Source organism: Heterodontus francisci, chromosome 25 (assembly GCF_036365525.1).
Source record: "Heterodontus francisci isolate sHetFra1 chromosome 25, sHetFra1.hap1, whole genome shotgun sequence".
Classification (NCBI taxonomy): domain Eukaryota; kingdom Metazoa; phylum Chordata; class Chondrichthyes; order Heterodontiformes; family Heterodontidae; genus Heterodontus; species Heterodontus francisci.
Window position 1 is genome coordinate 11,816,226 of NC_090395.1, and position 72,089 is coordinate 11,888,314.

Below are 72,089 nucleotides of genomic sequence, written 5' to 3' on the forward strand. Positions count from 1 at the left end.
CACTCTCTGACACTCTCTGACACTCTCTATCACTCTCTCTCACTCTCTGACATTCTCTATCACTCTCTGACATTCTCAGACTCTCTCTGTCACTCTCTGACACTCCCTATCACTCTCTGTCACTCTCTGACACTCTCTATCACTCTCTGACACTCTCTATCACTCTCTGACACTCTCTGGCACTCTCTATCACTCTCTGACACTCTCTGACACTCTCTATCACTCAATGACCCTCTGTGACAATCTCTATCACTCTCCATCACTCTCTGACACTCTCTGACACACTCTATCACACTCCGTATCACTCTCTGACACTCTCTATCACTCTCTATCACTCTCTGACACTCTCTGTAACTCTCTATCACTCTCTGACACTCTCTATCACTCTCTGACACACTCTGACACTCTCTATCACTCTCAATTCACTCTCTGACACTCTCTGACACTCTCTGACACTCTCTATCACTCTCTATCAATCTCTGACACTCTCTGACACTCTCTATTAATCAATGACACTCTGTGACACTCTCTATGACTCTCTATGACTCTCTGAAACTCTCTGACACACTCTGACACTCTCCATCACTCTCTATCACTTTCTGACTCTCTCTGACAGTCTCCATCACTCTATGACACTCTCTGACACTCTCTATCACTCTCTATCACTCTCTGACACTCTAATCACTCTCTTACACTCTCTGACACTCTCTATCACTCTCTGACACTCACTGACACTCTCTGACACTCTCTGCCACTCACTATCACTCTCTGACACTCTCTATCACTCTCTGAATCTCTCTGACACTCTCAGAGGCTCTCTATCACTCTCTATCACTCACTGACACTCTCAGACACTCTCCATCACTCTCTGACACTCACTGACACTCTCAGACACTCTCTTTCACTCTCTGACACTCACTGACACTCTCAGACACTCTCTTTCACTCTCTGTCACTCTCAGACAATCTCAGACACTCTCTATCACTCTCTGAAACTGTCTATCGCTCTCTGACACTCTCTGACACACTCAATCACACTCTATCACTCTCTGACACACTCTGACTCTCTCTATCACTCTATGACACTCTCTGACACTCTCTATCACTCTCTGTCACTCTCTGTCACTCTCTGACACACTCTGACACTCTCAGACCCTCTCTGTCACTCTATCACTCTCTGACATTCTCTATCACTCTGACACTCTCTATCACTCTCAGACACTCTCTGTCACTCTCTACCACTCGCTGACACTCTCTATCGCTCACTGACACTCTCTGACACTCTCAGAGGCTCTCCATCACTCTCTATCACTCACTGACACTCTCAGGCACTCTCTACCACTCTCTGACACTCACTGACACTGTCAGACACTCTCTTTCACTCTCTGTCACTCTCAGACACTCTCAGACACTCTCTATCACTCTCTGACACTGTCTATCTCTCTCTGACACTCTCCATCGCTCTCTGACACCCTCTGACAAACTCAATAACTCTCTATGACTCTCTGACACACTCTGACACTCTCTATCACTCTATGACACTGTCCATCTCTCTCTGACACTCTCCATCGCTCTCTGACACCCTCTGACAAAATCAATAACTCTCTATCACTCTCTGACACTCTCTATCACTCTATGACACTCTCTGACACTCTCTATCACTCTCTGTCACTCTCTGACACAATCTGACACTCTCTGACACTCTCAGATCCTCTCTGTCACTCTCTATCACTATCTGACATTCTCTATCACTCTCTGACACTCTCAGACACTCTCTGACATTCTCAGACTCTCTCTATCACTCTTTATCACTCCCTGACACTCTCTGACACTCTCTATCACTCTCTGACATTCTCTATCACTCTCTGACACTCTCTGACACTCTCTGACACACTCTGACACTCTCTGACAATCTCAGACTCTCTCTATCACTCTTTATCACTCCCTGACACTCTCTGACACTCTCTATCACTCTCTGACATTCTCTATCACTCTCTATCACTCTCTGACACTCTCTGACACTCTCTGACACACTCTGACATTCTCAGACACTCTCTGACAATCTCAGACTCTCTCTATCACTCTTTATCACTCCCTGACACTCTCTGACACTCTCTATCTCTCTCTATCATTCTCTGACACTCTCTGACACTCTCTGACACATTCTGACACTCTCAGACACTCTCTGACAATCTCAGACTCTCTCTATCACTCTTTATCACTCCCTGACACTCTCTGACACTCTCTATCACTCGCTGGCATTCTCTATCACTCTCTATCACTCTCTGACACTCTCTGTTACTCTCTATCACTCTAAATCACTCTCTGACACTCTCTGACACTCTCTATCACACTCGATCACTCTCTGACACTCTCTGAGGCTCTCTATCACTCAATATCACGCTCTGACACTCTCTATCACTCTCTGACACTCTTTATCACTCTCTGACACTCTCTGAAACTCTATATCACTCTCTATCACTTTCTGACACACTCTGACACTCGCTATCACTCAAAGACAACTCTGTGACACTCTCTATCACTCTCTATCACTCACTGACACTCTCAGGCACTCTCTACCACTCTCTGACACTCACTGACACTGTCAGACACTCTCTTTCACTCTCTGTCACTCTCAGACACTCTCAGACACTCTCTATCACTCTCTGACACTGTCTATCTCTCTCTGACACTCTCCATCGCTCTCTGACACCCTCTGACAAACTCAATAACTCTCTATGACTCTCTGACACACTCTGACACTCTCTATCACTCTATGACACTGTCCATCTCTCTCTGACACTCTCCATCGCTCTCTGACACCCTCTGACAAAATCAATAACTCTCTATCACTCTCTGACACTCTCTATCACTCTATGACACTCTCTGACACTCTCTATCACTCTCTGTCACTCTCTGACACAATCTGACACTCTCTGACACTCTCAGATCCTCTCTGTCACTCTCTATCACTATCTGACATTCTCTATCACTCTCTGACACTCTCAGACACTCTCTGACATTCTCAGACTCTCTCTATCACTCTTTATCACTCCCTGACACTCTCTGACACTCTCTATCACTCTCTGACATTCTCTATCACTCTCTGACACTCTCTGACACTCTCTGACACACTCTGACACTCTCTGACAATCTCAGACTCTCTCTATCACTCTTTATCACTCCCTGACACTCTCTGACACTCTCTATCACTCTCTGACATTCTCTATCACTCTCTATCACTCTCTGACACTCTCTGACACTCTCTGACACACTCTGACATTCTCAGACACTCTCTGACAATCTCAGACTCTCTCTATCACTCTTTATCACTCCCTGACACTCTCTGACACTCTCTATCTCTCTCTATCATTCTCTGACACTCTCTGACACTCTCTGACACATTCTGACACTCTCAGACACTCTCTGACAATCTCAGACTCTCTCTATCACTCTTTATCACTCCCTGACACTCTCTGACACTCTCTATCACTCGCTGGCATTCTCTATCACTCTCTATCACTCTCTGACACTCTCTGTTACTCTCTATCACTCTAAATCACTCTCTGACACTCTCTGACACTCTCTATCACACTCGATCACTCTCTGACACTCTCTGAGGCTCTCTATCACTCAATATCACGCTCTGACACTCTCTATCACTCTCTGACACTCTTTATCACTCTCTGACACTCTCTGAAACTCTATATCACTCTCTATCACTTTCTGACACACTCTGACACTCGCTATCACTCAAAGACAACTCTGTGACACTCTCTATCACTCTCCATCACTCTCTGACACTCTCTGACACACTCAGATACTCTGTGACGCACTCTGACACTCTCCATCACTCTATGACACTCTCTGACGCTCTCTATCACTCTCCATCACTCTCTGACACTCTCTATCACTCTCTGACACTCTCTATCACTCTCTATCACTCTCTGACACTCTCTGATACTCTCTATCACTCTCTATCACTCTCTGACACTTTCTGACACTCTCTATCACTCTCTGACACTCTCTGACACTCTCTTTCACTCTCTGAAACTCTCTGACACTCTCTGACACTCAATGACTCTCTCTGACACTCCCTATCGCTCACTATCACTCTCTGACACTCTCTGACACTCTCAGACTCTCTCTATCTCTCTCTATCACTCTCTGACATTCTCTATCACTCTTTGACACTCTCTGACACTCTCCATCACTCAATGACACTCTCTGACACTCTCTATCACTCTCTGACACTATCTGACACTCTCTGACACTCTCAGACACTCTCTATCACTCTTTCACACTCTCTAACACTCACTGACACTCTCAGACACTCTCTGTCACTCTCAGACACTCTCTGACGCTCTCTATCACTGTCTATCACTCTCTGACACTCTCTATCACTCTCTGACACTCTCTATCACTCTCTATCACTCTCTGACACTCTCTGATACTCTCTATCACTTTCTATCACTCTCTGACACATTCTGACACTCTCTATCACTCTCTGACACTCTCTAACACTCTCAGACTCTCTCTATCTCTCTCTATCACTCTCTGACAATCTATATCACTCTCTATCACTGTCTGACACTCTCCATCACTCTCTGACACTTACTATCACTCTCTGAAACTCTCTGACACTCTCCATCACTCAATGACACTCTCTGACATCTCTATCACTCTCTCTCACTCTCTGACACACTCTGACACTCTCTGACGCTCTCTGACACTCTCTGACGCTCTCTGACACTCACAGACACTCTCAGATACTCTCTATCACTCTGTATCACTCTCGAACACTCTCTGACACTCTTAATCACTCTGTGACACTCTCTATCACTCTCTATCATTCTCTGACACTCTCTATCACTCTCTGACACACTCTATCACTCTCTGACACTCTCGATCACTCTCTGAAACTCTCTGACACTCTCAGACGTTCTGTGACACACTCTGACACTCTCTATCACTCTATGACACTCACTGACACACTCTGACATTCTCTGTCACTCTCTATCACTCTCTGACACTCTCTGACACTCTCTATCACTCTATGACACTCTCTGACACGCTCTATCACTCTCTATCACTCTCTATCACTCTCTGACACTCTCTGACACTCTCTGACACTATCTATCACTCTCTCTCACTCTCTGACACTCTCTGACACTCTCAGACACTCTATCTCTCTCTATCACTCTCTGACACTCTCAGACACTCTCAGACACTCTCAGACACTCTCTGACACTCACTGGCACTCACTGACACTCTGAGACACTCTCTATCACTCTCTATCACTCTCTGTCACTCTCTGTCACTCTCAGACACGCTCAGACACTCTCTATCACCCTCTGACACTCTCCATCACTCTCTGAGACTCTCTGACACTCTCTGACACTCTCTGTCGCTCTCTGACACTCTTACACACTCTGGCACTATCTGACACTCTCTATCACTCTCTGACACTCTCTGACACTCTGTCACTCTCAGACACTCTCTATCACTCTCTGACACTCTCTGACACTCTCAGACACTCTCTATCACTCTCTATCACTCTCTGACACTCTCAGACGTTCTGTGACACACTCTGACACTCTCTATCACTCTATGACACTCACTGACACACTCTGACATTCTCTGTCACTCTCTATCACTCTCTGACACTCTCTGACACTCTCTGACACTATCTATCACTGTCTATCACTCTCTGACACTCTCAGACACTCTCTATCTCTCTCTATCACTCTCTGACACTCTCAGACACTCTCAGACACTCTCTGACACTCTCTGACACTTACTGACACTCACTGACACTCTGAGACACTCTCTATCACTCTCTATCACTCTCTGTCACTCTCTGTCACTCTCAGACACGCTCAGACACTCTCTATCACCCTCTGACACTCCCCATCACTCTCTGAGACTCTCTGACACTCTCTGACACTCTCTGTCGCTCTCTGACACTCTCACACACTCTGGCACTATCTGACACTCTCTATCACTCTCTGACACTCTCAGACACTCTCTGTCACTCTCAGACACTCTCTATCACACTCTAACGCTCGTTGACGCTCTCAGACACTCTCTGACGCACTCAGACACTCTGTGACACTCTCTGACGCTCTCAGACACTCTCTGACACTCTCTGACGCTCTCAGACACTCTCAGACTCTCTCTATCACTCTCAGACACTCTCTATCACACTCTGACACTCTCTGACGCTCGCAGACACTCTCTGAAACGCTCTAACATTCTTCATCACTCTCTGACACACTCTGACACTCTTTGACACTCTCAGAAACTCTCCATCACTGTCTATCACTCTCTGACACTCTCTATCACTCAATGACATTCTCTGAAAATCTCTATCACTGTCTATCACTCTCTGACATTCTCTGACACTCTCTGACACACTCAGACACTCTCAGACACTCTCAGATACTCTCTGACACTCTCTGACACACTCTGACACTCGCTATCACTCAATGACAACTCTGTGACACTCTCTATCACTCTCCATCACTCTCTGACACTCTCTGACACACTCAGATACTCTGTGACGCACTCTGACACACTCTATCACTCTATGACACGCTCTGAAGCTCTCTATCACTCTCCATCACTCTCTGACACTCTCTATCATTCTCTGACACTCTCTATCACTCTCTATCACTCTCTGACACTCTCTGATACTCTCTATCACTCTCTATCACTCTCTGACACTTTCTGACACTCTCTATCAGTCTCTGACACTCTCTGACACTCTCTTTCACTCTCTGAAACTCTCTGACATTCTCTGACACTCAATGATTCTCTCTGACACTCCCTATCGCTCACTATCACTCTCTGACACTCTCTGACACTCTCAGACTCTCTCTATCACTCTCTGACACTCTCTATCACTCTCTATCACTGTCTGACTCTCTCTATCACTCTCAGACACTCTCTATCACTCTCTGACACTCTCTGACACTCTCCATGACTCAATGACACTCTCTGACACTCTCTATCACTCTCTGACACTATCTGACACTATCTGACACTCTCTGACACTCTCAGACACTCTCTATCACTCTTTCACACTCTCTAACACTCACTGACACTCTCAGACACTCTCTGTCACTCTCAGACACTCTCTGACGCTCTCTATCACTGTCTATCACTCTCTGACACTCTCTATCACTCTCTGACACTCTCTATCATTCTCTATCACTCTCTGACACTCTCTGATACTCTCTATCACTCTCTATCACTCTCTGACACTTTCTGACACTCTCTATCACTCTCTGACACTCTCTAACACTCTCAGACTCTCTCTATCTCTCTCTATCACTCCCAGACAATCTATATCACTCTCTATCACTGTCTGACACTCTCCATCACTCTCTGACACTCTCTATCACTCTCTGAAACTCTCTGACACTCTCCATCACTCAATGACACTCTCTGACATCTCTATCACTCTCTCTCACTCTCTGACACACTCTGACGCTCTCTGACACTCTCTGACGCTCTCTGACACTCACAGACACTCTCAGATACTCTCTATCACTCTGTATCACTCTCGAACACTCTCTGACACTCTTAATCACTCTGTGACACTCTCTATCACTCTCTATCACTCTCTGACACTCTCTATCACTCTCTGACACACACTATCACTCTCTGACACTCTCGATCACTCTCTGACACTCTCAGACGTTCTGTGACACACTCTGACACTCTCTATCACTCTATGACACTCACTGACACACTCTGACATTCTCTGTCACTCTCTATCACTCTCTGACACTCTCTGACACTCTCTATCACTCTATGACACTCTCTGACACGCTCTATCACTCTCTATCACTCTCTATCACTCTCTGACACTCTCTGACACTCTCTGACACTATCTATCACTCTCTATCACTCTCTGACACTCTCAGACACTCTCTATCTCTCTCTATCACTCTCAGACACTCTCTATCTCTCTCTATCACTCTCTGACACTCTCTATCTCTCTCTATCACTCTCTGACACTCTCAGACACTCTCAGACACTCTCTGACACTCACTGACACTCACTGACACTCTGAGACACTCTCTATCACTCTCTGTCACTCTCTGTCACTCTCAGACACGCTCAGACACTCTCTATCACCCTCTGACACTCTCCATCACTCTCTGAGACTCTCTGACACTCTCTGACACTCTCACACACTCTGGCACTATCTGACACTCTCTATCACTCTCTGACACACTCTGACACTCTTTGACACTCTCAGAATCTCTCTATCACTCTCTATCACTCTCTGACACTCTCTATCACTCAATGACATTCTCTGAAAATCTCAATCACTGTCTATCACTCTCTGACACTCTGACACTCTCTGACACACTCAGACACTCTCAGACACTCTCAGACACTCTCTGACACTCTCTGACACTCTCTGACACTCTCTATCACTCTATGACACTCTCTGACACGCTCTATCACTCTCTATCACTCTCTATCACTCTCTGACACTCTCTGACACTCTCTGACACTCTCTATCACTCTCTATCACTCTCTGACACTCTCTGACACTCTCAGACACTCTCTATCACTCTCTATCACTCTCTGACACACTCAGACACTCTCAGACACTCTCTGACACTCACTGACACTCTGAGACACTCTCTATCACTCTCTGTCACTCTCTGTCACTCTCAGACACGCTCAGACACTCTCTATCACCCTCTGACACTCTCCATCACTCTCTGAGACTCTCTGACACTCTCTGACACTCTCTGTCGCTCTCTGACACTCTCACACACTCTGGCACTATCTGACACTCTCTATCACTCTCTGACACTCTCAGACACTCTCTGTCACTCTCAGACACTCTCTATCACACTCTAACGCTCTTTGACGATCTCAGACACACTCTGACGCACCCAGACACTCTGTGACACTCTCTGACGCTCTCAGACACTCTCTGACACTCTCTGACGCTCTCAGACACTCTCAGACTCTCTCTATCACTCTCAGACACTCTCTATCACACTCTGAAACTCTCTGACGCTCTCAGACACTCTCTGAAACGCTCTAACATTCTTCATCACTCTCTGACACACTCTGACACGCTTTGACACTCTCAGAAACTCTTTATCACTCTCTCTCACTCTCTGAAACTCTCTGACACTCTCAGAGACTCTCTATCACTCTCTTTCACTCTCTGACATTCTCTATCATTCTCTGACATTCTCAGACTCTCTCTGTCACTCTCTGACACTCCCTAGCACTCTCTGACACTCTCTGACACTCTCTATCACTCTCTGACACTCTCTGACACTCTCTATCACTCAATGGCCCTCTGTGACACTCTCTATCAATCTCCATCACTCTCTGACACTCTCTGACACACTCTATCACACTCCGTATCACTCTCTGACACTCTCTGACACTCTCTATCACTCTCTGACACTCTCTGTAACTCTCTATCACTCTCTGACACTCTCTATCACTCTCTGACACACTCTGACACTCTCTATCACTCTCTTTCACTCTCTGACACTCTCTGACACTCTCTATCACTCTCTATCAATCTCTGACACTCTCTGACACTCTCTATTAATCAATGACACTCTGTGACACTCTCTAAGACTCTCTATGACTCTCTGAAACTCTCTGACACACTCTGACACTCTCCATCACTCTCTATCACTCTCCGACTCTCTCTGACACTCTCCATCACTCTATGACACTCTCTGACACTCTCTATCACTCTCTATCACTCTCTGACACTCTCTATCACTCTCTGACACTCACTGACACTCTCAGACACTCTCTGCCACTCACTATCACTCTCTGACACTCTCTATCACTCTCTGAATCTCTCTGACACTCTCAGAGGCTCTCTATCACTCTCTATCACTCACTGACACTCTCAGACACTCTCCATCACTCTCTGACACTCACTGATACTCTCAGACACTCTCTTTCACACTCTGACACTCACTGACACTCTCAGACACTCTCTTTCACTCTCTGTCACTCTCAGACAATCTCAGACACTCTCTATCACTCTCTCAAACTGTCTATCGCTCTCTGACACTCTCTGACACACTCAATCACACTCTATCACTCTCTGACACACTCTGACACTCTCTATCACTCTATGACACTCTCTGACACGCTCTATCACTCTCTATCACTCTCTATCACTCTCTGACACTCTCTGACACTCTCTATCACTCTCTGACACTCTCTGACACGCTCTATCACTCTCTATCACTCTCTATCACTCTCTGACACTCTCTGACACTCTCTGACACTATCTATCACTCTCTATCACTCTCTGACACTCTCTGACACTCTCAGACACTCTCTATCTCTCTCTATCACTCTCAGACACTCTCTATCTCTCTCTATCACTCTCTGACACTCTCTATCACTCTCTGACACTCTCAGACTCTCTCTGTCACTCTCAGACACTCTCTATCACACTCTAACGCTCGTTGACGCTCTCAGACACTCTCTGACGTACTTAGACACTCTGTGACACTCTCTGACGCTCTCAGACACTCTCTGACACTCTCTGACGCTCTCAGACACTCTCAGACTCTCTCTATCACTCTCAGACACTCTCTATCACACTCTGACACTCTCTGACGCTCGCAGACACTCTCTGAAACGCTCTAACATTCTTCATCACTCTCTGACACACTCTGACACTCTTTGACACTCTCAGAAACTCTCTATCACTCTCTATCACTCTCTGACACTCTCTATCACTCAATGACATTCTCTGAAAATCTCTATCACTGTCTATCACTCTCTGACACTCTGACACTCTCTGACACACTCAGACACTCTCAGACACTCTCAGACACTCTCTGACACTCTCTGACACTCTCTGACACTCTCTATCACTCTATGACACTCTCTGACACGCTCTATCACTCTCTATCACTCTCTATCACTCTCTGACACTCTCTGACACTCTCTATCTCTCTCTATCATTCTCTGACACTCTCTGACACTCTCTGACACATTCTGACACTCTCAGACACTCTCTGACAATCTCAGACTCTCTCTATCACTCTTTATCACTCCCTGACACTCTCTGACACTCTCTATCACTCGCTGGCATTCTCTATCACTCTCTATCACTCTCTGACACTCTCTGATACTCTCTATCACTCTAAATCACTCTCTGACACTCTCTGACACTCTCTATCACACTCGATCACTCTCTGACACTCTCTGAGGCTCTCTATCACTCAATATCACGCTCTGACACTCTCTATCACTCTCTGACACTCTTTATCACTCTCTGACACTCTCTGAAACTCTATATCACTCTCTATCACTTTCTGACACACTCTGACACTCGCTATCACTCAATGACAACTCTGTGACACTCTCTATCACTCTCCATCACTCTCTGACACTCTCTGACACACTCAGATACTCTGTGACGCACACTGACACTCTCCATCACTCTATGACACTCTCTGACGCTCTCTATCACTCTCCATCACTGTCTGACACTCTCTATCACTCTCTGACACTCTCTATCACTCTCTATCACTCTCTGACACTCTCTGATACTCTCTATCACTCTCTATCACTCTCTGACACTTTCTGACACTCTCTATCACTCTCTGACACTCTCTGACACTCTCTTTCACTCTCAGAAACTCTCTGACACTCTCTGACTCTCAATGACTCTCTCTGACACTCCCTATCGCTCACTATCACTCTCTGACACTCTCTGACACTCTCAGACTCTCTCTATCTCTCTCTATCACTCTCTGACATTCTCTATCACTCTTTGACACTCTCTGACACTCTCCATCACTCAATGACACTCTCTGACACTCTCTATCACTCTCTGACACTATCTGACACTCTCTGACACTCTCAGACACTCTCTATCACTCTTTCACACTCTCTAACACTCACTGACACTCTCAGACACTCTCTGTCACTCTCAGACACTCTCTGACGCTCTCTATCACTGTCTATCACTCTCTGACACTCTCTATCACTCTCTGACACTCTCTATCACTCTCTATCACTCTCTGACACTCTCTGATACTCTCTATCACTTTCTATCACTCTCTGACACATTCTGACACTCTCTATCACTCTCTGACACTCTCTAACACTCTCAGACTCTCTCTATCTATCTCTATCACTCTCTGACAATCTATATCACTCTCTATCACTGTCTGACACTCTCCATCACTCAATGACACTCTCCATCACTCAATGACACTCTCTGACATCTCTATCACTCTCTCTCACTCTCTGACACACTCTGACACTCTCTGACGCTCTCTGACACTCTCTGACGCTCTCTGACACTCTCTGACGCTCTCTGACACTCACAGACACTCTCAGATACTCTCTATCACTCTGTATCACTCTCGAACACTCTCTGATACTCTTAATCACTCTGTGACACTCTCTATCACTCTCTATCATTCTCTGACACTCTCTATCACTCTCTGACACACTCTATCACTCTCTGACACTCTCCATCACTCTCTGAAACTCTCTGACACTCTCAGACGTTCTGTGACACACTCTGACACTCTCTATCACTCTATGACACTCACTGACACACTCTGACATTCTCTGTCACTCTCTATCACTCTCTGACACTCTCTGACACTCTCTATCACTCTATGACACTCTCTGACACGCTCTATCACTCTCTATCACTCTCTATCACTCTCTGACACTCTCTGACACTCTCTGACACTCTCAGACACTCACTGACACTCTGAGACACTCTCTATCACTCTCTATCACTCTCTGTCACTCTCTGTCACTCTCAGACACGCTCAGACACTATCTATTACCCTCTGACACTCTCCATCACTCTCTGAGACTCTCTGACACTCTCTGACACTCTCTGTCGCTCTCTGACACTCTCATACACTCTGGCACTATCTGACACTCTCTATCACTCTCTGACACTCTCAGACACTCTCTGTCACTCTCAGACACTCTCTATCACTCTCTGACACTCTCTGACACTCTCAGACACTCTCTATCACTCTCTATCACTCTCTGACACTCTCAGACGTTCTGTGACACACTCTGACACTCTCTATCACTCTATGACACTCACTGACACACTCTGACATTCTATGTCACTCTCTATCACTCTCTGACACTCTCTGACACTCTCTGACACTATCTATCACTGTCTATCACTCTCTGACACTCTCAGACACTCTCTATCACTCTCTGACACTCTCTGACACTCTCTTTCACTCTCCATCACTGTCTGACACTCTCTATCACTCTCTGACACTCTCTATCACTCTCTATCACTCTCTGACACTCTCTGATACTCTCTATCACTCTCTATCACTCTCTGACACTTTCTGACACTCTTTATCACTCTCTCTCACTCTCTGAAACTCTCTGACACTCTCAGAGACTCTCTATCACTCTCTTTCACTCTCTGACATTCTCTATCACTCTCTGACATTCTCAGACTCTCTCTGTCACTCTCTGACACTCCCTAGCACTCTCTGACACTCTCTGACACTCTCTATCACTCTCTGACACTCTCTGACACTCTCTATCACTCAATGGCCCTCTGTGACACTCTCTATCAATCTCCATCACTCTCTGACACTCTCTGACACACTCTATCACACTCCGTATCACTCTCTGACACTCTCTGACACTCTTTGACACTCTCAGAAACTCTCTATCACTCTCTATCACTCTCTGACACTCTCTATCACTCAATGACATTCTCTGAAAATTTCTATCACTGTCTATCACTCTCTGACACTCTGACACTCTCTGACACACTCAGACACTCTCAGACACTCTCAGACACTCTCTGACACTCTCTGACACTCTCTGACACTCTCTATCACTCTATGACACTCTCTGACACGCTCTATCACTCTCTATCACTCTCTATCACTCTCTATCACTCTCTGACACTCTCTGACACTCTCTATCTCTCTCTATCATTCTCTGACACTCTCTGACACTCTCTGACACATTCTGACACTCTCAGACACTCTCTGACAATCTCAGACTCTCTCTATCACTCTTTATCACTCCCTGACACTCTCTGACACTCTCTATCACTCGCTGGCATTCTCTATCACTCTCTATCACTCTCTGACACTCTCTGATACTCTCTATCACTCTAAATCACTCTCTGACACTCTCTGACACTCTCTATCACACTCGATCACTCTCTGACACTCTCTGAGGCTCTCTATCACTCAATATCACGCTCTGACACTCTCTATCACTCTCTGACACTCTTTATCACTCTCTGACACTCTCTGAAACTCTATATCACTCTCTATCACTTTCTGACACACTCTGACACTCGCTATCACTCAATGACAACTCTGTGACACTCTCTATCACTCTCCATCACTCTCTGACACTCTCTGACACACTCAGATACTCTGTGACGCACACTGACACTCTCCATCACTCTATGACACTCTCTGACGCTCTCTATCACTCTCCATCACTGTCTGACACTCTCTATCACTCTCTGACACTCTCTGATACTCTCTATCACTCTCTATCACTCTCTGACACTTTCTGACACTCTCTATCACTCTCTGACACTCTCTGACACTCTCTTTCACTCTCTGAAACTCTCTGACACTCTCTGACACTCAATGACTCTCTCTGACACTCCCTATCGCTCACTATCACTCTCTGACACTCTCTGACACTCTCAGACTTTCTCTATCTCTCTCTATCACTCTCTGACATTCTCTATCACTCTTTGACACTCTCTGACACTCTCCATCACTCAATGACACTCTCTGACACTCTCTATCACTCTCTGACACTATCTGACACTCTCTGACACTCTCAGACACTCTCTATCACTCTTTCACACTCTCTAACACTCACTGACACTCTCAGACACTCTCTGTCACTCTCAGACACTCTCTGACGCTCTCTATCACTGTCTATCACTCTCTGACACTCTCTATCACTCTCTGACACTCTCTATCACTCTCTATCACTCTCTGACACTCTCTGATACTCTCTATCACTTTCTATCACTCTCTGACACATTCTGACACTCTCTATCACTCTCTGACACTCTCTAACACTCTCAGACTCTCTCTATCTATCTCTATCACTCTCTGACAATCTATATCACTCTCTATCACTGTCTGACACTCTCCATCACTCAATGACACTCTCCATCACTCAATGACACTCTCTGACATCTCTATCACTCTCTCTCACTCTCTGACACACTCTGACACTCTCTGACGCTCTCTGACACTCTCTGACGCTCTCTGACACTCTCTGACGCTCTCTGACACTCACAGACACTCTCAGATACTCTCTATCACTCTGTATCACTCTCGAACACTCTCTGACACTCTTAATCACTCTGTGACACTCTCTATCACTCTCTATCATTCTCTGACACTCTCTATCACTCTCTGACACACTCTATCACTCTCTGACACTCTCGATCACTCTCTGAAACTCTCTGACACTCTCAGACGTTCTGTGACACACTCTGACACTCTCTATCACTCTATGACACTCACTGACACACTCTGACATTCTCTGTCACTCTCTATCACTCTCTGACACTCTCTGACACTCTCTATCACTCTATGACACTCTCTGACACGCTCTATCACTCTCTATCACTCTCTATCACTCTCTGACACTCTCTGACACTCTCTGACACTCTCAGACACTCACTGACACTCTGAGACACTCTCTATCACTCTCTATCACTCTCTGTCACTCTCTGTCACTCTCAGACACGCTCAGACACTCTCTATCACCCTCTGACACTCTCCATCACTCTCTGAGACTCTCTGACACTCTCTGACACTCTCTGTCGCTCTCTGACACTCTCACACACTCTGGCACTATCTGACACTCTCTATCACTCTCTGACACTCTCAGACACTCTCTGTCACTCTCAGACACTCTCTATCACTCTCTGACACTCTCTGACACTCTCAGACACTCTCTATCACTCTCTATCACTCTCTGACACTCTCAGACGTTCTGTGACACACTCTGACACTCTCTATCACTCTATGACACTCACTGACACACTCTGACATTCTATGTCACTCTCTATCACTCTCTGACACTCTCTGACACTCTCTGACACTATCTATCACTGTCTATCACTCTCTGACACTCTCAGACACTCTCTATCACTCTCTGACACTCTCTGACACTCTCTTTCACTCTCCATCACTGTCTGACACTCTCTATCACTCTCTGACACTCTCTATCACTCTCTATCACTCTCTGACACTCTCTGATACTCTCTATCACTCTCTATCACTCTCTGACACTTTCTGACACTCTTTATCACTCTCTCTCACTCTCTGAAACTCTCTGACACTCTCAGAGACTCTCTATCACTCTCTTTCACTCTCTGACATTCTCTATCACTCTCTGACATTCTCAGACTCTCTCTGTCACTCTCTGACACTCCCTAGCACTCTCTGACACTCTCTGACACTCTCTATCACTCTCTGACACTCTCTGACACTCTCTATCACTCAATGGCCCTCTGTGACACTCTCTATCAATCTCCATCACTCTCTGACACTCTCTGACACACTCTATCACACTCCGTATCACTCTCTGACACTCTCTGACACTCTCTATCACTCTCTGACACTCTCTGTAACTCTCTATCACTCTCTGACACTCTCTATCACTCTCTGACACACTCTGACACTCTCTATCACTCTCTTTCACTCTCTGACACTCTCTGACACTCTCTATCACTCTCTATCAATCTCTGACACTCTCTGACACTCTCTATTAATCAATGACACTCTGTGACACTCTCTAAGACTCTCTATGACTCTCTGAAACTCTCTGACACACTCTGACACTCTCCATCACTCTCTATCACTCTCCGACTCTCTCTGACACTCTCCATCACTCTATGACACTCTCTGACACTCTCTATCACTCTCTATCACTCTCTGACACTCTCTATCACTCTCTGACACTCACTGACACTCTCAGACACTCTCTGCCACTCACTATCACTCTCTGACACTCTCTATCACTCTCTGAATCTCTCTGACACTCTCAGAGGCTCTCTATCACTCTCTATCACTCACTGACACTCTCAGACACTCTCCATCACTCTCTGACACTCACTGATACTCTCAGACACTCTCTTTCACACTCTGACACTCACTGACACTCTCAGACACTCTCTTTCACTCTCTGTCACTCTCAGACAATCTCAGACACTCTCTATCACTCTCTGAAACTGTCTATCGCTCTCTGACACTCTCTGACACACTCAATCACACTCTATCACTCTCTGACACACTCTGACACTCTCTATCACTCTATGACACTCTCTGACACGCTCTATCACTCTCTATCACTCTCTATCACTCTCTGACACTCTCTGACACTCTCTATCACTCTCTGACACTCTCTGACACGCTCTATCACTCTCTATCACTCTCTATCACTCTCTGACACTCTCTGACACTCTCTGACACTATCTATCACTCTCTATCACTCTCTGACACTCTCTGACACTCTCAGACACTCTCTATCTCTCTCTATCACTCTCAGACACTCTCTATCTCTCTCTATCACTCTCTGACACTCTCTATCACTCTCTGACACTCTCAGACACTCTCAGACACTCTCTGACACTCACTGACACTCACTGACACTCTGAGACACTCTCTGTCACTCTCTGTCACTCTCAGACACGCTCAGACACTCTCTATCACCCTCTGACACTCTCCATCACTCTCTGAGACTCTCTGACACTCTCTGACACTCTCTGTCGCTCTCTGACACTCTCACACACTCTGGCACTATCTGACACTCTCTATCACTCTCTGACACTCTCAGACACTCTCTGTCACTCTCAGACACTCTCTATCACACTCTAACGCTCGTTGACGCTCTCAGACACTCTCTGACGTACTTAGACACTCTGTGACACTCTCTGACGCTCTCAGACACTCTCTGACACTCTCTGACGCTCTCAGACACTCTCAGACTCTCTCTATCACTCTCAGACACTCTCTATCACACTCTGACAATCTCTGACGCTCGCAGACACTCTCTGAAACGCTCTAACATTCTTCATCACTCTCTGACACACTCTGACACTCTTTGACACTCTCAGAAACTCTCTATCACTCTCTATCACTCTCTGACACTCTCTATCACTCAATGACATTCTCTGAAAATCTCTATCACTGTCTATCACTCTCTGACACTCTGACACTCTCTGACACACTCAGACACTCTCAGACACTCTCAGAAACTCTCTGACACTCTCTGACACTTTCTGACACTCTCTATCACTCTATGACACTCTCTGACACGCTCTATCACTCTCTATCACTCTCTATCACTCTCTGACACTCTCTGACACTCTCTATCTCTCTCTATCATTCTCTGACACTCTCTGACACTCTCTGACACATTCTGACACTCTCAGACACTCTCTGACAATCTCAGACTCTCTCTATCACTCTTTATCACTCCCTGACACTCTCTGACACTCTCTATCACTCGCTGGCATTCTCTATCACTCTCTATCACTCTCTGACACTCTCTGATACTCTCTATCACTCTAAATCACTCTCTGACACTCTCTGACACTCTCTATCACACTCGATCACTCTCTGACACTCTCTGAGGCTCTCTATCACTCAATATCACGCTCTGACACTCTCTATCACTCTCTGACACTCTTTATCACTCTCTGACACTCTCTGAAACTCTATATCACTCTCTATCACTTTCTGACACACTCTGACACTCGCTATCACTCAATGACAACTCTGTGACACTCTCTATCACTCTCCATCACTCTCTGACACTCTCTGACACACTCAGATACTCTGTGACGCACTCTGACACTCTCCATCACTCTATGACACTCTCTGACGCTCTCTATCACTCTCCATCACTGTCTGACACTCTCTATCACTCTCTGACACTCTCTATCACTCTCTATCACTCTCTGACACTCTCTGATACTCTCTATCACTCTCTATCACTCTCTGACACTTTCTGACACTCTCTATCACTCTCTGACACTCTCTGACACTCTCTTTCACTCTCTGAAACTCTCTGACACTCAATGACTCTCTCTGACACTCCCTATCGCTCACTATCACTCTCTGACACTCTCTGACACTCTCAGACTCTCTCTATCTCTCTCTATCACTCTCTGACATTCTCTATCACTCTTTGACACTCTCTGACACTCTCCATCACTCAAAGACACTCTCTGACACTCTCTATCACTCTCTGACACTATCTGACACTCTCTGACACTCTCAGACACTCTCTATCACTCTTTCACACTCTCTAACACTCACTGACACTCTCAGACACTCTCTGTCACTCTCAGACACTCTCTGACGCTCTCTATCACTGTCTATCACTCTCTGACACTCTCTATCCCTCTCTATCACTCTCTGACACTCTCTGATACTCTCTATCACTTTCTATCACTCTCTGACACATTCTGACACTCTCTATCACTCTCTGACACTCTCTAACACTCTCAGACTCTCTCTATCTATCTCTATCACTCTCTGACAATCTATATCACTCTCTATCACTGTCTGACACTCTCCATCACTCTCTGACACTCTCTGACACTCTCCATCACTCAATGACACTCTCCATCACTCAATGACACTCTCTGACATCTCTATCACTCTCTCTCACTCTCTGACACACTCTGACACTCTCTGACGCTCTCTGACACTCTCTGACGCTCTCTGACACTCTCTGACGCTCTCTGACACTCACAGACACTCTCAGATACTCTCTATCACTCTGTATCACTCTCGAACACTCTCTGACACTCTTAATCACTCTGTGACACTCTCTATCACTCTCTATCATTCTCTGACACTCTCTATCACTCTCTGACACACTCTATCACTCTCTGACACTCTCGATCACTCTCTGAAACTCTCTGACACTCTCAGACGTTCTGTGACACACTCTGACACTCTCTATCACTCTATGACACTCACTGACACACTCTGACATTCTCTGTCACTCTCTATCACTCTCTGACACTCTCTGACACTCTCTATCACTCTATGACACTCTCTGACACGCTCTATCACTCTCTATCACTCTCTATCACTCTCTGACACTCTCTGACACTCTCTGACACTCTCAGACACTCACTGACACTCTGAGACACTCTCTATCACTCTCTATCACTCTCTGTCACTCTCTGTCACTCTCAGACACGCTCAGACACTCTCTATCACCCTCTGACACTCTCCATCACTCTCTGAGACTCTCTGACACTCTCTGACACTCTCTGTCGCTCTCTGACACTCTCACACACTCTGGCACTATCTGACACTCTCTATCACTCTCTGACACTCTCAGACACTCTTTGTCACTCTCAGACACTCTCTATCACTCTCTGACACTCTCTGACACTCTCAGACACTCTCTATCACTCTCTATCACTCTCTGACACTCTCAGACGTTCTGTGACACACTCTGACACTCTCTATCACTCTATGACACTCACTGACACACTCTGACATTCTATGTCACTCTCTATCACTCTCTGACACTCTCTGACACTCTCTGACACTATCTATCACTGTCTATCACTCTCTGACACTCTCAGACACTCTCTATCACTCTCTGACACTCTCTGACACTCTCTTTCACTCTCCATCACTGTCTGACACTCTCTATCACTCTCTGACACTCTCTATCACTCTCTATCACTCTCTGACACTCTCTGATACTCTCTATCACTCTCTATCACTCTCTGACACTTTCTGACACTCTCTATCACTCTCTGACACTCTCTGACACTCTCTTTCACTCTCTGAAACTCTCTGACACTCTCTGACACTCAATGACTCTCTCTGACACTCCCTATCGCTCACTATCACTCTCTGACACTCTCTGACACTCTCAGACTCTCTCTATCTCTCTCTATCACTCTCTGACATTCTCTATCACTCTTTGACACTCTCTGACACTCTCTATCACTCTCTGACACTATCTGACACTCTCTGACACTCTCAGACACTCTCTATCACTCTTTCACACTCTCCAACACTCACTGACACTCTCAGACACTCTCTGTCACTCTCAGACACTCTCTGACGCTCTCTATCACTGTCTATCACTCTCTGACACTCTCTATCACTCTCTGACACTCTCTATCACTCTCTATCACTCTCTGACACTCTCTGATACTCTCTATCACTTTCTATCACTCTCTGACACATTCTGACACTCTCTATCACTCTCTGACACTCTCTAACACTCTCAGACTCTCTCTATCTCTCTCTATCACTCTCTGACAATCTATATCACTCTCTATCACTGTCTGACACTCTCCATCACTCTCTGACACTCTCTGACACTCTCCATCACTCAATGACACTCTCCATCACTCAATGACACTCTCTGACATCTCTCTCACTCTCTCTCACTCTCTGACACACTCTGACACTCTCTGACGCTCTCTGACACTCTCTGACGCTCTCTGACACTCTCTGACGCTCTCTGACACTCACAGACACTCTCAGATACTCTCTATCACTCTGTATCACTCTCGAACACTCTCTGACACTCTGAATCACTCTGTGACACTCTCTATCACTCTCTATCATTCTCTGACACTCTCTATCACTCTCTGACACACTCTATCACTCTCTGACACTCTCGATCACTCTCTGAAACTCTCTGACACTCTCAGACGTTCTGTGACACACTCTGACACTCTCTATCACTCTATGACACTCACTGACACACTCTGACATTCTCTGTCACTCTCTATCACTCTCTGACACTCTCTGACACTCTCTATCACTCTATGACACTCTCTGACACGCTCTATCACTCTCTATCACTCTCTATCACTCTCTGACACTCTCTGACACTCTCAGACACTCACTGACACTCTGAGACACTCTCTATCACTCTCTATCACTCTCTGTCACTCTCTGTCACTCTCAGACACGCTCAGACACTCTCTATCACCCTCTGACACTCTCCATCACTCTCTGAGACTCTCTGACACTCTCTGACACTCTCTGTCGCTCTCTGACACTCTCACACACTCTGGCACTATCTGACACTCTCTATCACTCTCTGACACTCTCAGACACTCTCTGTCACTCTCAGACACTCTCTATCACTCTCTGACACTCTCTGACACTCTCAGACACTCTCTATCACTCTCTATCACTCTCTGACACTCTCAGACGTTCTGTGACACACTCTGACACTCTCTATCACTCTATGACACTCACTGACACACTCTGACATTCTCTGTCACTCTCTATCACTCTCTGACACTCTCTGACACTCTCTGACACTATCTATCACTGTCTATCACTCTCTGACACTCTCAGACACTCTCTATCTCTCTCTATCACTCTCTGACACTCTCAGACACTCTCAGACACTCTCAGACACTCTCAGACACTCTCTGACACTCTCTGACACTTACTGACACTCACTGACACTCTCTATCACTCTCTATCACTCTCTGTCACTCTCTGTCACTCTCAGACACGCTCAGACACTCTCTATCACCCTCTGACACTCCCCATCACTCTCTGAGACTCTCTGACACTCTCTGACACTCTCTGTCGCTCTCTGACACTCTCACACACTCTGGCACTATCTGACACTCTCTATCACTCTCTGACACTCTCAGACACTCTCTGTCACTCTCAGACACTCTCTATCACACTCTAACGCTCGTTGACGCTCTCAGACACTCTCTGACGCACTCAGACACTCTGTGACACTCTCTGACGCTCTCAGACACTCTCTGACACTCTCTGACGCTCTCAGACACTCTCAGACTCTCTCTATCACTCTCAGACACTCTCTATCACACTCTGACACTCTCTGACGCTCGCAGACACTCTCTGAAACGCTCTAACATTCTTCATCACTCTCTGACACACTCTGACACTCTTTGACACTCTCAGAAACTCTCCATCACTGTCTATCACTCTCTGACACTCTCTATCACTCAATGACATTCTCTGAAAATCTCTATCACTGTCTATCACTCTCTGACATTCTCTGACACTCTCTGATACACTCAGACACTCTCAGACACTCTCAGACACTCTCTGACACTCTCTGACACACTCTGACACTCGCTATCACTCAATGACAACTCTGTGACACTCTCTATCACTCTCCATCACTCTCTGACACTCTCTGACACACTCAGATACTCTGTGACGCACTCTGACACTCTCTATCACGCTATGACACGCTCTGACGCTCTCTATCACTCTCCATCACTCTCTGACACTCTCTATCACTCTCTGACACTCTCTATCACTCGCTATCACTCTCTGACACTCTCTGATACTCTCTATCACTCTCTATCACTCTCTGACACTTTCTGACACTCTCTATCAGTCTCTGACACTCTCTGACACTCTCTTTCACTCTCTGAAACTCTCTGACATTCTCTGACACTCAATGACTCTCTCTGACACTCCCTATCGCTCACTATCACTCTCTGACACTCTCTGACACTCTCAGACTCTCTCTATCACTCTCTGACACTCTCTATCACTCTCTATCACTGTCTGACTCTCTCTATCACTCTCAGACACTATCTGACACTATCTGACACTCTCTGACACTCTCCATGACTCAATGACACTCTCTGACACTCTCTATCACTCTCTGACACTATCTGACACTATCTGACACTCTCTGACACTCTCAGACACTCTCTATCACTCTTTCACACTCTCTAATACTCACTGACACTCTCAGACACTCTCTGTCACTCTCAGACACTCTCTGACGCTCTCTATCACTGTCTATCACTCTCTGACACTCTCAGACACTCGCTTTCACTCTCTGTCACTCTCTATCACTCTCTGACACCCTCTGACACTCTCTATCACTCTCTATCACTCTCTGACACACTCTGACACTCTCTGACACACACTATCACTCTCTGACACTCTCGATCACTCTCTGACACTATCTGACGTTCTGTGACACACTCTGACACTCTCTATCACTCTATGACACTCACTGACACACTCTGACATTCTCTGTCACTCTCTATCACTCTCTGACACTCTCTGACACTCTCTATCACTCTATGACACTCTCTGACACGCTCTATCACTCTCTATCACTCTCTATCACTCTCTGACACTCTCTGACACTCTCTGACACTATCTATCACTCTCTATCACTCTCTGACACTCTCAGACACTCTCTATCTCTCTCTATCACTCTCAGACACTCTCTATCTCTCTCTATCACTCTCTGACACTCTCTATCTCTCTATCTCACTCTCTGACACTCTCAGACACTCTCAGACACTCTCTGACACTCACTGACACTCACTGACACTCTGAGACACTCTCTATCACTCTCTGTCACTCTCTGTCACTCTCAGACACGCTCAGACACTCTCTATCACCCTCTGACACTCTCCATCACTCTCTGAGACTCTCTGACACTCTCTGACACTCTCACACACTCTGGCACTATCTGACACTCTCTATCACTCTCTGACACTCTCAGACACTCTCTGTCACTCTCAGACACTATCTATCACACTCTAACGCTCGTTGACGCTCTCAGACACTCTCTGACGCACTCAGACACTCTGTGACACTCTCTGACGCTCTCAGACACTCTCTGACACTCTCTGACGCTCTCAGACACTCTCAGACTCTCTCTATCACTCTCAGACACTCTCTATCACACTCTGACACTCTCTGACGCTCGCAGACACTCTCTGAAACTCTCTATCACTCTCTATCACTCTCTGACACTCTCTATCACTCAATGACATTCTCTGAAAATCTCTATCACTGTCTATCACTCTCTGACACTCTGACACTCTCTGACACACTCAGACACTCTCAGACACTCTCAGACACTCTCTGACACTCTCTGACACTCTCTGACACTCTATGACACTCTCTGACACGCTCTATCACTCTCTATCACTCTCTATCACTCTCTGACACTCTCTGACACTCTCTGACACTCTCTATCACTCTCTATCACTCTCTGACACTCTCTGACACTCTCAGACACTCTCTATCACTCTCTATCACTCTCTGACACACTCAGACACTCTCAGACACTCTCTGACACTCACTGACACTCTGAGACACTCTCTATCACTCTCTGTCACTCTCTGTCACTCTCAGACACGCTCAGACACTCTCTATCACCCTCTGACACTCTCCATCACTCTCTGAGACTCTCTGACACTCTCTGACACTCTCTGTCGCTCTCTGACACTCTCACACACTCTGGCACTATCTGACACTCTCTATCACTCTCTGACACTCTCAGACACTCTCTGTCACTCTCAGACACTCTCTATCACACTCTAACGCTCTTTGACGATCTCAGACACTCTCTGACGCACTCAGACACTCTGTGACACTCTCTGACGCTCTCAGACACTCTCTGACACTCTCTGACGCTCTCAGACACTCTCAGACTCTCTCTATCACTCTCAGACACTCTCTATCACACTCTGAAACTCTCTGACGCTCTCAGACACTCTCTGAAACGCTCTAACATTCTTCATCACTCTCTGACACACTCTGACACGCTTTGACACTCTCAGAAACTCTTTATCACTCTCTCTCACTCTCTGAAACTCTCTGACACTCTCAGAGACTCTCTATCACTCTCTTTCACTCTCTGACATTCTCTATCACTCTCTGACATTCTCAGACTCTCTCTGTCACTCTCTGACACTCCCTATCACTCTCTGACACTCTCTGACACTCTCTATCACTCTCTGACACTCTCTGACACTCTCTATCACTCAATGGCCCTCTGTGACACTCTCTATCAATCTCCATCACTCTCTGACACTCTCTGACACACTCTATCACACTCCGTATCACTCTCTGACACTCTCTGACACTCTCTATCACTCTCTGACACTCTCTGTAACTCTCTATCACTCTCTGACACTCTCTATCACTCTCTGACACACTCTGACACTCTCTATCACTCTCCTTCACTCTCTGACACTCTCTGACACTCTCTATCACTCTCTATCAATCTCTGACACTCTCTGACACTCTCTATTAATCAATGACACTCTGTGACACTCTCTATGACTCTCTATGACTCTCTGAAACTCTCTGACACACTCTGACACTCTCCATCACTCTCTATCACTCTCCGACTCTCTCTGACACTCTCCATCACTCTATGACACTCTCTGACACTCTCTATCACTCTCTGACACTCTCTATCACTCTCTGACACTCACTGACACTCTCAGACACTCTCAGACACTCACTATCACTCTCTGACACTCTCTATCACTCTCTGAATCTCTCTGACACTCTCAGAGGCTCTCTATCACTCTCTATCACTCACTGACACTCTCAGACACTCTCCATCACTCTCTGACACTCACTGACACTCTCAGACACTCTCTTTCACTCTCTGACACTCACTGACACTCTCAGACACTCTCTTTCACTCTCTGTCACTCTCAGACAATCTCAGACACTCTCTATCACTCTCTGAAACTGTCTATCGCTCTCTGACACTCTCTGACACACTCAATCACACTCTATCACTCTCTGACACACTCTGACACTCTCTATCACTCTATGACACTCTCTGACACGCTCTATCACTCTCTATCACTCTCTGACACTCTCTGACACTCTCTATCACTCTCTGACACTCTCTGACACGCTCTATCACTCTCTATCACTCTCTATCACTCTCTGACACTCTCTGACACTCTCTGACACTATCTATCACTCTCTATCACTCTCTGACACTCTCTGACACTCTCAGACACTCTCCATCTCTCTCTATCACTCTCAGACACTCTCTATCTCTCTCTATCACTCTCTGACACTCTCTATCACTCTCTATCACTCTCTGACACTCTCAGACACTCTCAGACACTCTCTGACACTCACTGACACTCACTGACACTCTGAGACACTCTCTGTCACTCTCTGTCACTCTCAGACACGCTCAGACACTCTCTATCACCCTCTGACACTCTCCATCACTCTCTGAGACTCTCTGACACTCTCTGACACTCTCTGTCGCTCTCTGACACTCTCACACACTCTGGCACTATCTGACACTCTCTATCACTCTCTGACACTCTCAGACACTCTCTGTCACTCTCAGACACTCTCTATCACACTCTAACGCTCGTTGACGCTCTCAGACACTCTCTGACGTACTCAGACACTCTGTGACACTCTCTGACGCTCTCAGACACTCTCTGACACTCTCTGACGCTCTCAGACACTCTCAGACTCTCTCTATCACTCTCAGACACTCTCTATCACACTCTGACACTCTCTGACGCTCGCAGACACTCTCTGAAACGCTCTAACATTCTTCATCACTCTCTGACACACTCTGACACTCTTTGACACTCTCAGAAACTCTCTATCACTCTCTATCACTCAATGACATTCTCTGAAAATCTCTATCACTGTCTATCACTCTCTGACACTCTGACACTCTCTGACACACTCAGACACTCTCAGACACTCTCAGACACTCTCTGACACTCTCTGACACTCTCTGACACTCTCTATCACTCTATGACACTCTCTGACACGCTCTATCACTCTCTATCACTCTCTATCACTCTCTGACACTCTCTGACACTCTCTATCTCTCTCTATCATTCTCTGACACTCTCTGACACTCTCTGACACATTCTGACACTCTCAGACACTCTCTGACAATCTCAGACTCTCTCTATCACTCTTTATCACTCCCTGACACTCTCTGACACTCTCTATCACTCGCTGGCATTCTCTATCACTCTCTATCACTCTCTGACACTCTCTGATACTCTCTATCACTCTAAATCACTCTCTGACACTCTCTGACACTCTCTATCACACTCGATCACTCTCTGACACTCTCTGAGGCTCTCTATCACTCAATATCACGCTCTGACACTCTCTATCACTCTCTGACACTCTTTATCACTCTCTGACACTCTCTGAAACTCTATATCACTCTCTATCACTTTCTGACACATTCTGACACTCGCTATCACTCAATGACAACTCTGTGACACTCTCTATCACTCTCCATCACTCTCTGACACTCTCTGACACACTCAGATACTCTGTGACGCACTCTGACACTCTCCATCACTCTATGACACTCTCTGACGCTCTCTATCACTCTCCATCACTGTCTGACACTCTCTATCACTCTCTGACACTCTCTATCACTCTCTATCACTCTCTGACACTCTCTGATACTCTCTATCACTCTCTATCACTCTCTGACACTTTCTGACACTCTCTATCACTCTCTGACACTCTCTGACACTCTCTTTCACTCTCTGAAACTCTCTGACACTCTCTGACACTCAATGACTCTCTCTGACACTCCCTATCGCTCACTATCTCTCTCTGACACTCTCTGACACTCTCAGACTCTCTCTATCTCTCTCTAACACTCTCTGACATTCTCTATCACTCTTTGACACTCTCTGACACTCTCCATCACTCAATGACACTCTCTGACACTCTCTATCACTCTCTGACACTATCTGACACTCTCTGACACTCTCAGACACTCTCTATCACTCTTTCACACTCTCTAACACTCACTGACACTCTCAGACACTCTCTGTCACTCTCAGACACTCTCTGACGCTCTCTATCACTGTCTATCACTCTCTGACACTCTCTATCACTCTCTGACACTCTCTATCACTCTCTATCACTCTCTGACACTCTCTGATACTCTCTATCACTTTCTATCACTCTCTGACACATTCTGACACTCTCTATCACTCTCTGACACTCTCTAACACTCTCAGACTCTCTCTATCTCTCTCTATCACTCTCTGACAATCTATATCACTCTCTATCACTGTCTGACACTCTCCATCAATCTCTGACACTCTCTATCACTCTCTGAAACTCTCTGACACTCTCCATCACTCAATGACACTCTCTGACATCTCTATCACTCTCTCTCACTCTCTGACACACTCTGACACTCTCTGACGCTCTCTGACACTCTCTGACGCTCTCTGACACTCTCTGACGCTCTCTGACACTCACAGACACTCTCAGATACTCTCTATCACTCTGCATCACTCTCGAACACTCTCTGACACTCTTAATCACTCTGTGACACTCTCTATCACTCTCTATCATTCTCTGACACTCTCTATCACTCTCTGACACACTCTATCACTCTCTGACACTCTCGATCACTCTCTGAAACTCTCTGACACTCTCAGACGTTCTGTGACACACTCTGACACTCTCTATCACTCTATGACACTCACTGACACACTCTGACATTCTCTGTCACTCTCTATCACTCTCTGACACTCTCTGACACTCTCTATCACTCTATGACACTCTCTGACACGCTCTATCACTCTCTATCACTCTCTATCACTCTCTGACACTCTCTGACACTATCTATCACTCTCTATCACTCTCTGACACTCTCTGACACTCTCAGACACTCTCTATCTCTCTCTATCACTCTCTGACACTCTCAGACACTCTCAGACACTCTCAGACACTCTCTGACACTCACTGACACTCTGAGACACTCTCTATCACTCTCTATCACTCTCTGTCACTCTCTGTCACTCTCTGTCACTCTCAGACACGCTCAGACACTCTCTATCACCCTCTGACACTCTCCATCACTCTCTGAGACTCTCTGACACTCTCTGACACTCTCTGTCGCTCTCTGACACTCTCACACACTCTGGCACTATCTGACACTCTCTATCACTCTCTGACACTCTCAGACACTCTCTGTCACTCTCAGACACTCTCTATCACTCTCTGACACTCTCTGACACTCTCAGACACTCTCTATCACTCTCTATCACTCTCTGACACTCTCAGACGTTCTGTGACACACTCTGACACTCTCTATCACTCTATGACACTCACTGACACACTCTGACATTCTCTGTCACTCTCTATCACTCTCTGACACTCTCTGACACTCTCTGACACTATCTATCACTGTCTATCACTCTCAGACACTCTCTATCACTCTCTATCACTCTCTGACACTCTCAGACGTTCTGTGACACACTCTGACACTCTCTATCACTCTATGACACTCACTGACACACTCTGACATTCTCTGTCACTCTCTATCACTCTCTGACACTCTCTGACACTCTCTGACACTATCTATCACTGTCTATCACTCTCTGACACTCTCAGACACTCTCTATCTCTCTCTATCACTCTCTGACACTCTCAGACACTCTCAGACACTCTCAGACACTCTCTGACACTCTCTGACACTTACTGACACTCACTGACACTCTGAGACACTCTCTATCACTCTCTATCACTCTCTGTCACTCTCTGTCACTCTCTGTCACTCTCAGACACGCTCAGACACTCTCTATCACCCTCTGACACTCCCCATCACTCTCTGAGACTCTCTGACACTCTCTGACACTCTCTGTCGCTCTCTGACACTCTCACACACTCTGGCACTATCTGACACTCTCTATCACTCTCTGACACTCTCAGACACTCTCTGTCACTCTCAGACACTCTCGATCACACTCTAACTCTCGTTGACACTCTCAGACACTCTCTGACGCACTCAGACACTCTGTGACACTCTCTGACGCTCTCAGACACTCTCTGACACTCTCTGACGCTCTCAGACACTCTCAGACTCTCTCTATCACTCTCAGACACTCTCTATCACACTCTGACACTCTCTGACGCTCGCAGACACTCTCTGAAACGCTCTAACATTCTTCATCACTCTCTGACACACTCTGACACTCTTTGACACTCTCAGAAACTCTCCATCACTGTCTATCACTCTCTGACACTCTCTATCACTCAATGACATTCTCTGAAAATCTCTATCACTGTCTATCACTCTCTGACATTCTCTGACACTCTCTGACACACTCAGACACTCTCAGACACTCTCAGACACTCTCTGACACTCTCTGACACTCGCTATCACTCAATGACAACTCTGTGACACTCTCTATCACTCTCCATCACTCTCTGACACTCTCTGACACACTCAGATACTCTGTGACGCACTCTGACACTCTCTATCACTCTATGACACGCTCTGACGCTCTCTATCACTCTCCATCACTCTCTGACACTCTCTATCACTCTCTGACACTCTCTATCACTCGCTATCACTCTCTGACACTCTCTGATACTCTCTATCACTCTCTATCACTCTCTGACACTTTCTGACACTCTCTATCAGTCTCTGACACTCTCTGACACTCTCTTTCACTCTCTGAAACTCTCTGACATTCTCTGACACTCAATGACTCTCTCTGACACTCCCTATCACTCACTATCACTCTCTGACACTCTCTGACACTCTCAGACTCTCTCTATCACTCTCTGACACTCTCTATCACTCTCTATCACTGTCTGACTCTCTCTATCACTCTCAGACACTCTCTATCACTCTCTGACACTCTCTGACACTCTCCATGACTCAATGACACTCTCTGACACTCTCTATCACTCTCTGACACTATCTGACACTATCTGACACTCTCTGACACTCTCAGACACTCTCTATCACTCTTTCACACTCTCTAATACTCACTGACACTCTCAGACACTCTCTGTCACTCTCAGACACTCTCTGACGCTCTCTATCACTGTCTATCACTCTCTGACACTCTCTATCACTCTCTGACACTCTCTATCATTCTCTATCACTCTCTGACACTCTCTGATGCTCTCTATCACTCTCTATCACTCTCTGACACTTTCTGACACTCTCTATCACTCTCTGACACTCTCTAACACTCTCAGACTCTCTCTATCTCTCTCTATCACTCTCTGACAATCTATATCACTCTCTATCACTGTCTGACACTCTCCATCACTCTCTGACACTCTCTATCACTCTCTGAAACTCTCTGACACTCTCCATCACTCAATGACACTCTCTGACATCTCTATCACTCTCTCTCACTCTCTGACACACTCTGACGCTCTCTGACACTCTCTGACGCTCTCTGACAATCACAGACTCTCTCAGATACTCTCTATCACTCTGTATCACTCTCGAACACTCTCTGACACTCTTAATCACTCTGTGACACTCTCTATCACTCTCTATCACTCTCTGACACTCTCTATCACTCTCTGACACACACTATCACTCTCTGACACTCTCGATCACTCTCTGACACTCTCAGACGTTCTGTGACACACTCTGACACTCTCTATCACTCTATGACACTCACTGACACACTCTGACATTCTCTGTCACTCTCTATCACTCTCTGACACTCTCTGACACTCTCTATCACTCTATGACACTCTCTGACACGCTCTATTACTCTCTATCATTCTCTATCACTCTCTGACACTCTCTGACACTCTCTGACACTATCTATCACTCTCTATCACTCTCTGACACTCTCTGACACTCTCAGACACTCTCTATCTCTCTCTATCACTCTCAGACACTCTCTATCTCTCTCTATCACTCTCTGACACTCTCTATCTCTCTCTATCACTCTCTGACACTCTCAGAGACTCTCAGACACTCTCTGACACTCACTGACACTCTGAGACACTCTCTATCACTCTCTGTCACTCTCAGACACGCTCAGACACTCTCTATCACCCTCTGACACTCTCCATCACTCTCTGAGACTCTCTGACACTCTCTGACACTCTCTGTCGCTCTCTGACACTCTCACACACTCTGGCACTATCTGACACTCTCTATCACTCTCTGACACTCTCAGACACTCTCTGTCACTCTCAGACACTCTCTATCACACTCTAACGCTCGTTGACGCTCTCAGACACTCCCTGACGCACTCAGACACTCTGTGACACTCTCTGACGCTCTCAGACACTCTCTGACACTCTCTGACGCTCTCAGACACTCTCAGACTCTCTCTATCACTCTCAGACACTCTCTATCACACTCTGACACTCTCTGACGCTCGCAGACACTCTCTGAAATGCTCTAACATTCTTCATCACTCTCTGACACACTCTGACACTCTTTGACACGCTCAGAAACTCTCTATCACTCTCTATCACTCTCTGACACTCTCTATCACTCAATGACATTCTCTGAAAATCTCTATCACTGTCTATCACTCTCTGACACTCTGACACTCTCTGACACACTCAGACACTCTCAGACACTCTCAGACACTCTCTGACACTCTCTGACACTCTCTGACACTCTCTATCACTCTATGGCACTCTCTGACACGCTCTATCACTCTCTATCACTCTCTATCACTCTCTGACACTCTCTGACACTCTCTATCACTCTCTGACACTCTCTGACACTCTCAGACACTCTCTATCACTCACTATCACTCTCTGACACACTCAGACACTCTCAGACACTCTCTGACACTCACTGACACTCTGAGACACTCTCTATCACTCTCTGTCACTCTCTGTCACTCTCAGACACGCTCAGACACTCTCTATCACCCTCTGACACTCTCCATCACTCTCTGAGACTCTCTGACACTCTCTGACACTCTCTGTCGCTCTCTGACACTCTCACACACTCTGGCACTATCTGACACTCTCTATCACTCTCTGACACTCTCAGACACTCTCTCTCACTCTCTGAAACTCTCTGACACTCTCAGAGACTCTCTATCACTCTCTTTCACTCTCTGACATTCTCTATCACTCTCTGACATTCTCAGACTCTCTCTGTCACTCTCTGACACTCCCTATCACTCTCTGACACTCTCTGACACTCTCTATCACTCTCTGACACTCTCTGACACTCTCTATCACTCAATGGCCCTCTGTGACACTCTCTATCAATCTCCATCACTCTCTGACACTCTCTGACACACTCTATCACACTCCGTATCACTCTCTGACACTCTCTGACACTCTCTATCACTCTCTGACACTCTCTGTAACTCTCTATCACTCTCTGACACTCTCTATCACTCTCTGACACACTCTGACACTCTCTATCACTCTCTTTCACTCTCTGACACTCTCTGACACTCTCTATCACTCTCTATCAATCTCTGACACTCTCTGACACTCTCTATTAATCAATGACACTCTGTGACACTCTCTATGACTCTCTATGACTCTCTGAAACTCTCTGACACACTCTGACACTCTCCATCACTCTCTATCACTCTCCGACTCTCTCTGACACTCTCCATCACTCTATGACACTCTCTGACACTCTCTATCACTCTCTATCACTCTCTGACACTCTCTATCACTCTCTGACACTCACTGACACTCTCAGACACTCTCTGCCACTCACTATCACTCTCTGACACTCTCTATCACTCTCTGAATCTCTCTGACACTCTCAGAGGCTCTCTATCACTCTCTATCACTCACTGACACTCTCAGACACTCTCCATCACTCTCTGACACTCACTGACAATCTCAGACACTCTCTTTCACTCTCTGACACTCACTGACACTCTCAGACACTCTCTTTCACTCTCTGTCACTCTCAGACAATCTCAGACACTCTATCACTCTCTGAAACTGTCTATCGCTCTCTGACACTCTCTGACACACTCAATCACACTCTATCACTCTCTGACACACTCTGACACTCTCTATCACTCTATGACACTCTCTGACACGCTCTATCACTCTCTATCACTCTCTATCACTCTCTGACACTCTCTGACACTCTCTATCACTCTCTGACACTCTCTGACACTCTCTATCACTCTCTGACACTCTCTGACACTATCTATCACTCTCTATCACTCTCTGACACTCTCTGACACTCTCTGACACTATCTATCACTCTCTATCACTCTCTGACACTCTCTGACACTCTCAGACACTCTCTATCTCTCTCTATCACTCTCAGACACTCTCTATCTCTCTCTATCACTCTCTGACACTCTCTATCTCTCTCTATCACTCTCTGACACTCTCTGACACTCTCAGACACTCTCAGACACTCTCTGACACTCACTGACACTCACTGACACTCTGAGACACTCTCTGTCACTCTCTGTCACTCTCAGACACGCTCAGACACTCTCTATCACCCTCTGACACTCCCCATCACTCTCTGAGACTCTCTGACACTCTCTGACACTCTCTGAAACTCTATATCACTCTCTATCACTTTCTGACACACTCTGACACTCGCTATCACTCAATGACAACTCTGTGACACTCTCTATCACTCTCCATCACTCTCTGACACTCTCTGACACACTCAGATACTCTGTGACGCACTCTGACACTCTCCATCACTCTATGACACTCTCTGACGCTCTCTATCACTCTCCATCACTGTCTGACACTCTCTATCACTCTCTGACACTCTCTATCACTCTCTATCACTCTCTGACACTCTCTGATACTCTCTATCACTCTCTATCACTCTCTGACACTTTCTGACACTCTCTATCACTCTCTGACACTCTCTGACACTCTCTTTCACTCTCTGAAACTCTCTGACACTCTCTGACACTCAATGACTCTCTCTGACACTCCCTATCGCTCACTATCTCTCTCTGACACTCTCTGACACTCTCAGACTCTCTCTATCTCTCTCTAACACTCTCTGACATTCTCTATCACTCTTTGACACTCTCTGACACTCTCCATCACTCAATGACACTCTCTGACACTCTCTATCACTCTCTGACACTATCTGACACTCTCTGACACTCTCAGACACTCTCTATCACTCTTTCACACTCTCTAACACTCACTGACACTCTCAGACACTCTCTGTCACTCTCAGACACTCTCTGACGCTCTCTATCACTGTCTATCACTCTCTGACACTCTCTATCACTCTCTGACACTCTCTATCACTCTCTATCACTCTCTGACACTCTCTGATACTCTCTATCACTTTCTATCACTCTCTGACACATTCTGACACTCTCTATCACTCTCTGACACTCTCTAACACTCTCAGACTCTCTCTATCTCTCTCTATCACTCTCTGACAATCTATATCACTCTCTATCACTGTCTGACACTCTCCATCAATCTCTGACACTCTCTATCACTCTCTGAAACTCTCTGACACTCTCCATCACTCAATGACACTCTCTGACATCTCTATCACTCTCTCTCACTCTCTGACACACTCTGACACTCTCTGACGCTCTCTGACACTCTCTGACGCTCTCTGACGCTCTCTGACACTCACAGACACTCTCAGATACTCTCTATCACTCTGCATCACTCTCGAACACTCTCTGACACTCTTAATCACTCTGTGACACTCTCTATCACTCTCTATCATTCTCTGACACTCTCTATCACTCTCTGACACACTCTATCACTCTCTGACACTCTCGATCACTCTCTGAAACTCTCTGACACTCTCAGACGTTCTGTGACACACTCTGACACTCTCTATCACTCTATGACACTCACTGACACACTCTGACATTCTCTGTCACTCTCTATCACTCTCTGACACTCTCTGACACTCTCTATCACTCTATGACACTCTCTGACACGCTCTATCACTCTCTATCACTCTCTATCACTCTCTGACACTCTCTGACACTATCTATCACTCTCTATCACTCTCTGACACTCTCTGACACTCTCAGACACTCTCTATCTCTCTCTATCACTCTCTGACACTCTCAGACACTCTCAGACACTCTCAGACACTCTCTGACACTCACTGACACTCTGAGACACTCTCTATCACTCTCTATCACTCTCTGTCACTCTCTGTCACTCTCTGTCACTCTCAGACACGCTCAGACACTCTCTATCACCCTCTGACACTCTCCATCACTCTCTGAGACTCTCTGACACTCTCTGACACTCTCTGTCGCTCTCTGACACTCTCACACACTCTGGCACTATCTGACACTCTCTATCACTCTCTGACACTCTCAGACACTCTCTGTCACTCTCAGACACTCTCTATCACTCTCTGACACTCTCTGACACTCTCAGACACTCTCTATCACTCTCTATCACTCTCTGACACTCTCAGACGTTCTGTGACACACTCTGACACTCTCTATCACTCTATGACACTCACTGACACACTCTGACATTCTCTGTCACTCTCTATCACTCTCTGACACTCTCTGACACTCTCTATCACTCTATGACACTCTCTGACACGCTCTATTACTCTCTATCACTCTCTATCACTCTCTGACACTCTCTGACACTCTCTGACACTATCTATCACTCTCTATCACTCTCTGACACTCTCTGACACTCTCAGACACTCTCTATCTCTCTCTATCACTCTCAGACACTCTCTATCTCTCTCTATCACTCTCTGACACTCTCTATCTCTCTCTATCACTCTCTGACACTCTCAGAGACTCTCAGACACTCTCTGACACTCACTGACACTCTGAGACACTCTCTATCACTCTCTGTCACTCTCAGACACGCTCAGACACTCTCTATCACCCTCTGACACTCTCCATCACTCTCTGAGACTCTCTGACACTCTCTGACACTCTCTGTCGCTCTCTGACACTCTCACACACTCTGGCACTATCTGACACTCTCTATCACTCTCTGACACTCTCAGACACTCTCTGTCACTCTCAGACACTCTCTATCACACTCTAACGCTCGTTGACGCTCTCAGACACTCTCTGACGCACTCAGACACTCTGTGACACTCTCTGACGCTCTCAGACACTCTCTGACACTCTCTGACGCTCTCAGACACTCTCAGACTCTCTCTATCACTCTCAGACACTCTCTATCACACTCTGACACTCTCTGACGCTCGCAGACACTCTCTGAAATGCTCTAACATTCTTCATCACTCTCTGACACACTCTGACACTCTTTGACACGCTCAGAAACTCTCTATCACTCTCTATCACTCTCTGACACTCTCTATCACTCAATGACATTCTCTGAAAATCTCTATCACTGTCTATCACTCTCTGACACTCTGACACTCTCTGACACACTCAGACACTCTCAGACACTCTCAGACACTCTCTGACACTCTCTGACACTCTCTGACACTCTCTATCACTCTATGGCACTCTCTGACACGCTCTATCACTCTCTATCACTCTCTATCACTCTCTGACACTCTCTGACACTCTCTATCACTCTCTGACACTCTCTGACACTCTCAGACACTCTCTATCACTCTCTATCACTCTCTGACTCTCTCTATCACTCTCAGACACTCTCTATCACTCTCTGACACTCTCTGACACTCTCCATGACTCAATGACACTCTCTGACACTCTCTATCACTCTCTGACACTATCTGACACTATCTGACACTCTCTGACACTCTCAGACACTCTCTATCACTCTTTCACACTCTCTAATACTCACTGACACTCTCAGACACTCTCTGTCACTCTCAGACACTCTCTGACGCTCTCTATCACTGTCTATCACTCTCTGACACTCTCTATCACTCTCTGACACTCTCTATCATTCTCTATCAAGCTCTGACACTCTCTGATACTCTCTATCACTCTCTATCACTCTCTGACACTTTCTGACACTCTCTATCACTCTCTGACACTCTCTAACACTCTCAGACTCTCTCTATCTCTCTCTATCACTCTCTGACAATCTATATCACTCTCTATCACTGTCTGACACTCTCCATCACTCTCTGACACTCTCTATCACTCTCTGAAACTCTCTGACACTCTCCATCACTCAATGACACTCTCTGACATCTCTATCACTCTCTCTCACTCTCTGACACACTCTGACGCTCTCTGACACTCTCTGACGCTCTCTGACAATCACAGACTCTCTCAGATACTCTCTATCACTCTGTATCACTCTCGAACACTCTCTGACACTCTTAATCACTCTGTGACACTCTCTATCACTCTCTATCACTCTCTGACACTCTCTATCACTCTCTGACACACACTATCACTCTCTGACACTCTCGATCACTCTCTGACACTCTCAGACGTTCTGTGACACACTCTGACACTCTCTATCACTCTATGACACTCACTGACACACTCTGACATTCTCTGTCACTCTCTATCACTCTCTGACACTCTCTGACACTCTCTATCACTCTATGACACTCTCTGACACGCTCTATTACTCTCTATCACTCTCTATCACTCTCTGACACTCTCTGACACTCTCTGACACTATCTATCACTCTCTATCACTCTCTGACACTCTCTGACACTCTCAGACACTCTCTATCTCTCTCTATCACTCTCAGACACTCTCTATCTCTCTCTATCACTCTCTGACACTCTCTATCTCTCTCTATCACTCTCTGACACTCTCAGAGACTCTCAGACACTCTCTGACACTCACTGACACTCTGAGACACTCTCTATCACTCTCTGTCACTCTCAGACACGCTCAGACACTCTCTATCACCCTCTGACACTCTCCATCACTCTCTGAGACTCTCTGACACTCTCTGACACTCTCTGTCGCTCTCTGACACTCTCACACACTCTGGCACTATCTGACACTCTCTATCACTCTCTGACACTCTCAGACACTCTCTGTCACTCTCAGACACTCTCTATCACACTCTAACGCTCGTTGACGCTCTCAGACACTCTCTGACGCACTCAGACACTCTGTGACACTCTCTGACGCTCTCAGACACTCTCTGACACTCTCTGACGCTCTCAGACACTCTCAGACTCTCTCTATCACTCTCAGACACTCTCTATCACACTCTGACACTCTCTGACGCTCGCAGACACTCTCTGAAATGCTCTAACATTCTTCATCACTCTCTGACACACTCTGACACTCTTTGACACGCTCAGAAACTCTCTATCACTCTCTATCACTCTCTGACACTCTCTATCACTCAATGACATTCTCTGAAAATCTCTATCACTGTCTATCACTCTCTGACACTCTGACACTCTCTGACACACTCAGACACTCTCAGACACTCTCAGACACTCTCTGACACTCTCTGACACTCTCTGACACTCTCTATCACTCTATGGCACTCTCTGACACGCTCTATCACTCTCTATCACTCTCTATCACTCTCTGACACTCTCTGACACTCTCTATCACTCTCTGACACTCTCTGACACTCTCAGACACTCTCTATCACTCTCTATCACTCTCTGACACACTCAGACACTCTCAGACACTCTCTGACCCTCACTGACACTCTGAGACACTCTCTATCACTCTCTGTCACTCTCTGTCACTCTCAGACACGCTCAGACACTCTCTATCACCCTCTGACACTCTCCATCACTCTCTGAGACTCTCTGACACTCTCTGACACTCTCTGTCGCTCTCTGACACTCTCACACACTCTGGCACTATCTGACACTCTCTATCACTCTCTGACACTCTCAGACACTCTCTCTCACTCTCTGAAACTCTCTGACACTCTCAGAGACTCTCTATCACTCTCTTTCACTCTCTGACATTCTCTATCACTCTCTGACATTCTCAGACTCTCTCTGTCACTCTCTGACACTCCCTATCACTCTCTGACACTCTCTGACACTCTCTATCACTCTCTGACACTCTCTGACACTCTCTATCACTCAATGGCCCTCTGTGACACTCTCTATCAATCTCCATCACTCTCTGACACTCTCTGACACACTCTATCACACTCCGTATCACTCTCTGACACTCTCTGACACTCTCTATCACTCTCTGACACTCTCTGTAACTCTCTATCACTCTCTGACACTCTCTATCACTCTCTGACACACTCTGACACTCTCTATCACTCTCTTTCACTCTCTGACACTCTCTGACACTCTCTATCACTCTCTATCAATCTCTGACACTCTCTGACACTCTCTATTAATCAATGACACTCTGTGACACTCTCTATGACTCTCTATGACTCTCTGAAACTCTCTGACACACTCTGACACTCTCCATCACTCTCTATCACTCTCCGACTCTCTCTGACACTCTCCATCACTCTATGACACTCTCTGACACTCTCTATCACTCTCTATCACTCTCTGACACTCTCTATCACTCTCTGACACTCACTGACACTCTCAGACACTCTCTGCCACTCACTATCACTCTCTGACACTCTCTATCACTCTCTGAATCTCTCTGACACTCTCAGAGGCTCTCTATCACTCTCTATCACTCACTGACACTCTCAGACACTCTCCATCACTCTCTGACACTCACTGACACTCTCAGACACTCTCTTTCACTCTCTGACACTCACTGACACTCTCAGACACTCTCTTTCACTCTCTGTCACTCTCAGACAATCTCAGACACTCTATCACTCTCTGAAACTGTCTATCGCTCTCTGACACTCTCTGACACACTCAATCACACTCTATCACTCTCTGACACACTCTGACACTCTCTATCACTCTATGACACTCTCTGACACGCTCTATCACTCTCTATCACTCTCTATCACTCTCTGACACTCTCTGACACTCTCTATCACTCTCTGACACTCTCTGACACTATCTATCACTCTCTATCACTCTCTATCACTCTCTGACACTCTCTGACACTCTCTGACACTATCTATCACTCTCTATCACTCTCTGACACTCTCTGACACTCTCAGACACTCTCTATCTCTCTCTATCACTCTCAGACACTCTCTATCTCTCTCTATCACTCTCTGACACTCTCTATCTCTCTCTATCACTCTCAGACACTCTCAGACACTCTCTGACACTCACTGACACTCACTGACACTCTGAGACACTCTCTGTCACTCTCTGTCACTCTCAGACACGCTCAGACACTCTCTATCACCCTCTGACACTCCCCATCACTCTCTGAGACTCTCTGACACTCTCTGACACTCTCTGTCGCTCTCTGACGCTCGCAGACACTCTCTGAAACGCTCTAACATTCTTCATCACTCTCTGACACACTCTGACACTCTTTGGCACTCTCAGAAACTCTCTTTCACTCTCTATCACTCTCTGACACTCTCTATCACTCAATGACATTCTCTGAAAATCTCTATCACTGTCTATCACTCTCTGACACTCTGACACTCTCTGACACACTCAGACACTCTCAGACACTCTCAGACACTCTCTGACACTCTCTGACACTCTCTGACACTCTCTATCACTCTATGACACTCTCTGACACGCTCTATCACTCTCTATCACTCTCTACAACTCTCTGACACTCTCTGACACTCTCTATCACTCTCTATCACTCACTGACACTCTCTGACACTCTCAGACACTCTCTATCACTCTCTGTCACTCTCTGACACACTCAGACACTCTCAGACACTCTCTGACACTCACTGACACTCTGAGACACTCTCTATCACTCTCTGTCACTCTCTGTCACTCTCAGACACGCTCAGACACTCTCTATCACCCTCTGACACTCTCCATCACTCTCTGAGACTCTCTGACACTCTCTGTCACTCTCTGACACTCTCACACACTCTGGCACTATCTGACACTCTCTATCACTCTCTGACACTCTCAGACACTCTCTGTCACTCTCAGAAACTCTCTATCACACTCTAACGCTCTTTGACGATCTCAGACACTCTCTGACGCACTCAGACACTCTGTGACACTCTCTGACGCTCTCGGACACTCTCTGACACTCTCTGACGCTCTCAGACACTCTCAGACTCTCTCTATCACTCTCAGACACTCTCTATCACACTCTGAAACTCTCTGACGCTCTCAGACACTCTCTGAAACGCTCTAACATTCTTCATCACTCTCTGACACACTCTGACACGCTTTGACACTCTCAGAAACTCTTTATCACTCTCTCTCACTCTCTGAAACTCTCTGACACTCTCAGAGACTCTCTATCACTCTCTTTCACTCTCTGACATTCTCTATCACTCTCTGACATTCTCAGACTCTCTCTGTCCCACTCTGACACTCCCTATCACACTCTAACGCTCGTTGACGCTCTCAGACACTCTCTGACGTACTCAGACACTCTGTGACACTCTCTGACGCTCTCAGACACTCTCTGACACTCTCTGACGCTCTCAGACACTCTCAGACTCTCTCTATCACTCTCAGACACTCTCTATCACACTCTGACGCTCTCTGACGCTCGCAGACACTCTCTGAAACGCTCTAACATTCTTCATCACTCTCTGACACACTCAGACACTCTCAGACACTCTCAGACACTCTCTGACACTCTCTGACACTCTCTATCACTCAATGACATTCTCTGAAAATCTCTATCACTGTCTATCACTCTCTGACACTCTGACACTCTCTGACACACTCAGACACTCTCAGACACTCTCAGACACTCTCTGACACTCTCTGACACTCTCTGACACTCTCTATCACTCTATGACACTCTCTGACACGCTCTATCACTCTCTATCACTCTCTACAACTCTCTGACACTCTCTGACACTCTCTGACACTCTCTATCACTCTCTATCACTCACTGACACTCTCTGACACTCTCAGACACTCTCTATCACTCTCTGTCACTCTCTGACACACTCAGACACTCTCAGACACTCTCTGACACTCACTGACACTCTGAGACACTCTCTATCACTCTCTGTCACTCTCTGTCACTCTCAGACACGCTCAGACACTCTCTATCACCCTCTGACACTCTCCATCACTCTCTGAGACTCTCTGACACTCTCTGACACTCTCACACACTCTGGCACTATCTGACACTCTCTATCACTCTCTGACACTCTCAGACACTCTCTGTCACTCTCAGAAACTCTCTATCACACTCTAACGCTCTTTGACGATCTCAGACACTCTCTGAAGCACTCAGACACTCTGTGACACTCTCTGACGCTCTCGGACACTCTCTGACACTCTCTGACGCTCTCAGACACTCTCAGACTCTCTCTATCACTCTCAGACACTCTCTATCACACTCTGAAACTCTCTGACGCTCTCAGACACTCTCTGAAACGCTCTAACATTCTTCATCACTCTCTGACACACTCTGACACGCTTTGACACTCTCAGAAACTCTTTATCACTCTCTCTCACTCTCTGAAACTCTCTGACACTCTCCGAGACTCTCTATCACTCTCTTTCACTCTCTGACATTCTCTATCACTCTCTGACATTCTCAGACTCTCTCTGTCACTCTCTGACACTCCCTATCACTCTCTGACACTCTCTGACACTCTCTATCACTCTCTGACACTCTCTGACACTCTCTATCACTCAATGGCCCTCTGTGACACTCTCTATCAATCTCCATCACTCTCTGACACTCTCTGACACACTCTATCACACTCCGTATCACTCTCTGACACTCTCTGACACTCTCTATCACTCTCTGACACTCTCTGTAACTCTCTATCACTCTCTGACACTCTCTATCACTCTCTGACACACTCTGACACTCTCTATCACTCTCTTTCACTCTCTGACACTCTCTGACACTCTCTATCACTCTCTATCAATCTCTGACACTCTCTGACACTCTCTATTAATCAATGACACTCTGTGACACTCTCTATGACTCTCTATGACTCTCTGAAACTCTCTGACACACTCTGACACTCTCCATCACTCTCTATCACTCTCCGACTCTCTCTGACACTCTCCATCACTCTATGACACTCTCTGACACTCTCTATCACTCTCTGACACTCTCTATCACTCTCTGACACTCACTGACACTCTCAGACACTCTCTGCCACTCACTGTCACTCTTTGACACTCTCTATCAATCTCTGAATCTCTCTGACACTCTCAGAGGCTCTCTATCACTCTCTATCACTCACTGACACTCTCAGACACTCTCCATCACTCTCTGACACTCACTGACACTCTCAGACACTCTCTTTCACTCTCTGACACTCACTGACACTCTCAGACACTCTCTTCCACTCTCTGTCACTCTCAGACAATCTCAGACACTCTCTATCACTCTCTGAAACTGTCTATCGCTCTCTGACACTCTCTGACACACTCAATCACACTCTATCACTCTCTGACACACTCTGACTCTCTCTATCACTCTATGACACTCTCTGATACTCTCTATCACTCTCTGTCACTCTCTGACACACTCTGACACTCTCTGACACTCTCAAACACTCTCTGTCACTCTCTATCACTCTCTGACATTCTCTATCACTCTGACACTCTCTATCACTCTCAGACACTCTCTGTCACTCTCTACCACTCTCTGACACTCTCTGTCGCTCTCTGACACTCTCTGACACTCTCAGAGGCTCTCTATCACTCTCTATCACTCACTGACACTCTCAGACACTCTCTACCACTCTCTGACACTCACTGACACTGTCAAACACTCTCTTTCACTCTCTGTCACTCTCAGACACTCTCAGACACTCTCTATCACTCTCTGACACTGTCTATCTCTCTCTGACACTCTCCATCGCTCTCTGACACCCTCTGACAAACTCAATAACTCTCTATCACTCTCTGACACACTCTGACACTCTCTATCACTCTATGACACTGTCTATCTCTCTCTGACACTCTCCATCGCTCTCTGACACCCTCTGACAAACTCAATAACTCTCTATCACTCTCTGACACACTCTGACACTCTCTATCACTCTATGACACTCTCTGACACTCTCTATCAACCTCTGTCTCTCTCTGACACACTCTGACACTCTCTGACACTCTCAGACCCTCTCTGTCACTCTCTATCACTCTCTGACATTCTCTATCACTCTCTGACACTCTCTGACACTCTCAGACACTCTCAGACACTCTCTGACATTCTCAGGCTCTCTCTATCACTCTTTATCACTCCCTGACACTCTCTGAAACTCTCTATCACTCTCTGACATTCTCTATCACTCTCTATCACTCTCTGACACTCTCTGACACACTCTGACACTCTCTGACAATCTCAGACTCTCTCTATCACTCTTTATCACTCCCTGACACTCTCTGACACTCTCTATCACTCTCTGACATTCTCTATCACTCTCTATCACTCTCTGACACTCTCTGACACTCTCTGACACACTCTGACACTCTCAGACACTCTCTGACAATCTCAGACTCTCTCTATCACTCTTTAAGACTCCCTGACACTCTCTGACACTCTCTATCACTCTCTGACACTCTCTGACACACTCTGACACTCTCTTTCACTCTCTGAAACTCTCTGACACTCTCTGACACTCAATGTCACTCTCTGACACTCCCAATCGCTCACTATCACTCTCTGACACTCTCTGACACTCTCAGACTCTCTCTATGTCTCTCTATCACTCTCTGACACTCTCTATCACTCTCTATCACTCTCTGACACTCTCTGACACTCTCTGACACACTCTGACACTCTCAGACACTCTCTGACAATCTCAGACTCTCTCTATCACTCTTTATCACACCCTGACACTCTCTGACACTCTCTATCACTCTCTGGCATTCTCTATCACTCTCTATCACTCTCTGACACTCTCTGATACTCTCGATCACTCTATATCACTCTCTGACACTCTCTATCACACTCTATCACTCTCTGAGGCTCTCTATCACTCAATATCACGCTCTGACACTCTCTATCACTCTCTGACACACTTTATCACTCTCTATCATTCTCTGACACTCTCTGAAACTCTATATCACTCTCTATCACTTTCTGACACACTCTGACACTCGCTATCACTCAATGACAACTCTGTGACACTCTCTATCACTCTCCATCACTCTCTGACACTCTCTGACACACTCAGATACTCTGTGACGCACTCTGACACTCTCTATCACTCTATGACACTCTCTGACGCTCTCTATCACTCTCCATCATTCTCTGACACTCTCTATCACTCTCTGACACTCTCTGATACTCTCTATCACTCTCTATCACTCTCTGACACTTTCTGACACTCTCTATCACTCTCTGACACTCTCTGACACTCTCTTTCACTCTCTGAAACTCTCTGACACTCTCTGACACTCAATGACACTCTCTGACACTCCCTATCGCTCACTATCACTCTCTGACACTCTCTGACACTCTCAGACTCTCTCTATGTCTCTCTACCACTCTCTGACACTCTCTATCACTCTCTATCACTGTCTGACTCTCTCTATCACTCTCAGACACTCTCTATCACTCTCTGACACTCTCTGACACTCTCCATCACTCAATGACACTCTCTGACACTCTCTATCACTCTCTGACACTATCTGACACTCTCTGACACTCTCAGACACTCTATATCACTCTTTCACACTCTCTACCACTCACTGACACTCTCAGACACTCTCTGTCACTCTCAGACACTCTCTGATGCTCTCTATCACTGTCTATCACTCTCTGACACTCTCTATCACTCTCTGACACTCTCTATCACTCTCTATCACTCTCTGACACTCTCTGATACTCTCTATCACTCTCTGACACTCTCTGTAACTCTCTATCACTCTCTGACACTCTCTATCACTCTCTGACACACTCTGACACTCTCTATCACTCTCTTTCACTCTCTGACACTCTCTAACACTCTCTTTCACTCTCTGACACTCTCTAACACTCTCTATCACTCTCTATCAATCTCTGACACTCTCTGACACTCTCTATTAATCAATGACACTCTGTGGCACTCTCTATGACTCTCTATGACTCTCTGAAACTCTCTGACACACTCTGACACTCTCCATCACTCTCTATCACTCTCCGACTCTCTCTGACACTCTCCATCACTCTATGACACTCTCTGACACTCTCTATCACTCTCTATCACTCTCTGACACTCTCTATCACTCTCTGACACTCACTGACACTCTCAGACACTCTCTGCCACTCACTATCACTCTCTGACACTCTCTATCACTCTCTGAATCTCTCTGACTCTCTCAGAGCCTCTCTATCACTCTCTATCACTCACTGACACTCTCAGACACTCTCCATCACTCTCTGACACTCACTGACACTCTCAGACACTCTCTTTCACTCTCTGACAGTCACTGACACTCTCAGACACTCTCTTTCACTCTCTGACACTCACTGACACTCTCAGACACTCTCTTTCACTCTCTGACACTCTCAGACCCTCTCTGTCACTCTCTATCACTCTCTGACATTCTCTATCACTCTGACACTCTCTATCACTCTCAGACACTCTCTGTCACTCTCTACCACTCTCTGACACTCTCTATCGCTCTCTGACACTCTCTGACACTCTCAGAGGCTCTCTATCACTCTATTTCACTCACTGACACTCTCAGACACTCTCTACCACTCTCGGACACTCACTGACACTGTCAGACACTCTCTTTCACTCTCTGTCACTCTCAGACACTCTCAGACACTCTCTATCACTCTCTGACACTGTCTATCTCTCTCTGACACTCTCCATCGCTCTCTGACACCCTCTGACAAACTCAATAACTCTCTATCACTCTCTGACACACTCTGACACTCTCTATCACTCTATGACACTGTCTATCTCTCTCTGACACTCTCCATCGCTCTCTGACACACTCTGACAAACTCAATAACTCTCTATCACTCTCTGACACACTGTGACACTCTCTATCACTCTATGACACTCTCTGACACTCTCTATCACTCTCTGTCTCTCTCTGACACACTCTGACACTCTCTGACACTCTCAGACCCTCTCTGTCAATCTCTATCACTCTCTGACATTCTCTATCACTCTCTGACACTCTCAGACACTCTCAGACACTCTCTGACATTCTCAGACTCTCTCTATCACTCTTTATCACTCCCTGACACTCTATGACACTCTCTGACAATCTCAGACTCTCTCTATCACTCTTTATCACTCCCTGACACTCTCTGACACTCTCTATCACTCTCTGACATTCTCTATCACTCTCTATCACTCTCTGACACACTCTGACACTCTCTGACAATCTCAGACTCTCTCTATCACTCTTTATCACTCCCTGACACTCTCTGACACTCTCTATCACTCTCTGACATTCTCTATCACTCTCTATCACTCTCTGACACTCTCTGACACACTCTGACACTCTCAGACACTCTCTGACAATCTCAGACTCTCTCTATCACTCTTTAAGACTCCCTGACATTCTCTGACACTCTCTATCACTCTCTATCATTCTCTGACACTCTCTGACACACTCTGACACTCTCAGACACTCTCTATCACTCTCTGGCATTCTCTATCACTCTCTATCACTCTCTGACATTCTCTATCACTCTCTATCACTCTCTGACACACTCTGACACTCTCTGACAATCTCAGACTCTCTCTATCACTCTTTATCACTCCCTGACACTCTCTGACACTCTCTATCACTCTCTGACATTCTCTATCACTCTCTATCACTCTCTGACACTCTCTGACACACTCTGACACTCTCAGACACTCTCTGACAATCTCAGACTCTCTCTATCACTCTTTAAGACTCCCTGACATTCTCTGACACTCTCTATCACTCTCTATCATTCTCTGACACTCTCTGACACACTCTGACACTCTCAGACTCTCTCTATCACTCTTTATCACTCCCTGACACTCTCTGACACTCTCTATCACTCTCTGGCATTCTCTATCACTCTCTATCACTCTCTGACACTCTCTGATACTCTCTATCACTCTATATCACTCTCTGACACTCTCTATCACACTCTATCACTCTCTGAGGCTCTCTATCACTCAATATAACGCTCTGACACTCTCTATCACTCTCTGACACTCTTTATCACTCTCTATCACTCTCTGACACTCTCTGAAACTCTATATCACTCTCTATCACTTTCTGACACACTCTGACACTCGCTATCACTCAATGACAACTCTGTGACACTCTCTATCACTCTCCATCACTCTCTGACACTCTCTGACACACTCAGATACTCTGTGACGCACTCTGACACTCTCTATCACTCTATGACACTCTCTGACGCTCTCTATCACTCTCCATCACTCTCTGACACTCTCTATCACTCTCTGACACTCTCTATCACTCTCTATCACTCTCTGACACTCTCTGATACTCTCTATCACTCTCTATCACTCTCTGACACTTTCTGACACTCTCTATCACTCTCTGACACTCTCTGACACTCTCTTTCACTCTCTGAAACTCTCTGACACTCTCTGACACTCAATGACACTCTCTGACACTCCCTATCGCTCACTATCACTCTCTGACACTCTCTGACACTCTCAGACTCTCTCTATCTCTCTCTATCACTCTCTGACTCTCTCTATCACTCTCTATCACTGTCTGACTCACTCTATCACTCACAGACACTCTCTATCACTCTCTGACACTCTCTGACACTCTCCATCACTCAATGACACTCTCTGACACTCTCTATCACTCTCTGACACTATCTGACACTCTCTGACACTCTCAGACACTCTCTATCACTCTTTCACACTCTCTAACACTCACTGACACTCTCAGACACTCTCTGTCACTCTCAGACACTCTCTGACGCTCTCTATCACTGTCTATCACTCTCTGACACTCTCTATCACTCTCTGACACTCTCTATCACTCTCTATCACTCTCTGACACTTGCTGACACTCTCTATCACTCTCTGACACTCTCTAACACTCTCAGACTCTCTCTATCTCTCTCTATCACTCTCTGACAATCTATATCACTCTCTATCACTGTCTGACACTCTCCATCGCTCTCTGACACTCTCTATCACTCTCTGAAACTCTCTGACACTCTCCATCACTCAATGACACTCTCTGACATCTCTATCACTCTCTCTCACTCTCTGACACACTCTGACACTCTCTGACGCTCTCTGACACTCTCAGATACTCTCTATCACTCTGTATCACTCTCGAACACTCTCTGACACTCTTAATCACTCTGTGACACTCTCTATCACTCTCTATCACTCTCTGACACTCTCTATCACTCTCTGACACACTCTATCACTCTCTGACACTCTCGATCACTCTCTGACACTCTCTGACACTCTCAGACGTTCTGTGACACACTCTGACACTCTCTATCACTCTATGACACTCACTGACACACTCTGACATTCTCTGTCACTCTCTATCACTCTCTGACACTCTCTGACACTCTCTATCACTCTATGACACTCTCTGACACGCTCTATCACTCTCTATCACTCTCTATCACTCTCTGACACTCTCTGACACTCTCTGACACTATCTATCACTCTCTGACACTCTCTGACACTCTCAGACACTCTCTATCACTCTCTATCACTCTCTGACACTCTCAGACACTCTCAGACACTCTCAGACACTCTCTGACACTCACTGACACTCACTGACACTCTGAGACACTCTCTATCACTCTCTGTCACTCTCTGTCACTCTCAGACACGCTCAGACACTCTCTATCACCCTCTGACACTCTCCATCACTCTCTGAGACTCACTGACACTCTCTGACACTCTCTGTCGCTCTCTGACACTCTCACACACTCTGGCACTATCTGACACTCTCTATCAATCTCTGACACTCTCAGACACTCTCTGTCACTCTCAGACACTCTCTATCACACTCTAACGCTCGTTGACGCTCTCAGACACTCTCTGACGCACTCAGACACTCTGTGACACTCTCTGACGCTCTCAGACACTCTCTGACACTCTCTGACGCTCTCAGACACTCTCAGACTCTCTCTATCACTCTCAGACTCTCTCTATCACTCTCAGACACTCTCTATCACACTCTGACACTCTCTGACGCTCGCAGACACTCTCTGAAACGCTCTAACATTCTTCATCACTCTCTGACACACTCTGACAGTCTTTGACACTCTCAGAAACTCTCTATCACTCTCTATCACTCTCTGACACTCTCTATCACTCAATGACACTCTCTGAAAATCTCTATCACTGTCTATCACTCTCTGACACTCTCTGACACACTCAGATACTCTCAGACTCTCTCAGACACTCTCAGACACTCTCTGACACTCTCTGACACTCTCTGACACTCTCTATCACTCTATGACACTCTCTGACACGCTCTATCACTCTCTATCACTCTCTATCACTCTCTGACACTCTCTGACACTCTCTGAGACTCTCTATCACTCTCTATCACTCTCTGACACTCTCAGACACTCTCTATCACTCTCTATCACTCTCTGTCACTCTCTGTCACTCTCAGACATGCTCATACACTCTCTATCACCCTCTGACACTCTCCATCACTCTCTGGGACTCTCTGACACTCTCTGACACTCTCTGTCGTTCTCTGACACTCTCACACACTCTGGCACTATCTGACACTCTCTATCACTCTCTGACACTCTCAGACACTCTCTGTCACTCTCAGACACTCTCTATCACACTCTAACGCTCTTTTACGCTCTCAGACACTCTCTGACGCACTCAGACACTCTGTGACGCTCTCTGACGCTCTCAGACACTCTCTGACACTCTCTGACGCTCTCAGACACTCTCTGAAACGCTCTAACATTCTTCATCACTCTCTGACACACTCTGACACTCTTTGACACTCTCTGACACTCTCTATCACTCTCTGACACTCTGTATCACTCTCTATCACTCTCTGACACTCCCTGACACTCTCTACCACTCTCTATCACTCTCTGAAACACTCTCACACTCTCTGACACTCCCTACCACTCTCTATCACTCTCTGACACTCTCTGAAGCTCTCGATCACTCTCGATCACTCTCTGACACTCTCTATCACTCTCTGACACTCTCTATCACTCTCTATCGCTCTCTGACACTCTCTGACACTCTCTATCACTCTCTGACACTTTCTGACACTCTCTATCACTCTCTGACACTCTCTGACACTCTCTTTCACTCTCTGAAACTCTCTGACACGCTCTGACACTCAATGACACTCTCTGACACTCCCTATCACTCACTATCACTCTCTGACACTCTCTGACACTCTCAGACTCTCTCTATCTCTCTCTATCACTCTCTGACACTCTCTATCACTCTCTATCACTGTCTGACTCTCTCTATCACTCCCAGACACTCTCTATCACTCTCTGACACTCTCTGACACTCTCCATCACTCAATGACACTCTCTGACACTCTTTATCACTCTCTGACACTATCTGACACTCTCTGACACTCTCAGACACTCTCTATCACTCTTTCACACTCTCTAACACTCACTGACACTCTCAGACACTCTCTGTCACTCTCAGACACTCTCTGACGCTCTCTATCACTGTCTATCACTCTCTGACACTCTCTATCACTCTCTGACACTCTCTATCACTCTCTATCACTCTCTATCACTCTCTGACACTCTCTGATACTCTCTATCACTCTCTATCACTCTCTGACACTTTCTGACACTCTCTATCACTCTCTGACACTCTCTAACACTCTCAGACTCTCTCTATCTCTCTCTATCACTCTCTGACAATCTATATCACTGTCTGACACTCTCCATCGCTCTCTGATTCTCTCTATCACTCTCTGAAACTCTCTGACACTCTCCATCACTCAATGACACTCTCTGACATCTCTATCACTCTCTCTCACTCTCTGACACACTCTGACACTCTCTGACGCTCTCTGACACTCTCTGACGCTCTCTGACACTCACAGACACTCTCAGATACTCTCTATCACTCTGTATCACTCTCGAACACTCTCTGACAGTCTTAATCACTCTGTGACACTCTCTATCACTCTCTGTCACTCTCTGACACTCTCTATCACTCTCTGACACACTCGATCACTCTCTGACACTCTCGATCACTCTCTGACACTCTCTGACACTCTCAGACGTTCTGTGACACAGTCTGACACTCTCTATCACTCTATGACACTCACTGACACACTCTGACATTCTCTGTCACTCTCTATCACTCTCTGACACTCTCTGACACTCTCTATCACTCTATGACACTCTCTGACACGCTCTATCACTCTCTATCACTCTCTATCACTCTCTGACACTCTCTGACACTCTCTGACACTATCTATCACTCTCTATCACTCTCTGACACTGTCTGACACTCTCAGACACTCTCTATCTCTCTCTATCACTCTCTGACACTCTCAGACACTCTCAGACACTCTCTGACACTCACTGACACTCACTGACACTCTGAGACACTCTCTATCACTCTCTGTCACTCTCTGTCACTCTCAGACACGCTCAGACACTCTCTATCACACTCTGACACTCTCCATCACTCTCTGAGACTCACTGACACTCTCTGACACTCTCTGTCGCTCTCTGACACTTTCTGACACTCTCTATCACTCTCTGACACTCTCTGATACTCTCTTTCACTCTCTGAAACTCTCTGACACGCTCTGACACTCAATGACACTCTCTGACACTCCCTATCACTCACTATCACTCTCTGACACTCTCTGACACTCTCAGACTATCTCTATCTCTCTCTATCACTCTCTGACACTCTCTATCACTCTCTATCACTGTCTGACTCTCTCTATCACTCTCAGACACTCTCTATCACTCTCTGACACTCTCTGACACTCTCCATCACTCAATGACACTCTCTGACACTCTTTATCACTCTCTGACACTATCTGACACTCTCTGACACTCTCAGACACTCTCTATCACTCTTTCACACTCTCTAACACTCACTGACACTCTCAGACACTCTCTGTCACTCTCAGACACTCTCTGACGCTCTCTATCACTGTCTATCACTCTCTGACACTCTCTATCACTCTCTGACACTCTCTATCACTCTCTATCACTCTCTGACACTCTCTGATACTATCTATCACTCTCTATCACTCTCTGACACTTTCTGACACTCTCTATCACTCTCTGACACTCTCTAACACTCTCAGACTCTCTCTATCTCTCTCTATCACTCTCTGACAATCTATATCACTCTCTATCACTGTCTGACACTCTCCATCGCTCTCTGATTCTCTCTATCACTCTCTGAAACTCTCTGACACTCTCCATCACTCAATGACACTCTCTGACATCTCTATCACTCTCTCTCACTCTCTGACACACTCTGACACTCTCTGACGCTCTCTGACACTCTCTGATGCTCTCTGACACTCACAGACACTCTCAGATACTCTCTATCACTCTGTATCACTCTCGAACACTCTCTGACACTCTTAATCACTCTGTGACACTCTCTATCACTCTCTGTCACTCTCTGACACTCTCTATCACTCTCTGACACACTCTATCACTCTCTGACACTCTCGATCACTCTCTGACACTCTCTGACACTCTCAGACGTTCTGTGACACAGTCTGACACTCTCTATCACTCTATGACACTCACTGACACACTCCGACATTCTCTGTCACTCTCTATCACTCTCTGACACTCTCTGACACTCTCTATCACTCTATGACACTCTCTGACACGCTCTATCACTCTCTATCACTCTCTATCACTCTCTGACACTCTCTGACACTCTCTGACACTATCTATCACTCTCTATCACTCTCTGACACTGTCTGACACTCTCAGACACTCTCTATCTCTCTCTATCACTCTCTGACACTCTCAGACACTCTCAGACACTCTCTGACACTCACTGACACTCACTGACACTCTGAGACACTCTCTATCACTCTCTGACACTCTCCATCACTCTCTGAGACTCACTGACACTCTCTGACACTCTCTGTCGCTCTCTGACACTCTCACACACTCTGGCACTATCTGACACTCTCTATCAATCTCTGACACTCTCAGACACTCTCTGTCACTCTCAGACACTCTCTATCACACTCTAACGCTCGTTGACGCTCTCAGACACTCTCTGACGCACTCAGACACTCTGTGACACTCTCTGACCCTCTCAGACACTCTCTGACACTCTCTGACGCTCTCAGACACTCTCAGACTCTCTCTATCACTCTCAGACTCTCTCTATCACTCTCAGACACTCTCTATCACACTCTGACACTCTCTGACGCTCGCAGACACTCTCTGAAACGCTCTAACATTCTTCATCACTCTCTGACACACTCTGACACTCTTTGACACTCTCAGAAACTCTCTATCACTCTCTATCACTCTCTGACACTCTCTATCACTCAATGACACTCTCTGAAAATCTCTATCACTCTCTGACACTCTCTGACACTCTCTGACACTCTCTGACACACTCAGACACTCTCAGACACTCTCAGACACTCTCTGACACTCTCTGACACTCTCTGACACTCTCTATCACTCTCTGACGCTCTCTGACACTCACAGACACTCTCAGATACTCTCTATCACTCTGTATCACTCTCGAACACTCTCTGACACTCTTAGTCACTCTGTGACACTCTCTATCACTCTCTATCACTCTCTGACACTCTCTATCACTCTCTGACACACTCTATCACTCTCTGACACTCTCGATCACTCTCTGACACTCTCTGACACTCTCAGACGTTCTGTGACACACTCTGACACTCTCTATCACTCTATGACACTCACTGACACACTCTGACATTCTCTGTCACTCTCTATCACTCTCTGACACTCTCTGACACTCTCTATCACTCTATGACACTCTCTGACACGCTCTATCACTCTCTATCACTCTCTATCACTCTCTGACACTCTCTGACACTCTCTGACACTCTCTGACACTATCTATCACTCTCTGACACTCTCTGACACTCTCTGACACTCTCAGACACTCTCTATCACTCTCTATCACTCTCTGACACTCTCAGACACTCTCAGACACTCTCAGACACTCTCTGACACTCACTGACACTCACTGACACTCTGAGACACTCTCTATCACTCTCTGTCACTCTCTGTCACTCTCAGACACGCTCAGACACTCTCTATCACCCTCTGACACTCTCCATCACTCTCTGAGACTCACTGACACTCTCTGACACTCTCTGTCGCTCTCTGACACTCTCACACACTCTGGCACTATCTGACACTCTCTATCAATCTCTGACACTCTCAGACACTCTCTGTCACTCTCAGACACTCTCTATCACACTCTAACGCTCGTTGACGCTCTCAGACACTCTCTGACGCACTCAGACACTCTGTGACACTCTCTGACGCTCTCAGACACTCTCTGACACTCTCTGACGCTCTCAGACACTCTCAGACTCTCTCTATCACTCTCAGACTCTCTCTATCACTCTCAGACACTCTCTATCACACTCTGACACTCTCTGACGCTCGCAGACACTCTCTGAAACGCTCTAACATTCTTCATCACTCTCTGACACACTCTGACACTCTTTGACACTCTCAGAAACTCTCTATCACTCTCTATCACCCTCTGACACTCTCTATCACTCAATGACACTCTCTGAAAATCTCTATCACTGTCTATCACTCTCTGACACTCTCTGACACACTCAGATACTCTCAGACACTCTCAGACACTCTCAGACACTCTCTGACACTCTCTGACACTCTCTGACACTCTCTATCACTCTATGACACTCTCTGACACGCTCTATCACTCTCTATCACTCTCTATCACTCTCTGACACTCTCTGACACTCTCTGAGACTCTCTATCACTCTCTATCACTCTCTGACACTCTCAGACACTCTCTATCACTCTCTATCACTCTCTGTCACTCTCTGTCACTCTCAGACATGCTCATACACTCTCTATCACCCTCTGACACTCTCCATCACTCTCTGAGACTCTCTGACACTCTCTGAAACTCTCTGTCGCTCTCTGACACTCTCACACACTCTGGCACTATCTGACACTCTCTATCACTCTCTGACACTCTCAGACACTCTCTGTCACTCTCAGACACTCTCTATCACACTCTAACGCTCTTTGACGCTCTCAGACACTCTCTGACGCACTCAGACACTCTGTGACGCTCTCTGACGCTCTCAGACACTCTCTGACACTCTCTGACGCTCTCAGACACTCTCTGAAACGCTCTAACATTCTTCATCACTCTCTGACACACTCTGACACTCTTTGACACTCTCAGAACCTCTCTATCACTCTCTATCACTCTCTGACACTCTCTATCACTCAATGACACTCTCTGAAAATCTCTACCACTGTCTATCACTCTCTGACACTCTCTGACACTCTCTGACACACTCAGACACTCTCAGACACTCTCTGACACTCTCAGACACGCTCTATCACTCTTTATCACTCTCTGACACTCTCTGACACTCTCTATCACTCTCTGACACTCTGTATCACTCTCTATCACTCTCTGACACTCCCTGACACTCTCTACCACTCTCTATCACTCTCTGAAACACTCTCACACTCTCTGACACTCCCTACCACTCTCTATCACTCTCTGACACTCTCTGAAGCTCTCGATCACTCTCGATCACTCTCTGACACTCTCTATCACTCTCTGACACTCTCTATCACTCTCTATCGCTCTCTGACACTCTCTGACACTCTCTGACACACTCAGACACTCTCAGACACTCTCTGACACTCTCAGACACGCTCTATCACTCTTTATCACTCTCTGACACTCTCTGACACTCTCTATCACTCTCTGACACTCTGTATCACTCTCTATCACTCTCTGACACTCCCTGACACTCTCTACCTCTCTCTATCACTCTCTGAAACACTCTCACACTCTCTGACACTCCCTACCACTCTCTATCACTCTCTGACACTCTCTGAAGCTCTCGATCACTCTCGATCACTCTCTGACACTCTCTATCACTCTCTGACACTCTCTATCACTCTCTATCGCTCTCTGACACTCTCTGACACTCTCTATCACTCTCTGACACTTTCTGACACTCTCTATCACTCTCTGACACTCTCTGACACTCTCTTTCACTCTCTGACACTCTCTGACACTCTCTTTCACTCTCTGAAACTCTCTGACACGCTCTCACACTCAATGACACTCTCTGACACTCCCTATCACTCACTATCACTCTCTGACACTCTCTGACACTCTCAGACTCTCTCTATCTCTCTCTATCACTCTCTGACACTCTCTATCACTCTCTATCACTGTCTGACTCTCTCTATCACTCTCAGACACTCTCTATCACTCTCTGACACTCTCTGACACTCTCCATCACTCAATGACACTCTCTGACACTCTTTATCACTCTCTGACACTATCTGACACTCTCTGACACTCTCAGACACTCTCTATCACTCTTTCACACTCTCTAACACTCACTGACACTCTCAGACACTCTCTGTCACTCTCAGACACTCTCTGACGCTCTCTATCACTGTCTATCACTCTCTGACACTCTCTATCACTCTCTGACACTCTCTATCACTCTCTATCACTCTCTGACACTCTCTGATACTCTCTATCACTCTCTATCACTCTCTGACACTTTCTGACACTCTCTATCACTCTCTGACACTCTCTAACACTCTCAGACTCTCTCTATCTCTCTCTATCACTCTCTGACAATCTATATCACTCTCTATCACTGTCTGACACTCTCCATCGCTCTCTGATTCTCTCTATCACTCTCTGAAACTCTCTGACACTCTCCATCACTCAATGACACTCTCTGACATCTCTATCACTCTCTCTCACTCTCTGACACACTCTGACACTCTCTGACGCTCTCTGACACTCTCTGACGCTCTCTGACACTCACAGACACTCTCAGATACTCTCTATCACTCTGTATCACTCTCGAACACTCTCTGACACTCTTAATCACTCTGTGACACTCTCTATCACTCTCTGTCACTCTCTGACACTCTCTATCACTCTCTGACACACTCTATCACTCTCTGACACTCTCGATCACTCTCTGACACTCTCTGACACTCTCAGACGTTCTGTGACACAGTCTGACACTCTCTATCACTCTATGACACTCACTGACACACTCTGACATTCTCTGTCACTCTCTATCACTCTCTGACACTCTCTGACACTCTCTATCACTCTATGACACTCTCTGACACGCTCTATCACTCTCTATCACTCTCTATCACTCTCTGACACTCTCTGACACTCTCTGACACTATCTATCACTCTCTATCACTCTCTGACACTGTCTGACACTCTCAGACACTCTCTATCTCTCTCTATCACTCTCTGACACTCTCTGACACTCTCAGACACTCTCTGACACTCACTGACACTCACTGACACTCTGAGACACTCTCTATCACTCTCTGTCACTCTCTGTCACTCTCAGACACGCTCAGACTCTCTCTATCACACTCTGACACTCTCCATCACTCTCTGAGACTCACTGACTCTCTCTGACACTCTCTGTCGCTCTCTGACACTCTCACACACTCTGGCACTATCTGACACTCTCTATCAATCTCTGACACTCTCAGACACTCTCTGTCACTCTCAGACACTCTCTATCACACTCTAACGCTCGTTGACGCTCTCAGACACTCTCTGACGCACTCAGACACTCTGTGACACTCTCTGACCCTCTCAGACACTCTCTGACACTCTCTGACGCTCTCAGACACTCTCAGACTCTCTCTATCACTCTCAGACTCTCTCTATCACTCTCAGACACTCTCTATCACACTCTGACACTCTCTGACGCTAGCAGACACTCTCTGAAACGCTCTAACATTCTTCATCACTCTCTGACACACTCTGACACTCTTTGACACTCTCAGAAACTCTCTATCACTCTCTATCACTCTCTGACACTCTCTATCACTCAATGACACTCTCTGAAAATCTCTATCACTCTCTGACACTCTCTGACACTCTCTGACACTCTCTGACACACTCAGACACTCTCAGACACTCTCAGACACTCTCTGACACTCTCTGACACTCTCTGACACTCTCTATCACTCTATGACACTCTCTGACACGCTCTATCACTCTCTATCACTCTCTATCACTCTCTGACACTCTCTGACACTCTCTGACACTCTCTGAGACTCTCTATCACTCTCTATCACTCTCTGACACTCTCAGAAACTCTCTATCACTCTGTAACACTCTCTGACACTCTCTATCACTCAATGACACTCTCTGAAAATCTCTACCACTCTCTATCACTTTCTGACACTCTCTGACACTCTCTGACACACTCAGACACTCTCAGACACTCTCTGACACTCTCAGACACGCTCTATCACTATTTATCACTCTCTGACACTCTCTGACACTCTCTATCACTCTCTGACACTCTGTATCACTCTCTGTCACTCTCTGACACACCCTGACACTCTCTACCACTCTCTACCACTCACTGACACTCTCTGACACTCCCTACCACTCTCTATCACTCTCTGACACTCTCTGAAGCTCTCTATCACTCTCGATCACTCTCTGACACTCTCTATCACTCTCTGACACTCTCTATCACTCTCTATCGCTCTCTGACACTCTCTCACACTCTCTATCTCTCTCTATCACTCTCTGACACTCTCTGACACTCTCTATCACTCAATGACACTCTCTATCACTCTCCATCACTCTCTGACACTCTCTGACGCTCTCTGACACTCTCTGACGCTCTCTGACACTCTCAGACGTTCTGTGACACACTCTGACACTCTCTATCACTCTCTGACACTCACTGACACACTCTGACATTCTCTGTCACTCTCTATCACTCTCTATCACTCTCTGACACTCTCTGACACTCTCCATCACTCAATGACACTCTCTATCACTCTCCATCACTCTCTGACACGCTCTGACGCTCTCTGACACTCTCTGACGCTCTCTGACATTCTCTGACACTCTCTATCACTCTCTATCACTCTCTGACACTCTCTGACACTCTCTGTCACTCAATGACACTCTCTATCACTCTCCATCACTCTCTGACACTCTCTGACGCTCTCTGACACTCTCATACGCTCTCTGACACTCTCTGACGCTCTCTGACACTCACAGACACTCTCAGATACTCTCTATCACTCTGTATCACTCACGAACACTCTCTGACACTCTTAATCACTCTGTGACACTCACTGACACACTCTGACATTCTCTGTCACTCTCTATCACTCTCTGACACTCTCTGACACTCTCTATCACTCTATGACACTCTCTGACACGCTCTATCACTCTCTATCACTCTCTATCACTCTCTGACACTCTCTGACACTCTCTGACACTATCTATCACTCTCTATCACTCTCTGACACTCTCTGACACTCTCAGACTCTCTCTATCTCTCTCTATCACTCTCTGACACTCTCAGACACTCTCAGACACTCTCAGACACTCTCTGACACTCACTGACACTCACTGACACTCTGAGACACTCTCTATCACTCTTGATCACTCTCTGTCACTCTAAGACACGCTCAGACACTCTATATCACCCTCTGACACTCTCCATCCCTCTCTGAGACTCTCTGACACTCTCACACACTCTGCCACTATCTGACACTCTCTATCACTCTCTGACACTCTCAGACACTCTCTGTCACTCTCAGACACTCTCTATCACCCTCTAACGCACGTTGACGCTCTCAGACACTCTCTGACACTCTCTATCACTCTCTGACTCTCTCTATCACTCTATATCGCTCTCTGACACTCTCTGACACTCTCTATCTCTCTCTATCACTCTCTGACACTCTCTGACACTCTCTATCACTCAATGACACTCTTATCACTCTCCATCACTCTCTGACACTCTCTGACGCTCTCTGACACTCTCTGACACTCTCTATCACTCTCTATCACTCTCTGACACTCTCTGACACTCTCTGTCACTCAATGACACTCTCTATCACTCTCCATCACTCTCTGACACTCTCTGACGCTCTCTGACACTCTCTGACGCTCTCTGACACTCACAGACACTCTCAGATACTCTCTATCACTCTGTATCACTCACGAACACTCTCTGACACTCTTAATCACTCTGTGACACTCTCTATCACTCTCTGTCACTCTCTGACACTCTCTATCACTCTCTGACACACTCTATCACTCTCTGACACTCTCGATCACTCTCTGACACTCTCTGACACTCTCAGACGTTCTGTGACACACTCTTACACTCTCTATCACTCTATGACACTCACTGACACACTCTGACATTCTCTGTCACTCTCTATCACTCTCTGACACTCTCTGACACTCTCTATCACTCTATGACACTCTCTGACACGCTCTATCACTCTCTATCACTCTCTATCACTCTCTGACACTCTCTGACACTCTCTGACACTATCTATCACTCTCTATCACTCTCTGACACTCTCTGACACTCTCAGACACTCTCTATCTCTCTCTATCACTCTCTGACACTCTCAGACACTCTCAGACACTCTCAGACACTCTCAGACACTCTCTGACACTCACTGACACTCACTGACACTCTGAGACACTCTCTATCACTCTCTGTCACTCTGTGTCACTCTAAGACACGCTCAGACACTCTATATCACCCTCTGACACTCTCCATCACTCTCTGAGACTCTCTGACACTCTCACACACTCTGCCACTATCTGACACTCTCTATCACTCTCTGACACTCTCAGACACTCTCTGTCACTCTCAGACACTCTCTATCACCCTCTAACGCACGTTGACGCTCTCAGACACTCTCTGACGCATTCAGACACTCTGTGACACTCTCTGACGCTCTCAGACACTCTCTGACACTCTCTGACGCTCTCAGACACTCTCAGACTCTCTCTATCACTCTCAGACACTCTCTATCACACTCTGACACTCTCTGACGCTCGCAGACACTCTCTGAAATGCTCTAACATTCTTCATCACTCTCTGACACACTCTGACACTCTTTAACACTCTCAGAAACTCTCTATCACTCAATGACACTCTCTGAAAATCTCTATCACTGTCTATCACTCTCTGACACTCTCTGACACACTCAGACACACTCAGACACTCTCTGACACTCTCTGACACTCTCTGACACTCTCTATCACTCTATGACACTCTCTGACACGCTCTATCACTCTCTATCACTCCCTATCACTCTCTGACACTCTCTGACACTCTCTGACACTCTCTATCACTCTCTGACACTCTCAGACACTCTCTATCACTCTCTATCACTCTCTATCACTCTCTAACACTCTCAGACACTCTCGGACACTCTCTGACACTCACTGACACTCTGAGACACTCTCTATCACTCTCTGTCACTCTCTGTCACTCTCAGACACGCTCAGACACTCTCTATCACCCTCTGACACTCTCCATCACTCTCTGAGACTCTCTGACACTCTCTGACACTCTCTGTCGCTCTCTGACACTCTCACACACTCTGGCACTATCTGACACTCTCCATCACTCTCTGACACTCTCAGACACTCTCTGTCACTCTCAGACACTCTCTATCACACTCTAACGCTCTTTGACGCTCTCAGACACTCTCTGACGCACTCAGACACTCTGTGACACTCTCTGACGCTCTCAGACACTCTCTGACACTCTCTGACGCTCTCAGACACTCTCAGACTCTGTCTATCACTCTCAGACACTCTCTATCACACTCTGTAACTCTCTGACGCTCTCAGACACTCTCTGAAACGCTCTAACATTCTTCATCACTCTCTGACACACTCTGACACTCTTTGACACTCTCAGAAACTCTCTGTCACTCTCTATCACTCTCTGACACTCTCTATCACTCAATGACACTCTCTGAAAATCTCCATCACTGTCTATCACTCTCTGACACTCTCTGACACTCTCTGACACTCTCAGACACGCTCTATCACTCTTTATCACTCTCTGACAATCTCTGACACACTGTATCACTCTCTACTACTCTCTGACACTCCCTGACACTCTCTACCACTCTCTATCACTCTCTGACACTCTCTGACACTCTCTGACACTCCCTACCACACTCTATCACTCTCTGACACTCTCTGAAGCTCTCTATCACTCTCGATCACTCTCTGACACTCTCTATCACTCTCTGACACTCTCTATCACTCTCTATCGCTCTCTGACACTCTCTGACACTCTCTGACACTCTCCATCACTCTATGACACTCTCTGGCACTCTCTATCACTCTCTATCGCTCTCTGACACTCTCTGACACTCTCTGACACTCTCTATCACTCTCTGACACTCTCTGACACTCTCTATCACTCAATGACACTCTCTATCACTCTCCATCACTCTCTGACACTCTCTGACACACTCTGACACTCTCAGACACTCTCAATCACACTCCGTATCACTCTCTGACACTCTCTGACACTCTCTGACACTCTCTATCACTCTCTATCACTCTCTGACACTCTCTAACACACTCTGACACTCTCTATCACTCTCTATCACTCTCTGACACTCTGTGACACTCTCTGACGCTCTCAGACACTCTCTGACGCTCTCAGACACTCTCAGACTCTCTCTATCACTCTCAGACACTCTCTATCACACTCTGACACTCTCTGACGCTCGCAGACACTCTCTGAAATGCTCTAACATTCTTCATCACTCTCTGACACACTCTGACACTCTTTGACACTCTCAGAAACTCTCTATCACTCTCTATCACTCTCTGACACTCTCAATCACTCAATGACACTCTCTGAAAATCTCTATCACTGTCTATCACTCTCTGACACTCTCTGACACTCTCAGACACACTCAGACACACTCAGACACTCTCAGACACTCTCTGACACTCTGTGACACTCTCTGACACTCTCTGACACACTCTATCACTCTCTGACACTCTCGATCACTCTCTGACACTCTCTGACACTCTCAGACGTTCTGTGACACACTCTTACACTCTCTATCACTCTATGACACTCACTGACACACTCTGACATTCTCTGTCACTCTCTATCACTCTCTGACACTCTCTGACACTCTCTATCACTCTATGACACTCTCTGACACGCTCTATCACTCTCTATCACTCTCTATCACTCTCTGACACTCTCTGACACTCTCTGACACTATCTATCACTCTCTATCACTCTCTGACACTCTCTGACACTCTCAGACACTCTCTATCTCTCTCTATCACTCTCTGACACTCTCAGACACTCTCAGACACTCTCAGACACTCTCAGACACTCTCTGACACTCACTGACACTCACTGACACTCTGAGACACTCTCTATCACTCTCTGTCACTCTGTGTCACTCTAAGACACGCTCAGACACTCTATATCACCCTCTGACACTCTCCATCACTCTCTGAGACTCTCTGACACTCTCACACACTCTGCCACTATCTGACACTCTCTATCACTCTCTGACACTCTCAGACACTCTCTGTCACTCTCAGACACTCTCTATCACCCTCTAACGCACGTTGACGCTCTCAGACACTCTCTGACGCATTCAGACACTCTGTGACACTCTCTGACGCTCTCAGACACTCTCTGACACTCTCTGACGCTCTCAGACACTCTCAGACTCTCTCTATCACTCTCAGACACTCTCTATCACACTCTGACACTCTCTGACGCTCGCAGACACTCTCTGAAATGCTCTAACATTCTTCATCACTCTCTGACACACTCTGACACTCTTTAACACTCTCAGAAACTCTCTATCACTCAATGACACTCTCTGAAAATCTCTATCACTGTCTATCACTCTCTGACACTCTCTGACACACTCAGACACACTCAGACACTCTCTGACACTCTCTGACACTCTCTGACACTCTCTATCACTCTATGACACTCTCTGACACGCTCTATCACTCTCTATCACTCCCTATCACTCTCTGACACTCTCTGACACTCTCTGACACTCTCTATCACTCTCTGACACTCTCAGACACTCTCTATCACTCTCTATCACTCTCTATCACTCTCTAACACTCTCAGACACTCTCGGACACTCTCTGACACTCACTGACACTCTGAGACACTCTCTATCACTCTCTGTCACTCTCTGTCACTCTCAGACACGCTCAGACACTCTCTATCACCCTCTGACACTCTCCATCACTCTCTGAGACTCTCTGACACTCTCTGACACTCTCTGTCGCTCTCTGACACTCTCACACACTCTGGCACTATCTGACACTCTCCATCACTCTCTGACACTCTCAGACACTCTCTGTCACTCTCAGACACTCTCTATCACACTCTAACGCTCTTTGACGCTCTCAGACACTCTCTGACGCACTCAGACACTCTGTGACACTCTCTGACGCTCTCAGACACTCTCTGACACTCTCTGACGCTCTCAGACACTCTCAGACTCTGTCTATCACTCTCAGACACTCTCTATCACACTCTGTAACTCTCTGACGCTCTCAGACACTCTCTGAAACGCTCTAACATTCTTCATCACTCTCTGACACACTCTGACACTCTTTGACACTCTCAGAAACTCTCTGTCACTCTCTATCACTCTCTGACACTCTCTATCACTCAATGACACTCTCTGAAAATCTCCATCACTGTCTATCACTCTCTGACACTCTCTGACACTCTCTGACACTCTCAGACACGCTCTATCACTCTTTATCACTCTCTGACAATCTCTGACACACTGTATCACTCTCTACTACTCTCTGACACTCCCTGACACTCTCTACCACTCTCTATCACTCTCTGACACTCTCTGACACTCTCTGACACTCCCTACCACACTCTATCACTCTCTGACACTCTCTGAAGCTCTCTATCACTCTCGATCACTCTCTGACACTCTCTATCACTCTCTGACACTCTCTATCACTCTCTATCGCTCTCTGACACTCTCTGACACTCTCTGACACTCTCCATCACTCTATGACACTCTCTGGCACTCTCTATCACTCTCTATCGCTCTCTGACACTCTCTGACACTCTCTGACACTCTCTATCACTCTCTGACACTCTCTGACACTCTCTATCACTCAATGACACTCTCTATCACTCTCCATCACTCTCTGACACTCTCTGACACACTCTGACACTCTCAGACACTCTCAATCACACTCCGTATCACTCTCTGACACTCTCTGACACTCTCTGACACTCTCTATCACTCTCTATCACTCTCTGACACTCTCTAACACACTCTGACACTCTCTATCACTCTCTATCACTCTCTGACACTCTGTGACACTCTCTGACGCTCTCAGACACTCTCTGACGCTCTCAGACACTCTCAGACTCTCTCTATCACTCTCAGACACTCTCTATCACACTCTGACACTCTCTGACGCTCGCAGACACTCTCTGAAATGCTCTAACATTCTTCATCACTCTCTGACACACTCTGACACTCTTTGACACTCTCAGAAACTCTCTATCACTCTCTATCACTCTCTGACACTCTCAATCACTCAATGACACTCTCTGAAAATCTCTATCACTGTCTATCACTCTCTGACACTCTCTGACACTCTCAGACACACTCAGACACACTCAGACACTCTCAGACACTCTCTGACACTCTGTGACACTCTCTGACACTCTCTATCACTCTATGACACTCTCTGACACGCTCTTTCACTCTCTATCACTCTCTGACACTCTCTGACACTCTCTGACGCTCTCAGACCCTCTCAGACTCTCTCTATCACTCTCAGACACTCTGTATCACACTCTGAAACTCTCTGACGCTCTCAGACACTCTCTGAAACGCTCTAACATTCTTCATCACTCTCTGACACACTCTGACACTCTTTGACACTCTCAGAAACTCTCTCTCACTCTCTGTCACTCTCTGACACTCTCTATCACTCAATGACACTCTCTGAAAATCTCCATCACTGTCTATCACTCTCTGACACTCTCTGACACTCTCTATCACTCTCTGACACACTGTATCACTCTCTATCACTCTCTGACACTCCCTGACACTCTCTACCACTCTCTATCACCCTCTGACACTCTCTGACACTCCCTACCACTCTCTATCACTCTCTGACACTCTCTGAAGCTCTCTATCACTCTCGATCACTCTCTGACACGCTCTATCACTCTCTGACACTCTCTATCACTCTCTATCGCTCTCTGACACTGTCTGACACTCTCTATCACTCTCTGACACTCTCTGACACTCTCTGACACTCTCTATCACTCAATGACACTCTCTATCACTCTCCATCACTCTCTGACACTCTCTGACACTCTCAATCACACTCCGTATCACTCTCTGACACTCTCTGACACTCTCTGACACTCTCTATCACTCTCTGACACTTTCTGACACTCTCTATTACTCAATGATAGTCTGTGACACTCTCTATCCCTCTCTATCACTCGATGACACTCTCTGACGCTATCTATCACTCTCCATCACTCTCTGACACTCTCTGACACACTCTGACACTCTCTATCACTCTCTATCACTCTCTATCACTCTCTGACACTCTGTGACACTCTCTGACGCTCTCAGACACTCTCTGACACTCTCTGACGCTCTCAGACACTCTCAGACTCTCTCTATCACTCTCAGACACTCTCTATCACACTCTGACACTCTCTGACGCTCGCAGACACTCTCTGAAATGCTCTAACATTCTTCATCACTCTCTGACAGACTCTGACACTCTTTGACACTCTCAGAAACTCTCCTACACTCTCTATCACTCTCTGACACTCTCTATCACTCAATGACACTCTCTGAAAAACTCTTTCACTGTCTATCACTCTCTGACAATCTCTGACACTCTCTGACACACTCAGACACTCTCAGACACTCTCTGACACTCTCTGACACTCTCTGACACTCTCAATCACTCTGTGACACTCTCTGACACGCTCTATCACTCTCTATCACCCTCTATCACTCTCTGACACTCTCTGACACTCTCTATCACTCTCTGACACTCTCAGACACTCTCTATCACTCTCTATCACTCTCTATCACTCTCTGACACTCTCAGACACTCTCAGACACTCTCTGACACTCACTGACACTCTGAGACACTCTCTATCACTCTCTGTCACTCTCTGTCACTCTCAGACACGCTCAGACACTCTCTATCACCCTCTGACACTCTCCATCACTCTCTGAGACTCTCTGACACTCTCTGACACTCTCTGTCGCTCTCTGACACTCTCACACACTCTGGCACTATCTGACACTCTCTATCACTCTCTGACACTCTCAGACACTCTCTGTCACTCTCAGACACTCTCTATCACTCTCTAACGCTCTTTGACGCTCTCAGACACTCTCTGACGCACTCAGACACTCTGTGACACTCTCTGACGCTCTCAGACACTGTCTGACACTCTCTGATGCTCTCAGACACTCTCAGACTCTCTCTATCACTCTCAGACACTCTCTATCACACTCTGAAACTCTCTGACCCTCTCAGACACTCTCTGAAACGCTCTAACATTCTTCATCACTCTCTGACACACTCTGACACTCTTTGACACTCTCAGAAACTCTCTGTCACTCTCTATCACTCTCTGACAGTCTCTATCACTCAATGACACTCTCTGAAAATCTCCATCACTGTCTATCACTCTCTGACACTCTCTGACACTCTCTGACACTCTCAGACACGCTCTATCACACTTTATCACACTCTGACACTCTCTGACACTCTCTATCACTCTCTGACACACTGTATCACTCTCTATCACTCTCTGACACTCCCTGACACTCTCTACCACTCTCTATCACTCTCTGACACTCCCTGACACTCTCTGACACTCCCTACCACTCTCTATCACTCTCTGACACTCTCTGAAGCAATCTATCACTCTCGATCACTCTCTGACACTCTCTATCACTCTCTGACACTCTCTATCACTCTCTATCGCTCTCTGACAGTCTCTGACACTCTCTATCACTCTCTATCACTCTCTGACACTCTCTGACAATCTCTGACACTCTCTATCACTCTCTGACACTTTCTGACACTCTCTATTACTCAATGATAGTCTGTGACACTCTCTATCCCTCTCTATCACTCTATGACACTCTCTGACGCTATCTATCACTCTCCATCACTCTCTGACACTCTCTGACACACTCTGACACTCTCTATCACTCTCTATCACTCTCTGACACTCTGTGACACTCTCTGACGCTCTCAGACACTCTCTGACACTCTCTGACGCTCTCAGACACTCTCAGACTCTCTCTATCACTCTCAGACACTCTCTATCATACTCTGACACTCTCTGACGCTCGCAGACACTCTCTGAAATGCTCTAACATTCTTCATCACTCTCTGACACACTCTGACACTCTTTGACACTCTCAGAAACTCTCTCTCACTCTCTATCACTCTCTGACACTCTCTATCACTCAATGACACTTTCTGAAAATCTCTATCACTGTCTATCACTCTCTGACACTCTCTGACACTCTCTGACACACTCAGACACTCTCTGACACTCTCTGACACTCTCTGACACTCTCTATAACTCTATGACACTCTCTGACACGCTCTATCACTCTCTATCACCCTCTATCACTCTCTGACACTCTCTGACACTCTCTATCACTCTCTGACACTCTCAGACACTCTCTATCACTCTCTATCACTCTCTATCACTCTCTATCACTCTCTGACACTCTCAGACACTCTCAGACACTCTCCGACACTCACTGACACTCTGAGACACTCTCTATCACTCTCTGTCACTCTCTGTCACTCTCAGACACGCTCAGACACTCTCTATCACCCTCTGACACTCTCCATCACTCTCTGAGACTCTCTGACACTCTCTGACACTCTCTGTCGCTCTCTGACACTCTCACACACTCTGGCACTATCTGACACTCTCTATCACTCTCTGACACTCTCAGACACTCTCTGTCACTCTCAGATACTCTCTATCACACTCTAACGCTCTTTGACGCTCTCAGACACTCTATGACGCACTCAGACACTCTGTGACACTCTCTGACGCTCTCAGACACTCTCTGACACTCTCTGATGCTCTCAGACACTCTCAGACTCTCTCTATCGCTCTCAGACACTCTCTATCACACTCTGAAACTCTCTGACGCTCTCAGACACTCTCAGAAACGCTCTAACATTCTTCATCACTCTCTGACACACTCTGACACTCTTTGACACTCTCAGAAACTCTCTGTCACTCTCTATCACTCTCTGACAGTCTCTATCACTCAATGACACTCTCTGAAAATCTCCATCACTGTCTATCACTCTCTGACACTCTCTGACACTCTCTGACACTCTCAGACACGCTCTATCACTCTTTATCACTCTCTGACACTCTCTGACACTCTCTATCACTCTCTGACACACTGTATCACTCTCTATCACTCTCTGACACTCCCTGACACTCTCTACCACTCTCTATCACTCTCTGACACTCTCTGACACTCTCTGACACTCCCTACCACTCTCTATCACTCTCTGACACTCTCTGAAGCTCTCTATCACTCTCGATCACTCTCTGACACTCTCTAT